The sequence below is a fragment of the Nannobrachium achirus genome (assembly GCF_963921795.1).
Source record: "Nannobrachium achirus genome assembly, chromosome: 15".
Taxonomy (NCBI): Eukaryota; Metazoa; Chordata; class Actinopteri; order Myctophiformes; family Myctophidae; genus Nannobrachium; species Nannobrachium achirus.
This window is the reverse complement of record NC_137822.1, coordinates 9,542,943-9,615,031: the sequence shown is the minus strand read 5'-3', so window position 1 is coordinate 9,615,031 and position 72,089 is coordinate 9,542,943. Positions and strand designations below refer to the sequence as shown.

Genomic DNA, 72,089 nt, shown 5'->3' with positions numbered 1-72,089 from the left:
ACTGTCTGTGTCCGGTCCCGGGTGTGGAACGCTGTGCCAGAGCCAACCCTGGCTGCCTCCATTTCGGCTTTCTTCAGACCGTTGTGAGATTTTATCGATATGTTGATGTGGGAGAGAGTCATCATATCCGAATTCCTTTCTCCATATGGGCAAAAATGGTGCAATTGTGGGGCACCTAGAAACAACCGGTTTCATTTCCTCATTGTCTATCTTAGCCATTAAAGCTGTTATCAGTTCATTCCCCAAGCTTTGGAGAGAGGCTTCAAGCTCAAAAATGGTGCAATTGTTCCGTTTGTAAAAAGGTTGTTTAGATTTCGGCAGGTGTTTTCTGCCTCCCTGTGCTCGGGGCGTCCCAAGGTAATTTCTCCTCGCGCAGGAGGAAAAAACGTGTGGGAGATAGTCCTTTCCGTGGGAGTCAGGGGAAACGTCTGATAATATCCCCGGCTGGTTGTTAACTGGTTCTAGCAGCGGAAGAGACCAATATCTCCTCGGAGCTAATCCGGCAATCGAATGGGCCATTTGATGGAATTTTGGATCATATTCCATATGGATAAACAGTTTTCCCCAATCATAATAAAATACTCCACACAATGAATGAGACCACACCGGAGAATATGCGTTTTTGTGTTGAAGTTTAGTCAGAGTTCAAAGTACTGTACAAGTACAGTATAGAGCATTTTCTCACCCATAGTTTCTCTGAGTACAAAGCATAATGATTCCACATATATAGTTGAATGTGTACAGCATAAAATACATTAGTCACATTATGATTGGACCATTAAACATAACAATGGATCATGAGATGGTGTTGTGACTGAGTCTCGTGAACTCAGAAGCAAGGATGTAGAATGTTTTGGTTTCTCATTATCCAGTGTCCGGGACACTTTGACATTTCGCCGGTCAATCTTTCTGTCCCTGGAGTGGGGCAGATTCTCGTCTCGTGCATTAGTTATCAGATCAAAACATCATGGCATTGACTTTTAACACTGAGAATGATATCTATACCATGTTAAACAACAATAACATATTGTACTATCATTGACGTTCATCAGTGTCTTCTATCCGCGGAAGGTAATGTGTAGCCTACATCTTTATTCAGTATGTGCAAGACTGGAATACACATGAAGAAGCTAGACTGTTTGTTTTGATCTAAATCCAAAAGTCGGTTGCTGCCATGTTGTCTCCAGGCCACCAGCGGGCAGAATGCAGGAGTGGAGAGCAACGAGGAGGATTATTATGACATTATTCCCGGCGCTGAAGCTGGGCCGAGTGACGAGGAAGACTACCATCCGTACGAAGAGACAGATCTCCATAGAGGTGCTGAGGCTGGACCGAGTGAGGAGGACGAATACCACCAGTACGAAGAGGTGGAAGACTAAGGCAGAGGTTCTCAAACGTTTTAACCCATTAAAGGAGTTGTTCACCCAATTGGTATTTTCTATCAGCCTACACACCCCACGGAGCCTTGAATTCAGCCAATAATTTGATGACCAGGTCATCAGTCAAGAGACTATACAGTGTATAGGCTAGGTGACTCATTCTGCCATTCTGTCATCAAATTATTGGTATAGCAATGTGACAAAAAGAATCTCCATGAATTCAGGGCTTCATGAGGTGTGTAATTAATAGAAAATGCATTGTTTGGGTGAACTACTTTTTCGTGCCAAGGACCCCCAAATTGATATAGGCTATATATTTGGCCGTGGTCGGATTTGTGTTTAAAACATAGAATGGCAGACTTCCCCGTTCCCATATCCTACAGATGATATTTACAAATTGGATTTGCCTGCAGTTTAAACAAAGCTATATTGTACTGCCACTCTTACTGTTCTTTTCATAAATCAAGAGGTGCCTGCTGTCTATCAAGACCACATTTTGAGGGTCACAAACAAAGCCCACCATTATTTGTATATCATTTTCTTTGTAAATACAATGTTCTCAATGTTCGGTTGTTATTCAATGCACCAACCTCAGTGAGACCTTGTGCAAACATACGCCTACCTGGCAATATGTGGTAATAAAATCTGAGTAAGATGGTCATCATTTTCTCTCCCAGCACAGGCAGAAATGTAAATTCATCTGACCATGTGTTCACTGTCCTCACTTCAACACTTAAAGGCATTCTAGGCAGAATCGCAGATATATGTACACACACACACACACACACACACACACACACACACACACACACACACACACACACACACACACACACACACACACACACACACACACACAGATCAGTACAGTTTACACGTGTTATGGCCTGTGGCCTTGTTTGTTATATTATTTGCCCCTTTGTATTGCTCCTGTGTTCTGTTTCTGCAAGCTATCAATCTGTCTTTATTTATATAGCACATTTCATACAACGGGTGCAGTTCAATGTGCTTCACAGGAAAAGGAATTTACAAGAAAGCAAAAACCTCCAAGGAAAAAAAAGGCAAAAGTAGAAATGCATATAAAAACATAAAAATGCATTTTAAAAATAATACAAACTAGCCCTTACCCGTTCAAAGATATGAGCTCCAAAATGATGTGCAGTGTGTGGGTTATGGGATGTGCACTGTGCACACAGTATATGAGGGATGGAAAGTAACTTTAACTGGTGCTTGCATGATGTAGGAGCATCAATGTAAGAAACCTGTTTCGTTTAATGGCTACAGAGATACTGTTCCCCCCCCCCCCCCCCCCAGCCCGCCCACCCACCCGCCTGCACACACACCCGCCTGCCTGCACACACACACACACACACACACACACACACACACACACACACACACACACACACACACACACACACACACACACACACACACACACACACAGAGCTGGTTATACATTTTGCCTCAAGCTAGATGCAGAATAGATGTGCCTCATGCTAGATGCAGAATAGATAGTAGATACAGCATAAAAATGCTAATATACAGCATACGATTTGTGAAAGTGACAAACGGCCTTCACAGTTATGTCAGGTGTGTTCATATGCTGATGGTGATGCGATTTCAGATCAATTGCTCCAGCCACCGAGGAGAAACGCTGGGACAGACAGACAGACAGACAGACAGACAGACAGACAGACAGACAGACAGACAGACATTTGCAAAATTATAGTATAGATAAGATAAAAACTACAGGTAAAACAATTAGCAAAATACCAGAATCTAAGTATGTTCCTGCACGGAATTGAAAATAGATGATCTACATGCTCACATAGCTCACGTGAGCATGTAGATCTGCTATTTTCACAATAGAACTGTGTTATACAAAATGCCTCAACTCTTAGTGCTCGTAAGGGTGGGGGAGTTCGCAGTTAAAATATGATTATTTTGGGGGTTGCGGCCTGAAAAGGTTGAGAACTAGTGCTCTATATAGCCTCACTTTGAGATCACTGCTGTGGAGGACTGTCAGCCTAGCAGCAGGAGAGAATCGATCAATCCCTCTGTCCTCCCAACCCAAACTAACCTCTGACCTGTGCCCTTAAGTTAAATCCCTTCGGAAAGGATTCCTCTTGTTTTTGTTGTAATTTTGTTATGTTGCTGTTAGTTTGAGTTAGGTTTCTTTTTCGTTGCTATTCATTTTATTGATTCATTTTCTGTAAATATTATGTTCTTTCTGTTAATAAATTCACTTATTTTTACAAGACTGATGTCATCCATCAATTAAGTTATGATTCATGCCCTAGAAAAAGAGGGTCGTAATTAACAACAAGTGTAAGAGTGAAAATACATGTACTGTAGGCTATGTGTTGAAAAGCAGACCTACAGTAGTCTCTGACAGACCGCCATTATTTGTGTGTGTGTGTGTGTGTGTGTGTGTGTGTGTGTGTGTGTGTGTGTGTGTGTGTGTGTGTGTGTGTGTGAGAGAGAGAGAGAGAGAGAGAGTGTGTGTGTGTGAGAGAGAGAGAGAGAGAGAGAGAGACAGACATTATATGTGTACCGGTATGTATATTAATTAAGCAGTGGAGAAAATCTCCCATCTTTGTCTTAAAAAATATATATAATATATAGCTATCCAGCAATGATTCTCAAGCATTTTAATTTCAAGACCCCCAGTTTGACATGCACTAGGCTACTGACCTCCATTTAATGACCTTCATATCACTGGGACCCCAATTTATATGATAAAGTCAATGTTAAAGGGGAGTTTCGGTCAAAAACGACTTTCCTACCTTTGAAATGATGATCCAGGAAGGCTCTGGGCTGATCCAGGTGTTGTTTTACCCAAAGCAGCATTTTGTTCATTTTTCGATTTTCTCCCCTGCACCCCACGGCTCCAAAACGGCACCTTTTGGGTCAACCCGTAATCCGGTTATTATTCTCGCTCAAAATTCACTTTTCTCGCTCGGTCTCAGTCCCTCATACTGTAGTTAGCATATCCGAGCTACATCAGCTCCTGGTCGCCGCCATGTTTGTTTACAACAAGCTCAACTCTGAACTCTCAGCTCAGGAGAGAACACTGGGAAATCCCGTTTTGTATCGCATGACTCCCCGACGCGCGACGAACAATAAAACACAAAAATGCTCTTAGCCAAAGAAAAAAGATGTAACTATGTCGACAAAGTCTGCTGAGTGATGTATGGTGTAGCCTCTTGTCTGCCTCAACAGGTAACAGGCTGTGGGGGGAGGGAGGTGGAGCTGTGAGAGCAGCAGCAGCAGCAGCTCGTGAACGCGCGTTTCCCAACGGGAACGGGATTTCCCAGTGTTTCTCTCCTGAGCTGAGAGTTCAGAGTTGAGCTTGTTGTAAACAAACATGGCGGCGACCAGGAGCTGATGTAGCTCGGATATGCTAACTACAGTATGAGGGACTGAGACCGAGCGAGAAAAGTGAATTTTGAGCGAGAATAATAACCGGATTACGGGTTGACCCAAAAGGTGCCGTTTTGGAGCCGTGGGGTGCAGGGGAGAAAATCGAAAAATGAACAAAATGCTGCTTTGGGTAAAACAACACCTGGATCAGCCCAGAGCCTTCCTGGATCATCATTTCAAAGGTAGGAAAGTCGTTTTTGACCGAAACTCCCCTTTAAAAGACTATTGTACAAATGGGTCCATTTGGTTCCATTTGTACACTCAGAGTTACGAATACCAGAAACCTCTGCCTAAAACACTGTTGCCTCGGGCACCCTCTGACTACAACAGTGTGTGTGTGTGTGTGTGTGTGTGTGTGTGTGTGTGTGTGTGTGTGTGTGTCTTTCAACCGCACGCAACTCAAGTGGAAGAGTATGAGAAGCCGTTTAGGCCGATATAGCATAGTCAACTCGCACATACATGTATACTTCACTTGCACATACATACATAATGGTCCTTCACTTGCACATACATACATACTTCACTTGCATGTACATACATACTTCACTTGCACGTATGTACATGCAAGTGAAGTATGTATGTATGTGCAAGTGAAGGACCATTATGTATGTATGTGCAAGTGAAGCGAGTTGACTATGCTATATCGGCCTAAACGGCTTCTCATAGAAGAGCTCTGGGGTCGAGTGTATTCGATATTATGGAAAACTCATATTGAAGTAGATTCAATGTTCAGAATCGATACTTATCGATATTAAACCGATATTTTTGACAACAGTAGTTACGGGAAAAATTGTATCTTATGTTGTGACACAAGTATAGCTACAAGTACCAGCAGCAAAATACATGTGGTCAGACACATGCCTTCACACGTCTTCAGTCAAAGTTGATGTTCAAAATGTTATTTTTAGTCGTGGTTGTAAGGGTTTGCAGTTGTCATGGAAACTGGTGTTAACTTGACACCATCAAAGTACACAGGTGACAAAATGAAGGTGACAAATGGAAAGGTCACATCAGTACATGATCATGGCAGTGGAATCTTTTCACTGAAGGAAAGTCAAAAACCAACCACTGTGTGTTAGTTCATGAAGCATAATCTGGAGTTACAGGTCAAATGAGACCATGCAAGGATGCCTCTAACACAGCAGGTGTTTTATCACCTAATCAGTGTGTCTCAAAGTGGGGTCCGGTGACCCCCAGGGGTCCTTGAGGGGGTTCCTGGGGGTCACCAGAAAAATGATCAAATATAGATAAAGTAATACAAAATAAAATAATACATTCTAATAAAAATAGAATAAAGATCGCCCTCTATAGAAATCCATGCCGTTATGCCACTTCTCCAGTATTGACTTGATTATGCTTAGTTTAGTGTGGTATCACACACTGAAAATAGCCGACCTCCATGAAGCTCACAACGCGTCGCAGTGCTTGGAGGTCTGCGATTTTCGATATTTTCACCAAAAGGCCCCTTTAGAAATGTCAACCCCTGCCCCTCTAACATTCTCTGCACGTCGCTGCACACAAGAACGCAGTTATATAAGCATGGTGCTGCTCTATGGAAAACGAGTGTTTGCAGCTGGCTTTATTTACACACACACACACACACACACACACACACACACACACACACACACACACACACACACACACACACACACACACACACACACACACACACACACACAACCCACACACAACCCACATAAACATCACCTCTCCTACTCCCTTGTCTTATCTGATGAAACATTTCTCATAAATATCAACCAAATTGTTTACGTGGTAGGTTGTACTGAACTCATTTAGACATGACTACAGTCTTCCTGTAGCTTGATCTCTGTAAAGTTACACAAACACACACACAAGACGTCCATCATTAAGAATCAACACCAACAAAGTTAACACACTTTTCATCAATTAATAAGAAAGGTCAACAGTGAGTGAGTGAGTGAGTGAGTGAGTGATTGAGTGAGTGCGTCTGTGCTTGTGTGTGTCTCTCTCTGCAAAACAACTGATACTGTTGTATCATTGTATGGCAATAATAAAATATATCAAATCAATCACTGGGAGTGAGGGGGTACAGCCCTGATAAACCTTGATTCTCTTAAGGCACATTGCGTGTCATAATCCAGGACAAGATAAATTCACTGACTAGACGCCTGGCCTCAAACTGCCTTGGTGAAAAAATACCATGCATTGTCAGCTCCTCTACAAGGCCTCTGTACATGTCTGTCTGTCTGTTTGTCTGTCTGTCTGTCTGTCTGTCTGTCTGTCTGTCTGTCTGTCTGTCTGCCTGCTTGTCTGGAGGATAAACGAGTAGGCTACCGTATTTTACATTTTGAAGAAACTACAAAACATCTTTCAGGGGACAAATAATTATCAACAAATACAAAGTCTCCACTTTCACACTTTGCTGTGAGAATGCACATCTTTGGTGGTAGCCGAGCTGTAGTGTACAGGAGTCCTGGAAGCCTACAAGTAGCCTACAATTGCAATGTTGCAAAGATGCATGGCAACAACCTCTGGGCTGATTACAAATGTAGCCTACAAATTATAATAGAATAGAATATGAGGTTCAATAAACAACACTCATGTAAACATGCATGGGGCCATGGAGGATATTGCAAAGAAAAGGGTAAAAACAAAGTACCGGCATGTGATTAAATTAAATATTCAAAAAGAAATTGACACAGAATCAAAGGTTTTATCATTATTCACCAGGAGCCTGGATGGCTTGATCGTTCAAAGGCCATTCTAGGGTTTGTCAGCCGTTGTCCCCACCATGGACCTAACGATTATCCGCATCGTGTTTATCATAGACTTGAACGACACAGCTGTACATTGCTTCGGTCTTTCTCCAAAGGCATTGCTGCACTCACGCACGCACGCACGCGCTTGCGCGCGCACACACACACACACACACACACACACACACACACACACACACACACACACACAACCCACAGAATCATCACCTCTCCTACTCTCTTGTCTTATCTGATGAAACATTTCTCCATTTCTCATAAATATCAACCACATTGTGGGTGTAACTGACGTGACCATAGTCTTCCTGTAAAGCTTCATGATCTACAGTTCTGTCGGTCTCTCTGGAGGATAAACCACTAGGCTATATTACATTTTGCAGAAACTGGCCAGTACAAAACTGATGCCAAGGCATTTATTGTCATCTTTCAGGGGACCGGTAATTATCAACAAATACGAAGTCTCCACTTCCTGGAGGCAGCAGGAACACCGACAGAAGCTTAAATGTTCTTCCTGCAAGTGTGAGAGAACAAATAGGCCTAGACCTTTGACAAAGCTGACGGAGCTGCTATTTTTGCTCATTCGGAAACATTTTGAATGTTGGTTGGGTTTTATAAATATTGACTCAATGAAAAGTATTAACGACAAGATCTTGAGATCCATTGGAATACAGCTAATTTTTTACATTTCTTGAAAAGTAAGCATTTTGGGTACAAGGCTTCCACCAGACAGAGACGATTTACAAATGTCCTTGTATGATAAAATAACCTTACTACTGGGCCAGAAAGTCCCACCTGGTTGACATGAATGATCTGTTGAATGTAAAAATTCATCAGCACTTAAAAGCTCATTAAGTTATCTATTCTCAGATTACATTACATTGTACAGTATTTGCTTACCATTTGACCTTTCAAAGGGCATCTCCTTTGGCTCGAAAGGCACGTCTTTATGCTCAGCCACACATTAGTCTCTATAGCTAGGAAGACGCCTCAGTTACTCTGTTATTCGTTATGTGAAAAGTCCTATGACGTCTATGACATCTGACATAATACACAATACCTTTTATGCCCATACATGAAGATACATGGATTCTGTTATAGTGTGGTGGTATGTGGCCGATGTGGCCTCCATAATTATTATTACATAAATTAACATTTTTAAATCGTTTTAGTGGAGTAAAAGTACAATATTTGCCTCTGAGATGTAGTGGTGTAGAAGTAAAAGTAAAAAAAAAATTGAAATACTCAAGTAAAGTAAAATTACCTCAAAATTGTACTTAAGTACAGTACTTGAGTAAATGTACAGATACAGCCCAGTTCAATATTTTCCTGGCACTATTCTCTGGTATTTTGGTTAATCTATTCCATGCTACGTTTCCACCTTATCTCACACTGCTCCCATCCCATACAGATATGATGCACTCCATGGAAATACCATATAGGCCTATTCTGGACCATTGTCTGGACCTCACATGTGTGACCTCACATGTGTGTAGGAGGACACCTAGTGAATAGATATTGTAATTTTTTTATTGTTAACCTCCTGAGACCTAAGTCTTTTGTTGGTGTGCATGTTTTATTTCTCCTAGGTATTTGGGATTAATAACTAAAAATCGTCTTCGCACAGGAAGCCTGTAGACTACTGTACAGCCATTTTTTATAAAAGGACATGCTCCTTTCTGAAGCTCTTAATTATATATCACCCACAAATGTCCATCGGTTATGAGAGTCTATTGATGTAGCATCAAACATATAATTTTCCAAATGTCTGAGTGTTTGTCTGTCTGTCTGAGTGTCTGTCACAGCGTTTCTCCTCAGTGGCTGGAGCAATTGATCTGAAATCGCATCACCATTAGCATATGAACACACCTGACATAACTGTGGAGCCCGTTTGTCACTTTCACAAATCATATGCTGTATATTAGCATTTTTATGGTGTATCTACTATCTATTCTGCATCTAGCATGAGGCAACATGTTTAACCAGCTGTGTGTGTGTGTGCGTGCGTGCGTGCGGGGGGGTGTGTCTGGCCCTGTTACAGATGTTGTCCAATAATCATGCAGATCGGTACACAGTATCTCTGTAGCCATTAAACGAAACGGGTATTTCTTACATTGGTGCTCCTACATATTATCATGCAAGCACCAGTTAAAGTTACTTTCCATCCCTCTACTGTGTGCACAGTGCACACCCCATAACCCACACACTGCACATCATTTCGGAGCTCATATCTTTGAACGGGTAAGGACTAGTAAAAGTAAATAACAAGAGCCACATTGACATGGAACACACATTTATTCCAAGATGCAGTATTTGAAAAAAGAAAAAAAGAAAACAAGTGCATTTTCAAAGTCCATGAAACTGGAGGTAACCTCTTGGCAAGGAGACAGTCTGCACATTGTTGTTAGTGTATTGTAAGGAATGGACCTGGAGAAACTAAATGATGCACTTTTAAAACAGTCTCCCTTGGATCAGAGATCGGTTTACATTCTATGTCTAGTGAAATGACCAATACAAAAAAATAAAGATGTTTGGAAAAAGTTAAGGGCACACTTTACCACAATGTGTGAGAGTCCGTTTAGCCATTGCGTGGTGTATAACAGCACGTGAATGAAAAGAATAAAACACAAATGTGTTTTCTGTGTGTGGTGGAAGCCCAGGCTGTCTGCTGTTATGGATCATATCCAGTGGATTATCAAACAGAAGTTGTAACCGAGACTGGCAACCTAGGGTCTGAAAAGCACGACACAACAGAAAAATGCAAATATGTCTCTACAATGTGCAATGGAAAAGTAATCGGATCAACTTGCTCTAGAGGCACAGAACACTTTTCACATGCCATTTCACTCCACTCTTTGAGTAAACAGATTCTGACAGCTAAACCGCTGAAGAGCCCTGCTCTATGCCTAGAGCAGTGGATCTCAAAGCTGGGTCCAGGTGAATGTTAGTGAATGTTTGACTATTTACTGTATATACAGTAGCGTTTGGCTGAGATGACTTCATTACTTCATCACACATCTGTAAACAACTGCTCTCCGACAACCTTATTTAAAACATATGAAACAAAGTGCCTCTCAATATGTTTTATTAAAACAAATAGACACAAAACAAACCAAACAAAAGAACTTCAGCATCACTAGGCCAATTATGTGTGTCTATATTCAAACTTATAAACTGTGATGCCCTTTTTTGCATGGAAACATCAATGCAGGCATAACCCGCATAATCCTTTCTTTTATGAATATTTCTGCGGAATTTACATTATACTCCAAATTAGTTTGCCATTAGCAAAAATAATTATCTATTTTAGATTAGCCAAAATATTAAATAGAGCTTAAGTGTTGTTGTTGTTTTTGGGGGACCCCCCCTGGAACGCCCACTTTGAGACCTACTGACATAACAGTGAATCAGTCCGCTCCCTCTGTGGTGACTGTAGCCACTGCCAGCACATAGTAGGGTCCTTCTCGGAGGTAGGTCTTCAGGCGCAGGTAATACTGGCTGCCCAGGATCTGTGCTGCGCTCGCCGAGCTCACCAAAGCCCCCACCAGTTCAAACTTGGCATCCTTTGCCTCCTTGGTTTTTCCTGCCGAGCGGTCCACCACAAACTCCATGAAACCCGGGGTGGCGATCATCAGCCGCTGGCCCCAAGGCTGAGGAGCGATTGCCTGGGACGCCGTAAGGCCGCACGCACGCACGCACACGCACACACATTCAAAGAGTATTATGGTTGATGCAGATTATCGATGATTAATTTAGTTGCAATTCAAAAAAAGGAAATAAAAAGAGTCGCATGGCATTGTGACTATTCACTTTTATTTCACCTTTTGCCTATAATGACATGCTCAGAAGATATATTATTTAGTTTATCTTATAATCAATTGAATAGATTAGTTCAAGGTTCAAGGTTGTATTTATTTGTCTCCCAGGAGAAATTTGTCTTGGAGACAGCCCTAGTTAGTTGTTGTACCCCTATATGAGAGCAAATGGATCAGGCACATGCACACATAGACATCAAAGGGAGCTTGAGCCCCTGCCCTTTTATCCATCTGTAAAAAAGTGTCTCTCCAGTCCATGAATGCAGTTTTTACTATGTTGAAAGAAATGCTAATGCCCTCTTTCCATGCCATACCTGAAGGCAGCATTCAAGAGAATTGCCTTGTCCAAACTCTCCTGAACTTAAATGAAGCATCTTATGTTGAAAGAATTGCCCTCTCTGTGTAGAAACCCATGCTGTTAGTGTGGTATCAAGTACTGAAAATAGCCGACCTCCAAGCTCACAACACGTCGTGCTGCGACGCGTTGTGAGCTTGGAGGTCTGCTATTTTCAATATTTTCACCAAAAGGCCCTTTTAGAATTTTCAGCCACTGCGTCTCTAACAATCCCTGCACGTCGCTGAAGTGGATACTCACAGCGAATATGTTCAGCGCTGCACAGTGGAGCTCGGGGAAGGGCTGTGTGCTGATGTTGCGGATCATCTCCATGGGGTGATCAGACAGATGCCGGAACCAGGACTCTGTTAGGGCCAGAAGGTCCTCCGTCTGATGCTCTGCCTGCAATGGAACAGAGAGCTCATATGAGTTTTATGAGCCTGCAAGCGTCACATCGAGCATGTAGATCAGAGATTTTCACAAATTGAAAAAGAAAAGAAAAAGAAAAGCTGAACAACATCAAGATCTTGAGACTAAAATAATAACTAGATCCATCGACACAGGTCTCCCCCCTCCCCATTTCGTGAAAAGTAACAGTTTTGGATATACAAGGTTTCAGATCGACAGCGACAATATAATAGATTGGTACTACGTATACTTGTCAACCCAGGTACTGAAAGCATATGACAAATATGAAAAACTATACACACACACACACACACACACCTGTAGACTGAGCAGCTGAGCGATGGATTCCAAGCAGCGAACTCTCATCTCTGTGGCTCCGGTCGAGGCCAGTTGACTCATTCTGAACAACACTGCCTTGAACTTCTCTCCTGAGGAAAGCAAGTCATCATAAGTCAGGACATTTGATGGTGAAACATAGCCAGGCAAGACAGCCCTGATACTGTGCTCACTCATTCCTTCCCCAGTATCAGGTCTAGACTTCGGTCTATAGGCAGCAAGTATGAGAAATCAGAAAATATTCGGGGCCAATCAGTGACTGCGTTTCAACTGCTGTCTGCACAACACGTGAAAAGCATCCCCTGATTGGTCCATGTGTAGATGGTGACGTAGAATCATGCTGCTGCATTTTCAAAACAACAATGGCTGCTCTCGATGCAACAAGTGTAACAGTTAACGCTGGAACAATAAAACAAGCAATAAGTGAAGCTATTTCAGAGTTGGAATCAATTACAACAATTAAAAAGGAACAGGAGGGGGGCGCCCGCTGGCCTGGTGGTCAAGGCGCGTACCATATACTAGGCTACAATGCCTGCTGGCGTCGCCGGTTCGATTCCCGATCCGGACGACCTTTGCCACATGTCATTCCCCATCTCTCTCCCCATTTCCTGTCAGTCTACTGTCCTATCGAATAAAGGCATAAAAAGCCCAAAAACAAATCTTAAAAAAAAAAAAAAAAAAAAGGAACAGGAGTATGCGCTAGGGGAGTTCATCGGCCGAAAAGATGTGTTTGCCGATTGTTCTTCCAACTGGCTTTGGAAAGAGCTTGTGATGACGTCAGATGTTTTGCTACGCTGATTGGTTAGAGGAGTCTTTTTGTCAAGGCAAGTACTCCCGCCCACTTTTCAAGCTGCCTATAGCCCAAAGCCCAGACTCATATTGTGGGAAGGAACGAGTGAGTGATTGCACAGTATGAGTCTGGCCTGCCAGGCTAGGTGAAACATCCTTCATCCCTGAATTGTAACTGTAAAGACAGCGTCACCCGAACAGACCTGTTTTTTGCAGGACTTGCTTGCCCTCCACGTTGGACCCGAGTAGACCCAGGGTGTCCAGAGCCACACCGGTCATCACAGGGTCTGGATCCAGAGCCATCTCAAACACCTTGTTCTGGAAGGCTGGGTAGTGCTCACACACCTGCTGAGGGCTCTCCAAGATGGCTAGTGTCCCAAAGAACTTCACCAAACCTGCAAGAGATGCCCAGAACATAATAGTCTGAATAAACATGGAACGATACATTATCTATGAAGCAACCAATACTTAACATACCCATTTACATTCAAATAATACGGTGCATTTTATATAGCACCTTTATTCAAGGCGCTTTACAATGATTGTGCATCACATTCACCCATTCACACACACATTCATACACAGATGGTGGAGGAAACCATGCAAGGCACCAACCTGCTCATCGGGAGCAGTTAGGGGTTCACAGTCTTGCTCAAAGACACTTAGATACTAACTCTGGGGGAGCTGGGGATCAAACTGGGAACCGCTCTACAGTACCTCCTGAGCCACTGCTCAGGAGGTACTGTAGAGCGGTTCCCAAAAATGTCGTTCACAGATCGTAATGTAATGTTCAGTGAATGGCTGTATTTAACTTAATAAACACTATCAAATAAATATAAGTTTGTGAAATTGATTAGAAAACACTGTTCTCTAAATATTGTTCACAACATCAATAATCGGTGGTCTAGGCTAGGGATCCTAGGGCGCTGTTTTTCCTTTTTTTGCAGATGTGTTCCCAGATTGTTACAATCTGGAGGCGTGTGGCAGTTCTTCAGGGCAGTTGCTGTACTAATTCAGTAATCTTACCAGGAAGGTAGAGAGAGGAGAATGAGTCCGTGTCGGCCCCTCTGATCAGGTTAGAGATCTTGTCCATGGCACCTTGCTGGGAGAGGTACTGTCGTCCATGATGACTGTGGGCTAAAGTGGTCACCATCTCAATGGCTGTGGCTCTGAAAAATATGCATCATGCATTGATTTAAGTACATTGACAAATGGGAGGTGGGAACATTCTTTCAATATTTCTGTGTGTTTTACCTAATCAGTACATCATCTCCTGTCAATTCATCCAGCAACTGAGAGATGATGTTGCTGTTAGCACAATAACCAAGAGAGATGGCTGACACTGAAGATATGTCTATTACCAGCTGCAAACACAAAGAACAATGAATCAGTCTTTAGGGACTACATTTGTCAACTGTGTCATGTTCATTTAAGGGCGTGTTAAAAAAAAGTATGTGTTGAATCACTCTATATTCAGAGTGTTTGTCCAATAACAGGGGTCTCTTCCCAGCTCTTAAAAATAAAATACATTTACACGTCAGGACACAAATTTCATCCAACTAAGTCATTAGGTGAAATAACTAATGCTAGAATATATGATAAACAAGTGAATTAGGAAATAACAAAAAGAAAAATAAACAGACAAAATCGGAACTGGGACACTATAAACCTGAAGCTGATGATAAATCATCTTGGTGGGGTTCCTTCTCCTGATTGGATAAAATTTGCATCCTGACTGACCTGAAAATAAATGTTCTGTTTTCTGAAGAGCTCAGGTCACTAGGATGGACTACTATCAGAATACACACAAGTATGGGATTGACACATTAAGGTATTGTTTTTTTATAATTAAATATTTTCCTATTTGAATGCCATATTGAATGCCCAATAACTTGTGTGTCTTATAATGTCAGATGTAATTACTTTTGTATAACTCAAAATGGCAACGAAGTCTATTATACATACCTCATAAACTCTATATCTGAGAATGTCTCCTGCAGCCATCACATGTTTGATCTCATTAAGCAGGTCGCTCCGGAACAAAGCATCTAATCCAGCCTTGGAATGACTCAGTTTGGACAGAGAGCTGATTGCCTTGAACAAACAGGGGGAGAGAACCGTGTTATTGGTTCAAATGTTAAACATCTCACATCAGCAACCTTGTACCTCCATTTCATCTTTCAGCAAAAACAGTCGATCTATGTGCATCGCATCGAGGCAAGTTGTGAGTTTGTAGAATCGAACTGGGAACCCTTCGGGAACCCTCCGTGTTTTAAGACAACAACTCTACCCCTTACGCTCAGGGGTATGGTTTTGGACATACAAGGTTTCTATCCGACAATGCCGATATACAGACTGTACTGTCGTATATAGTAATGCAGCAGAAATGGACAGTATCATTTGTTCAATGTCTCACATATTCAGTACAGTATACTCCTATGATTGTCACCTCTTTTGCCACAGATATCTCTTCACTCTTAATGCAGTGGATGACTTCACGAACAACGTCATGATTCTTAAGGATTTCAGAAACCGCCTCTGGATGCTCCATCATTCTGCGTATCTGAAATAACAACAACACACCAAAAATATAAAAATATTTGGTCCCAATACATTTTATCAATGTTGATTGCCAGACCCATGAAATGGGTAGGCCTACATAAGCAAATGTCGGTCTGTCCCTTTTCTATATAAAGGGTATATATGATGATGACATGATGATGACATGCCTACAAAAGGCATGATGTCATAAATGATGATGACAGACAGGGGGTCTGGCACAACCAGGTTGACCTGGTCTAGTTATTTAGAGTGAAGCCTAATTTTATCCCATTAAAACCTGGAAAGCATCCGTGTCTTTTCCCGTCTTTGATGACGTCATCAAAGTGTACTCTTATTTCCACACAACTACTCCAAGGAATATTAATGACATAGTTCAATGTTGGAAATGGGTGGTTCTCCCCTTTAATCATAGGACATTAGTGCCATTCATCACATATTACAAGGGTCTTCAACAGGGGGTCTGGGACCCCTAGGGGGTCCCCAGAGGTACTACAGGGGGTCCTCCAAATCTTTGTGTGATAGAAACTTTTTTCTAATTTTTTATATTAACCACTTGAACCCTATAGCGTCCATATTCTGAGAACTTTAGACAAAAATAGCAGATCTACAAGCTCACAACGCCTCTTTGAGAGCTTGTAGATCGGCTATTTTTGGCAAGAGCTTTGGTATAGAGGGGAAAAAGAGCATACTAAGTACAGAGTGAAAGGTCAACTTTATTAAGTATTGACGGTTCAAGTGGTTAAATATCTAAAAACACAAATTGACATGAAATCCAAAATATACCGATGCAGTGATGTTACTAGGTTTTCAATGTAATGGGTCCCGGGACCCACAGGTGGTCATTCAAATGGGTCCCAGAAATGTTTTATGAGTCCTCAATACAATGTTTTTGAGCGCTGTGAGCTTGTAGATCGTCCATTTTCAAAATGTTTGCCTATTTCTTATATTTATTTTACAATTTGGCTAATGTTTGAACTTAGAACTAGGATTTCTAAATACACTAGGCTACAGACACCCATTTAATTATATTTATATCACTGGGACCCCAATTTATATTAAATGTTAAAATACTAGAGTACAAATGGAACAGGTCCATTTGGTTCCATTTGTTCACCGAGTTACAGACCCATAAAGTTCTATTTGGTTCCTAACTATCATTTATCTGGGGACCCCCTGGAACTCCCTCAAGGACCCAGGACCCCACTTTGAGAACCACAAGTGAAAATAGTTTTTAGCTGTTCCAGGTTTAACTGATAATAAATCTTTACAGTGTTTATCTTACACAATACATTCAAAAACGAATTTAACTATCTAAACTAATATAGCAACTTAAGTAGAAGAAGTAAATTATTTTAACATGGACTCCAATGGAGGTGCATCCCCGGGACCCCAGGACCATGACATGAATGAGTCCCTGGGCGACTTGAATGAGTTTTTGATGCAGGATGCGCACGTAATGACATCACTGCCGATGATTGTGCTGTCAAACGATGAAACTATATGGAATCTATGAAAATGTTGTGGGGGTCCCTGCTTCATCTCTCTCTCTCAACTAAGGGGGTCTTGGCCTGAAAACGTTGAAGACCCCTGACATATTATATTCAGTGTTAGTATGAGTATTGATTGGAGCCCTACCTGTGTCAGAGCCAGTATCTTGACCATCTTGTCCGGGTGGACCAGGCCGGCCAGCAGCTCAGCCTGCAGGTTCTGGGCCAGGTGCAGGGGACTCAGCGCCAGCAGAATGCGACTGAGGATGTCCACACACAGCTCAGTCTGTTCTCTGTGGAACCAACAGTTGTGGAAAAAGTACTTTTTTACAACAAGGGTTCATATTTTAGGTGGGGGCATGTGTACAAGTGGCTAAATATGTATTTCTAAGACACACTAAGCCCATTCCCAAGATGCACCGCAGTCTTTCGTGGGCTGATGTGACTTATGGGGGCTAGTAGTGTTACTGTAAATAGTAATCGCCAGCTTATTGTGTCTAATATATATTTAGCCACTTGTTGTACGCATGCCCCCATTAAAATCGCTAAAACGATAGAAAGCAGTAAATGAAAACACTTTACACTCATCTTTTCTTTTCTCTAATAACAATCTAAAAATCTTGTCCTTTAAGTAAAAGTGTCAATACTGCAATGTAGAAAAGTACAAAATTAAATTGGAAAAGTAAAATTGGAAGTGGAACACAATAAAACTGAAGCTGATACATGGGTTCTCTCTCCTGATTGGCTGCAATTGGCAACACAACTGAAAGGTATATTATTGTGTTATTATTAAAGCGTTGGAGGGACACCAGTTACTGAACACTGTGTAAACTGTAAGCAATGATTACTATTAGAATATAGAGCTTAATTCTTTTGTTGTTTTAACCTAAATATCAATATATCCTACCTATTCCTATGGAATTGAATACATGCATTGCATGGATATGAATAGCAGCCATTGTAAGGTTAATTTTGAGGAGCTTGAAGGATGCAATTCATACTTGGGTGAGTACAAATTAGACATTAAAATGCCACGGACATTACTCCATCCATGAAATTGCAGTAGTAGTAGCAGCAGCCATTCTAGGGCTACTATGCAACTACTACTAATACCATCACTGATGCTAATACATGCTAACATCAATGATGAGTCTAAAACATTACCTGTCATTCGTGTGCAAAAGAGAGAAAACGGCATCGAGCCTCTGTCCACTGACGACGTTCCTCAGGGCGCTGACAGGGATGGCTGAAAGAGCTGTCTTCAGGTTCTGCAGTTCTTCAATGGGATCTTCAATGCTGGAGATTTCCTCCAACAGGCTCTCTATGGACGCCGCCATGTTGACTCAGTGGGCTGGCTGGTGGTGGTTTTGTTGTCATGTGGTTGAGCTGCTTGTTGTGTTTGCATCCTTGATGTTGCTTTACTGCCATCTAGTGGACTCAAAATGTCAAGGACCTCAATTTAGTCATCATTTGAGCAGTGGTTCTCAAACTGGGGACCCCTAGCCTAGGGCACCCCCCCACAACATAATCATATTTGAACCGAGGTCTCTCAAAATACCATATATATTTGAACTGGGGACCCCCCAAAATGATCATATTTGAACCAGAGACCCCCCAAAATGATCATATTTGAACGGGAATTTCACAATGTTTGTCTCTTTCTTACATAATATTTAACAATTTGGTGTCAAATAGGTATTAAAAGTAAAGTAAACTTTAGAAGTATATGCAATTTCTACCCAAAAATGCAACTGCAGCCTATGTTGGCTTCTTTACTGTTGAGTGAGAAAACAATGTTGCACATTAAGCTAAGCATCTGGGGTCCCGAACCCCAGTTTGGGAACCAATGACCTAAAGATACCAAGGATGGGACAGTGCTGTCACAACCACAAGTTTGTGTGTAGCCTGTATATTGAGGCTGACAAGTAAACCGTGTTGACAACAATGTTTTCAGTTGAAAATAATGTAAAATGTGCACTAAAGGGTTGTGCAACCTAGTATAAATGAAGCCTTAATGTGAACGGTGCAGTTTCAAGGGCCACATGAGTCTGTCTGAGAGTCCCTTCTAATAGATGACACTTAAGATGTGACATCACCATTGGACACATATCACAACTTTACCACAACATAACCAGTAGTATCTGGAACATCACCTCCATTCCATCCTTCTACAGCCACCAAATGTGGCTCAGGGGTTTGTCATGACAAATGTAACACCGGATCCAATCCGCACAAACACTGTTCAAGGGACTGGCATGAAATTATCCACTATAAGAATTGCACACGGAGCACTACAAGCAGAAGTGTTTAACACTTCAAATGGCCATACCTCTGTGACTATTGTTCTGATAGGTGCAATGCATGACATGATTTGAACGCACACCGAAAATAGTGGATCTATAAGCTCACAATGTGTTGCATCGCGATGCATTGTGAGCTTGTAAGTTAGCTATCTGTGTGTAACATTGGTGTGCAACTAAGGATGAATCAGTCATAACCGATTATGTACCTCGTCTCATTTAAACACCTTCCCTCTCACCCCTGCAGAGGAATACCAGCAAGTGTGAGAGAGGTGCAGTGAAACAAGCTATGCTGTACGGCTTGGAAACGCTTGGTGACACTGATGAAAAAGACAGGAGGCAGAGATGGATGTGGCAGAATTGAGGATGTAATGATTCTCATTAGGACGGGCTGTCCCTTTAATGAAGACATTCCTGATCTCGTCCTCAAGTTGGGAGGATAAGCAATAAAGCAAGAGAGGCAAGGTTTGGACGTGTGCGGAGGATGGATGAGAGGTACAGTGGGAGAAGCATGCTGAGGATGGAGGAGGTCTGTGGATGTGGTGATGCAGGTGGCCGGAGTAGGGACGTGCAGAGAATGTTAGAGAGACAGGGGCTTACATTTCTAAAAGGGCCCCATTGGTGAAAATATCGGAAATAGCGTTGTGAGCTTGGAGGTCGGCTATCTTCGATGCTTGGTTTCTACGCAGAGAGGACAATTCTTTCAACATGCATTCAAGTTAAGGAGATTTTGGACAAGGCAATTCTCTTGAATGCCGCCATCAGCTATGGCATGGGATGGCATTTGCATTTCTTTCACCATAGTAAAAACTGCATTCATGGTCTGGAGAGGGCCGGAGTGTCTTAGAACAGAAACGGATGTAAAAAGTAAAAAAACAGATGATTCGCTGTGGTGACCCCTGAAAGAAATTAGCCGAAAGACCCGATTACAAAAAACCAAAAAAATACAATGTATATGTTTTCTTCTTTTTAATTTTAAGGACTGCTCCATGACTACAGATGACTACCATCTTTTCTTCTGCCACCCCCACCTTTTGAACTTGGGGACTGCCTCCTCTTTGGGGCTGGTACGTGCTTCAGCTACGCGCTTCTTCAGCTTCCTACGACGTTGTCGTCCTGCCGCACCAAAGATGAGCTCTTTGGTGCTGGTACGTGCTTCTTCAGCTGGCGGCTCAGCCTCGGCTCGAGATTTACTCTTTGATTTCTCAAGGAAACGCCTCATCAACCCCCTGATGAAAAGGGCCGTCCTGCCTTTCTTCATAGTGGTGATGGAGGAGGCCTCGTTTGCCACAACGAGCTTGAGCACGTCTTCTGCACCGCTGCTTACCGTGTCCGGGTCCAGCGCGAGTTCGCACACATCCGATAAGAACTGACTCGTCAGTATGTTCTGTTCTTGCAGTTCCTCCATCTGCTCTGCCATTCTCAGGACCGTGTCCTCAGCCGTCTTGATCCTGTCCGCTATGTCTTCCGTCGTCACGGACAGTGATTCTCCGTCTTCACTCGTCACCTCCGCATAGGGAGACGTACGTGACGGAGTCTCCTTTTCTCGAATCGGTTGCATTCCCTCATGCTCCCATGAGTGTGTCTCCTTCGTCCTCTGCTCCTCTATCTCCCTAATCCTCAGTTCGATCTTCAGCAGCTTGCTCTTCAGCTCTTTGTTTTGCTTCTCCACAGAGGCCAACTTCTTGCACAGAGCCTCTTTTTGTTCGATTAGCTGCAGTCTCTCATCCTCCCACAATTCCTTCTCCTTGTTGAAGACCTTGTTCATCTCCACCAGAGCCTCCAGGAGTCTGTTCTCTTCTCGTGTCACCGCCTCCTTCCTGTAAACGTAACCGGCCACACATGCTGCTGTCGCTGCCGCGACACCACTTACGAAAGACTCCAAACCCATCTTGGACGATGACTACTTGTCCACCACTGGTGCAAGACATAATTCCATTTGCTGTTGAAGTGGTGAAATGGTGTTTTTAAAGGACTATTAAATGGTTAAGATGACGACATGATGATGACATTGAGTGATGATGACGTCATTATGTAGATCAGGCCAGGGCTTTTCAAACCTTTTGAGTGGTGCTTCTGGAAGGAGCTAAGCTCCAACATCTGGCTTTGTTTGGGACGTGAAGCTTGCCCTACATCTGGCATGCACCTTTGCAAAAGTGCCCAAAGTTTGTTGTATGCCCAGGGTCACACTGGCCAAGCTTTGCTGGGCGCTTAATGAAATGAACTCATAAATAGCACCGCTCACTTCACACTAGGTGTGATTTATTTATTTATTTTTAAATGTAATTAAAGGACGCCCAGTTTGGTATGCATTAGTCCACAGACCACCATAACGCTGAGAGCACACCGATGGAACCAAATGGACCCGTAAAGGGTCCACTTGTAGAGGTGTATAGATTTGGTTTAGGGTGAAAAAAAACAAGGTATCAAACAGTTGCACCTCACCTAAGAATAAAGGGTTGGGTTTAAGCAGACTGTCGTATAGAATCAGGCGGTCCAAGTGAACTATAGACCGATTTCCTGGTCGCTCCCCTGTATTATACAAATAGCAAATAGCAGGGGCACGGTGGTGCAGTGGTTAGCACTTCGCCTCACAGCTAGAAGGTCCTGGGTTCGATTCCCGCCGGGGGAAGCTGTGGGCGCTGGGGGCGTGTTCCTCCACCCGCGTCATCAGTACCCACAACCTAGGTGGGGTTGGCGATAGGGCCTTTCTGTGGTGAGTTTGCATGTTCTCTCCGTGTCTCCTTGGGCATAGGCCCTCACACAAAAATATGCAGTAGTCCTGGTTTCTATACTACCTCCCCCTAGCCAGCCAGGTGCTCCCCTGGTGCGGCAGGGGGAGAGCGGAAACCAGGACGACAGGTTAGGTAGTCACCGGGTGAGAAAAATGGGTTGCAAAAAACGTGGGATAAAAAAAATAATAAATAAATAAAATAAAAAATTGGCACATAGACAGCGTTTGGAGGACGCATTTAATGCCAATAATCACAAAGTGGGACACTATGAAATCCATGACAGGGATGTCATCCCCCACAAAACCTATTATATAATGAACTTGGCTTTGCCAATGACCTAAAAACATTCTTTGCCAGATTTGAATCATTGGACAATTCCTCTAAGTGAACTGCATATACTGAACACCTGCCCCCTCAGACCGAATAACCATCACGGAAGAGGATGTAAGGAAAGTGTTTCAGTGTACCAACACGAGGAAAGCTAATGGGCCGGATTCTTTTCTCCTCAAAAATCTTGCATCCGAGTTGGCTCCAGTGTGGCAACCTATATATCAAACTTCTGTAGACACACACACACAATTCCTCTGTCTTAGAACCTCATACATAAAACCACTGCCCAAAATCCAATGTCCAAAAGAACATAAGGATTATAGACCCATTATGCTGCCTTTCTCACCAACCGGGTACAGAGGGTGAAAGTGAACGGAACCCTCTCCTCAGCAGTAACTACTAATGTTGGGGCCAAGGTTGTGTAAGCTCATCAGCTATACTTTTCACCCTTTATACTGACAGCTGTCGTACTGAGGAATGTCTGTCTGAATGTCGTACTGACGAACCAGACCAACACATTCTAAAGTTCTCGGATGATACAGTTTTAATTTCACTCTTAGATAGCAACGCTCTCATCATTAACACTAAAAAGACAGAAGAGATTGTTTTTGGTGCACCACAAGATACACACAGATCTCCCATTACTATTCATGGTGAACATATCAACCAGGTATTTTCGTAATCGTATACATACCTCGGAGTAGTAATAGACCATCGTTTGTCATGGAAAGATCAGATTGAATCTGTGTGTAAGAAAACAAAGCAAAGAATCTACTTCCTTCGACATTTAAGATCATTTGGTGCTAGTAGACAGATTCTTCTATGTTTTTCACTTCTGTCATTATGAGTTATTCAGTACTGTAGCACCACCTGGTATGGATGCCTGTCTGCACCCCTCAAGTCACAACTGCTGCAACAACTGAACATTTGTTCAAAGATAGTTGAACATTATGGACAACCACTTCAGAGGCTATACGACTACGTATGATAACAGCAACAAGGTTGGCAAGAAATATTACCTAATAGTAGCCATGTGTTTCATAGAGAATTTGGCTGCTGCCTTCAAGAAGGAGATACAGTGTTCCAGAATACAATAAGGTCAGACTAAAAAGGTCCTTTGTCCATCAGTCGACTTTAAGGCTTAATCAGGAATTTGGCCATAGGTAGGCTTAGCGGTGGACATTGCTCTTGTCTGTATTATCCTTATGTATGTAAACCTGTCTTGTTTTTGTTCCCTTGTGTCAAATGTTTGTATTATGTTTCGCATACATGGCTGCTGTGTCGCAAGACACATTTCAGTGTGAACTGACAATAAAGTACTATATCATATCATATCATATACATTTACCTTTTTATTTGAATAATTGTCCAAACTGTAGGCTTCAGAATATATATTTAATGTTTCCTGAATGGGAGTCGATACATTTTAGTGGCAAAAATACACTATCCAAAATATATATATTATAAACATGAAAATCATTGAGGATAACACAAAGTCCGATTGTGGTCCACATAAGGCCCCTTGAAAATGAAAACTTTTTGCATATCATTTTAATGTATTTTAAATCTACAATGCAGCTTCTTTCTACTTATACATCCAGACATAAGATCACACAACAAAAATAATATATATTGTCATTCGTCAATCAAATAAATAGGTTACAGACTGTAAATCATGTCAGCTAAAATGTCTGCAGGTGCTCTCTTGAGAGGTGCTCTCTCCATTATTTTATATTTTGGCTATTCAAAAATAGCAGATCTACAAGCTCATTTAGTGCGACACAAATGCACTGAGCTTGTGGATCTGTTATTTTTGAAAATTGTGTAGATTTGTGCAAATCTTTGAATATAACAAGGCATTAATCTGTCCCCGAAGAAGATTGATGTGGTGGTAAAACAGCCAGAGCTTGTGCATAATTTGCAATCAATTGGTTCTCAAGCTTCATTACACAGAATATGTTTCCCCAGTCGGTCCCCGACTTTAATTGCTTATAACCCAGTGGTTCCCAAATAATGCTTCCTTTCAACTACCAAAAGACACATTTGGTTTCTCCTTGCGCCCCAAAAATATGTTATTATAATAGTGAAAAAAGCCAATCTTCAAGTTCATTATGCAACGGATTGTGCACATGTAGAGCTGCCTATTTTCACGTTGTGAAGATTAATGGAACTTTATTTTATTTTGTATGTTTTTCTGAAATAATTAAAACACTTTTTCTTTTTGAAAATCGTTTAAATAATACAAAAGGATTACATTTGCCACCCCAAAATGGTGTCCCGACCCACTGTTTGGGAACCACTGGCCTAGCCTTATGCAGTGTTGTGTGCCGGAAGTAGCCAATCTACAAGCTCAGTAGCCTTTCTACAAGCTCAGTAGCCAATCTACAAGCTCAGTAGCCAATCTACAAGCTCAGTAGCCAATCTACAAGCTCAGTAGCTCACAATTAAGTCAACGCGAAGCTTTGTGATAGCGGCAGTCGCTGCAGTGACAACTTGTGTGGTTCATCAGTCTTTCGCCGTCTCGCAAACCTGCACCCTGAATTTCAACCTGGAAGAAAAACAGATAAACAATCCTTTAGTTTAGAACATGTGCAGTATTTCTTTTTTAAAGGCTGTGTAAAATATTATGCGTTAAAGGATGGTTCATCAAATGATCCAATTACACCACACATAGACCTCGGGTATTCAGTTATGGACCAATGAATGTTTTCATGTCATCATTCCAAGCTATATCAGGTGATCACCTGACAGAGAGGAGTTCCGTACTTATTTATTTTCTGTTTGTATTAGCATACCTTTATTCTTGTAGGAAAAAACTGCAAACTTAAGGTTGAGGTGCCCACACAAGATTTAAGTGCCTGCGTAGGGTTAGGGTTAGCTGGGTTCCACAGATAAATATTGGGAAAATAGCTGATCTACAAGCTCACACCGCTTCGTGTTGCTGTTTTCAATGAATTGATGCAGTGATGATGAACCTCTGCTACATGGTTTCAAACCGTCGTCGATATGGTATAGTGGGCAGGAACTTTAGCCCTGCCCCACCCGAATCCAGTGTTGATTTCGTCGACTAAAACCCAATTAAAAATGTTTGTCGACTGTGTTTTTTTTTTACTGACAAAAACTAAATAAAAACTAAGCTGTGATGACTAAAACTAAGACTAAATATATTGACAATTTCGTCAACAAAATAAAAACTAGACTAAAACATCAGGGAGGGACTGGTGGAGAAGAGAGGCATTTTATGTTTGGTTGCTCTCAGGTTTTGCATGCTGAAAATAGCCGATCTACAAGCTCACAACTCGTCGCAGAGTAACCAAGTGTAAAATCAGTCATTACGATGCCATCAAGGCCTGCCAAAATATTTGAGTTGACTAAATCAACTGAAGATTTCGTCGACTAAAACCTTATGATATTTAGTTGACTAAAATTAGACTAAAACTAAAACTTTTCAGGTGAGTAAAATTATGACTAAAACTAAATGACATTTTATTCAAAAGACTATGACTAAAACTAAATCAAAATTTGCTGTCAAAAACAACACTGCCCGAGTCACCCGAGTCACATAATTCTGTGTAAAGTAGTTGGTGTAAAATTGGTGTTTGACTACCTGATCTCGTGCCACGCAGCATGCTGCCTCTGATGTGATGTTCTTTGGTTTGGCCATGCTCTGCTTAGTTTCCGGGGACGTAGGGTACGCTCTGGAGAAGCAGCAGCCGTGACACTGGTAAACTGGAATTGGAAAATGCTCACTCCTTTTCGGTCTACAGTCCCCGCATCCCACTATAGGGGGAAGCCATGAAAAGAATGTTCATGAACAACCACAGTGTCGTATAGGAGGTCTGTGACATTATGGTCAACTTCAATTTACAGGAAATGAGATTGAAAATAAAGTAAGTACGTGAATACGTTTGATTATAGCCTACTGTAAATTCACAAATAGTGATTTTTAGTATTCTAATTATTCGACCTCAAAGTATTCGAATAGTCGAATATTTGGCAGGACTGGCCAAACTGTCAAATATTAAGTAAGCAAGAGGTGAACGTTGTGAAAATAGCCGATCTACATGCTTGTAGATGTAGATCTGTTATTTTCACAATCTGCGGAACCGAGTCACATTAAATGTAATAATTCTAAGTGCTTGTCAGGGTGGGGGTCCCCAGTTCAAATGTTTATTTTGGGGGTCACAGTATGTGTTCCACAGACAAAACTTCAACTGAACGCAGTACTTGCGCCTCGCTTTTCTGATGGGCGCAAGTAATAAGCGAATATTCGACTTTGGTGAACAACGTCGAACAGTGGCTTTGATATTCGATCGAATATTAGGTGAATGCCCTATAGTCCACACACAGTCTACTGACATATTACATCCCATAGAATCCATAGAACATTAATCCAATTAACGTTTTTCGATTCCTGAACAATCTCATTGCGTATGACGGCAACACGCGATAGCTTGGCTTCAGAGTAATTGGTAAACTATAAAACATCGACTATCAGGAATTGGTAAACCATCAAATATTGACTATCATGTAATCTTACTGTATGGCGGATCGCTGTTCGGTTGGGAGTCCGCTAAGTATAGAAGGTACGAGAGGACGAGGAGATGCAGTCCAGTTGATTTCACTGAGCTCAGCATCACTGCAATGACCGTATTACCTTACCACCAAGAGAGAGAGAGAGAGAGGAAATATGTTAAGGTTTCTCACTCCTGACTGGACAAAATTGGTATCCTGGCACTTCACAGCAATAATTGGAATATAGAGCTATTTCAAACTTGTTTTAACAAAAATATATCAGTAACACCCACTTCAAATATGGCCAATGTCTGAGAACATACACAACAAGGTGTGGCAGGGGCTCAGGATGTAGAACGGCAGCTTGGAAACGTTAGGTTCCCAGTTCGATCCTGGGCTCCCCAGAGTTGGTGTCAATGTGTCCTTGAGCAACTTGAGCAAGACGCTGAACCACTAATTGCTCCCGATGAGCAGGTTTGGTGCCTTGCATGGTTTCCTCCAGCATCAGTGTATGAATGTGTGTGTGTGTGTGTGTGTGTGTGTGTGTGTGTGTGTGTGTGTGTGTGTGTGTGTGTGTGTGTGTGTGTGTGTGTGTGTGTGTGTGTGTGTGTGTGTGTGTGTGTGTGTGAATGTTACGCACAATCATTGTAAAGTGCCTTGGAAAAGGGGCCAGCACTATATATAAATGCAGCATTTATAATAAACCAACAAAGTACATTTGATGAAGAAAATACCATATTAGAAAGTTACCTCTTTTTCTTGTGCTCCTGTGCTGTGCTGAAAGCCTTTCGGTGAAGACCGTTCTGCCTCGACGGGTGAAGGTTTATACCAGCAGTATAATTGTCTTTCAGGCTATATACTGCCTGAAATACTTATCAGTGATCTTGTTGACTCATCATTACCCTCCTTGATTGAAAACAGAAAATAGAGACAGGCCGGGAGACACGTTGGATAGTCAAAACACGCCCCCATGATGCTTCCATGGTGGTTATAAATGCTGCGTCTAACTCTAAGCCCTCTGGGTCGCTGTTGCTATGGAACAGTGGGGAGTTACACTGTTATCTTTCATGTCATGGAAAGGCTATCACATCATGATTTTCTTGTCTTTTAAAATTTTGGCATACTTTACGTACATAGCTTACTATACTTTATATTGTACTATAACCACGTTCAACCTGGCATCCATGTTTTGTGCAAGTCATTATAGATGATGAACATGTTCACATCTTTGAAAACATTTAAAATTGAAGTTCAATACTTCAATACACATTTTCAAATATGGTCATAATTGCAGATCTGCAGATTGGTTATTTGAGCTAATTCACTGCCACACTATGGCTTAACATTCAGGGTCATGACATAAAATAAATATATATATATTTTTTGTGGCCTTTTTCATGTTTCCTGACCTCGATTAGATTACACCCCCCGGTTGTAGGGAAGGGTGTAATCGAGTATCACATTTGATGTTACTTTCCACTGTGTTTGTATCGTTCCAATGCACCATTTACCAGTTCAGTTGCTGCGTTCACCCTCACCTACAACCACATCCTCCCCTTGATGATGATGCGTACGTCCAGAGGCAAATTAACACAATAATAGAGGTCAGTAAACATAAAAAAAAAAACACTCTTTTTTAGTTTTTTGATGTCATGACCCCTTTAATTGACCATGTCTTTGGTTGCTCTGTGTGCATGTGTTGTCCTGTGTGTGTGCTGTGCGAGTCGTGCACGTGTGCGGTACAGGCTTCAATTAGGTAACAAGATATGTTGTGCATTGTAGGTAAAAAGTTACAAATGTCTTTTGAGCATTTCATTATGCTTCAGAAATCATGCGTATATGCTTGGTTATTTATCATTCAACTCTGTTGTACGATGACAAAGTATAAAATGGGACTTAATAATTAGTGTTTAAATAATGTATAATAGTAGCCTACCGTAGACAAAATATGAATATCATAGATGACAGTTGGAAATCACTAATCCTTCATGCTCAGTGATTGCTTATTGTGTCATCCTCCACACTTATTGAGTTACAGTATCAAGGCTTTATCACCATCACAACAGAGCTCTCCTGTAAGTAAATTAATATGTCTGTACATGACATTTAACAGCTGGATGTGGATACACTGTACTCGCGTTCAATCTGGTGGCCAGATTTTGAGCATGTCATTAGGCAAAAAAAAGTGTAATAGATAAATTCATACATACTGTACACATGCACACACATACATACATACATACATACATACATACATACATACATACATACATACATACATACATACATACATACATACATACATACATATACTGTATACAGAGGCCTACTGTATATAAAAAATGAAATGAAACCACACATATTGCATCTCAACAAAAAGGACCATCCCAACAGTCAACAGTGTATAAAACAGTATAAAGACATAGGCTACTAAATAGTAACATTATTTTAACGTTATTTTAACACACACCCATGTTGTCCCTATTATTTTTGATTGATTGATTGAATGCTTTTATTTTTTAAGTTAGCACAGGAAAATGTACCGGATATTATAGTTACTGATATAAGGTCAACTAAAAGGATAAAGACCACAAGACAGGCTTGTTTTGCATTTAATTATTTCGGCATATAGAGCATAGCAGGAGAACAAATTTAACCTTTTGTTTGAGCCAAACCTTTTGGAAGTATTTTGTCAGATGGACTACATGGGTATCTTAGTGGTGTAGTGTATCTTGCACACCAGGCCAGTTGCAAGATGCTGTACCTATCTGTCAGCTACTACGAGCCAACCCAAAATTGGATATGGCCTAAAAACATGTGGACATGTGGAGTATCGCTACAGCTGCAGTGTTTGGGACTTGTAGGTGTTATTGCGACCGTAAGTCGCATTTACTATAGCTAGCTCCACCAGGTGTCCGTGCGTCCGTCAGTCACTCCGTCACACTTTTGCCCTGCTCATATCTCCGCAACCGTTGCCCCGATCCATGCCAAAATTTCCACACAAACTCCTTGCCTGCCAAACTACAACCTCCAAGGACCCCCGGAGTTCCAGGACCCTGGGGGACCCCCAGGTGTAAAAACCAGGTGTAAAAAAATAACCACATACACGTCACACTTTCCCCCTACTCATATCTCGGCCACCGTTGGCCCGATCCATGCAAAAATTTCCACACAAACTCCTTGCCTGGCAAACTACAACCTCCAAGGACCCCCGGAGCTCCAGGGACCCCCAGGTCCCTGGGGGACCCCCAAGTGTAAAAAATTAGCACTTGTGCAAAAATTACCAAATGACCACTCCAACGGGGCTGCTCACGGGGAATTCCCGGGGACCACCGACTCCTGGTGCTCCAGAACGGATGCAAAAGTGGTCGCGCCCCCAGTGGAGGACCCCCTGCCACTGCAGCGCACATAAAATGCCGTAACTTGGGCTAGGAGCGACCGGGAGAGCCGGGGCCGGTACCTATTCGCCCGCCTCGGCGGCGCGGAGACCCCACCCCTCATTTCTCACATGGCCCTCTAGCGCCACCATGAGGCCGATTCTTGCAAAACACATTTTTGGACACTGCTCCTACAATTTTGCCCCTAAAATCACTCAAATCGGTACACAGTATGTCTACACTCATGTCATCAACATGGATGTGTATACATGTGACCTACGGTCGCTTATCTCCCGATTAGGGAGTCTTACTGGTGGTAGGACACTTACTGGTTGACAAGGTGTACTGTCTTAATCTCTGAGAATGAGCCAGGGGTAGGGCTCGTTAAGCAGTATGCTTCTCCCTACTCCTTTTTTTGGCACCTTGGACACTTATCATCATGTCAAACGAACTCTTAAACTTGAACTCTGTCTATATTTATTCATTATCTCTTGAGACTGCTATGTTCAGAATGCATTAGATATCACACCTGTATTTGTATTTGTCCGAAAGTGCTGAAAAATAAAATGAACTGAACTGAACTGAATCTCAGTAATATTGTACTGCCATTAAGGCCTGGTTGACAAGCAACCTCCTCCAATTGAATGAGCCCACACTCCCTCTAATTAGGACTGATAGGTTTGGTGGCTCCTTTGTGCCGGCTGCCATTAAGGTGTATAATAGGAACTTATGAAGCTTGTGATCTAGGACTCATGAAGCTACACTGTTAACTTTGAAATTACATCTGGCATAGAGTAACTGCTAGGTCTTTTTTCTGTGCACTTTATTTGCGGTGCACTTTATTTTGCTGGGCACTTTATTTGCTTTGCACTTTATTCTGCCGTGCACTTTTATCTCTGCTGTGCACTTTATCTCTGCTGTGCACTTACGTAGTACCCGCATGAAGTATTAGCAGGCAAGGATTTTATTGGTAGCATTTTAAGTGTTTTATCTAGGGAAGTGCTTTTTAGCCGTTTTAGTGATGTGCTTAGCGTGTGTTGGGGTGGATACTGTTCTTGTGTATGTATGTGTATCGTGTTTCCCTTACTTGTTGAGCTCCTGTGAGAACTATGAATTTCCCCATGTGGGATCAATAAAGTCTATCGTATCGTATCGTATCGTATCGTAAAACCGAGGTGCTCACTGTGACCTCTGAAGGCATTGTGTCCAGGGTGGCTGGTTGCTTTGGGTCCCTCAAAAAACAATGTGAGCATGTGTCGAGGTGCACGGCCTTGACCCCAAAGTTCCCAACCTCAGGAACCTTGGGGTCAAGGCCGCTCACCTCGACACACGCATCAAGTCGGTGACTCGCAGCTGTTTTTTTTCCACCTCAGGAATATCGCAAAGCTTAAGTTGATTGTGTCACATTCTGACCAAGAAATTATTATTCATTCCTTCATTTCCTCTCGCCTTGACTACTGCAATTCGGTTCTCACCTGCCTCAATAAAATGTCCAATACCGCCTCCAATTCTTTCAAAAATACTGCTGCAAGACTGTTAACTAGGTCAAGCAGAAGGTGTCACATTACTCCAGTTCTGGCCTCTTTGCACTGCCTTCCTGATGTAGACAGACGGCGGACAGACAGACATTTGTAAATTAATAGTTCGATAGATTACACGAGACCACTCAAAACAAGGATTTATAATAGAGAAATGTCAACCTTCTGAAGTCAGAGTTGTCAGAAGTAATTTTGGAGTGCCTGTTGGGCAGATCTTTATGCCCATATATGGTGTTCCATGTTGCAGTGCCCGTTGGGCAGATCTTTGCCCATGCATGGTGTTCTGTGTCCAGGCCAGTCTGTAATGTCAGTACTATGATGTCAGAGTATGATGTCAGAGTAGCATGCTGACATATGGCCACAGTGGACGAGGTGAGCTCAGCTGAGGGCAACAACCAAATGCAACGCCAAGTGAACCAAAAGCTATATCCTTTCCCCAAGAGGCTGAGCTGTCAGAAAGTTCATTATTCCAAGTATTCGAAGTTAAGAAAGGATCACTCCACGAACGGGAGGTTCGGAGCTCATGTGCGTGTGCACATGGCCAGTGGTGGAAAAAGTAGTCAAAAGTTTTACTTTTCTTTTTTAAATATTTTTTATCCCACGGTTTTTGTAACCCATTTTTCTCACCCGGTGACTACCTAACCTGTAGTCCTCGTTTCCGCTCTCCCCCTGCCGCGCCAGGGGACATTGGGGAGCACCCGGCTGGCTAGGGGGAGGTATAGAAACCAGGACTACTGCATGTTTTTGTGTGAGGGCCTATGCCCAAGGAGACACGGGGAGAATCAAATGTTTTACTTAAGTAAAAGTATCAATACTGTAATGTAGAAATACTCCCATTGCAAGATAAAGACCTCTAAAATTCAAAATGTACTTGAGTAAAAGTACAAAAGTATTGGTATCAAAATGTACTTAAAGTATCAAAAGCAAAAGTACAAAACGTTTGAAAATAGCAGTTCTACAAGCTCACAACACGTCGCTATGTGTCACATTTTGAGCTTGTAGATCTGCTAGGTATAAAATAGGGCTAAAGTGGTTCATGTATGCTATATAATATTATAATTTATATCTGCAAGAAAACTAACAGGTAACTAAAGGTTTCAAATAATTGTAGTGGAGTAAAAGTACAATATTTGGATCCGAGATGTAGTGGAGTAGAAGTAAAAGTATTGGAAATAGGAAATACTCAAGTAAAGTAAAGTCAATTCACGTAGTTACTTTACACCACTGCACATGGCAAAAACAGAAATAAACAGCTTGATATTTAATTCATTGAAAGGTATTATATTTATTATTCTTCCTTAACGTTTAAGCAAAATTAATTATGACTGTGGCGTGGACTTAAAATCATTGTTTAGATTGCCTTCCTGCCCTGGCACTTGGCCTTGGCTTTGTGCCCTCAACACTAAAGGCCAAGTGGCCTTGACCCTAAAATGACAACATTCCAGGCCTGTGTGTGTGTGTGTGTGTGTGTGTGTGTGTGTGTGTGTGTGTGTGTGTGTGTGTGTGTGTGTGTGTGTGTGTGTGTGTGCGTGCGTGCGTGCGTGCGTGCGTGCGTGCGTGCGTGCGTGCGTGCGTGCGTGCGCGCGTGTGTGTGTGTGTGTGTATTGATCGGCTGCCGATGTGAGCTTGCAGATCTGCTATTTTCAAATGATTTCTTAACATTTGGAAACTTGTGAAATGCAACATAATAATGAGTAGTTTTTAAAGGGATATTTCACTTAAAAAAAAAATTTGGTCATTTTATCATCTAATCAGGCTTTTATGAACACCCAAACAGTTTTTAATTTGTTTGATTCAATATTTAGATATTTTATGTAAATGTTATCAGTCCTCCTCTCAAGGAGGAGGGCCCCATACACACCCATTGTAACTTCAAACTCCAATTTAACCATGATAGATTCATCAAAAACACCCATCCTTTTCTGGTGACTCATAATACCCTCCTAGTACGTGAGGCAGGCCGTGTTTTCTTTTATAACCATTTTACTTGTAAAAAAGGTGTTTCTACATTGTGGTATTGATACTTTTACTTAAGTAAAAGATGTGAATACTATTTCCATATATGTAAAATGACAACTTATATACATTTTTTTAATTAAATATTTAGTTTTAGTTTAGCTGTTTTGTATCTGTCAAGTCATGCTGTGATGATGCCCATACCCCAGCACCCTGCCATTTATTCTATTTGTATACCTATGGTATGGACATAATGGTATGGGACATGATACATGATAGTTGCTCTTGGACACAAACCATATCCAAGATATGTGGTTTATGCACTATCAAGTTTCATGAGCATTATTTGGCTATGAGAGGACCTTGAAAGGCCATTCCAACTTTAACCTTCTGCATAGCAAGCAATACTGAAACAATATAAAAGCATGGGGAGGCGTGTGGCTCGGAACCCATTGCAGAGGAGTTCCATTCGGTTGTGGTGAGTGAGACTTCATCCATCCTTTGTCATGTTAGTGTGTTAGAGATGTTAGCTATTCATAGTCATAAATGTTTTAGAGGTGTTAGATACTCATAGTCATATACATGTTTTAGAGCTATGTAGTCATATAAATCAATTAAACATTTTCATTGTTAACATGCCTCCGTATAATGCAACATATAGCTACAGACATGACCCATCTGCACACCAATAAGAACACTGACACTGATACTGACACACTGACAGCATAATTGATGTTATATTGTACAGATTGAAATGATTGATTGTGTATTCTTTATGTATAATGATATGGGTTTGGGCCAGATTGGAATTGGATCGAAGATTTGGAAAATACATTTCAATTATGTTATGATTATTTAAATAATATTTAGCATTGCATGCGCTTTTATATTATTATTATTGATTTAAAGTAGCAACATTGTTTTTGTTTAACTTCAGTAAAGTTTGGCTATGGTCTAACCACAGATTTAAAAAAGACACATCTGTACTGACAAAAAAAATTACTTGGTGAAATTAGGAATACGCAAATAACAAACAAACTAAAATAACCAAATGGGCATTACATTGCATGTACTAATATTGAATGTTAATGTCCTCATAATGATGTGTTTTCCCCCCAAGGGTTGCACACAAGATTCCACCGCTACTGGTAGAGGGTAAAAGTGAGTGTTCATCATTTCTTCTATTACACTATACAACCATAAGATAAATAGATACTGTGACTGTGAGGCTGAATTGCACCTACTAACCTGTAGCACATAGAACATACTGTGAAGATGATTACAAAAAGTTATACGGTAGCAGCAACTACTGGAAGAAATGCTGTTGGTGTATAGAATATACCAAACTTTATGCACATGTACATTTGAGGATGCTCTTTTATTTTCTCTTCGCTCTTTTGCACTCTTTCTTTTTTTCAAAAATATTTCTATGTCATTATCTTTATCATTATTATCTTTTTAGATGTTTTTGTTTTGTTGTTTTCTGTTAGTATATACCACTGCATTGTCTGAAGGATGGCAAACAAAAATAGGTTTTAGTCTTATGTGCCTGTACAAAAGACGTAACAATAAAGAACAACCTAGTACTAGGTCAAGGTTCACTTGAACCCTTGAACCTTGGACTGCTGGTCGTCTACCACAATAGCCCTTGAGTTAGTTATCTATCCAACCTTGAACCTTGAATCTGTCAGCAAAGGCATCAACTACATATTTAAGGGTTTTTCAAAGTAAGTGCCGTGACGCAAGTAGGGGTGCCTCAGAATACTTTGAAAATATTTGGAATTTATCAATCATCACTTTAGTTTAACCTTTGTAAAACGGACCTGAGTTGCTCTGTAACTTGGTGTGATCTTTTCTCAGCCTACTGTACACCAAGTCTCTTCAGCAATAATAGGCAATCTATAAGCTCACATCACGTGTGAGGTTGTAGATCGGTTAATTTTGTTCCCCACAAAATTGGGATGCTGGGGTGTAAGTGGTTATGCATACAGTATGAAGTATAAAAGTTATGTTCAAGTTATGTTCAAAAGTTATGTTCAAGCTAATGGAAACAACTGCATTGTCTGAAGGATGGCAAACAAAACAAAAAGTTTTACTCTTAACGGTATGTGCCTGTACAAAAGACGTAACAATAAAGAACAACCTATAGGTCAAGGTTCACTTGAACCCTTGAACCTTGGACTGCTGGTCGTCTACCACAATAGCCCTTAAGTTAGTTATCTATCCAACCTTGAACTTGAATCTGTCAGTAAAGACATCAAATTTGGTACATCTATTTAAGGGTTTCTCGAAGTAGGTGCCGTGATGCAAGAAAGGGATACTTTGAAAATATTTGGAATTTATCAATCATCACTTTAGTTTAACCACTTGTACTTTGTAAAACAGACCTGAGTTGCACTGTAACTTGGTGTGATCTTTTCTCAGCCAACAGTACACCACTCTCAGTACACCAAAAATAGGCGATCTACAAGCTCACATCGCGTGTGAGGTTTGTAGATCGGTTATTTTTGTTCTCCACAGAATTGGGATGCTGGGGTTTAAGTGGTTAATGAAGTATAAAAGTTATGTTCAAGCTGTATTCCCTGTGACATGCTGTATCATAGGGGGAAAGATTTACATATTTGACGTAAATGTAAGGCAGCCTACAGTAAAGTATCAAGTGGTTTGACAACCACTGTTCCACTTGCAGTGGTAACTAGTATATTTACTTGAGCACTGTAATTAAGTACAATGTTGAGGTATTTGTTTTACTTTACTTGAGTATATATTTCCAATTTTCAGTACTTTTACTTTACTTACTTTTACCACTCTTGGATCCAAATATTGTAAATTTACTCCAATACATTTATTTGAAAACTATACTATTTACTTTGTAGATTTTGATTATTTCAAAACATAACATAACGTAACATAACATAACCACATCGTCCTATACATTTTGGCCATTGTAGATCTGTTCTTTTCAAAAGATTTGTAGGCCTATACGTTTTATACACGGGACAATGAGTACTTTCTACTTTCTGTACTTTAAGTCTACATTTTGATGCCAATACATCTGTACTTTTACTCAAGTCAGATTTTAATTACGGACTTTTACCTGTAACAGAGTGTATCTACATTGCAGATATACGTTTTATATAAGTAAAACACGCAAATACTTTCTCCACCACCACGATCTGTTTGTCTACAGAAAAAAGCCGCCACCATGAGTACGGACGAAGAGATGAAGCAGTATGGCAAGGCCGCCATTTACCTCCGCAAGCCGGAGAAGGAGAGGATGGAGTCTCAGGCCACGCCCTTCGATGCCAAGACAGCAGCGTACGTGGCAGACAAGGTGGAGTTGTACCTCAAGTGTAAGATCCTGAAGAAGGACGGTGCCAAAATCACTGTGGAAATACTCGACACAAAAGAGGTACGTAGGTGGAGGAGGTGGATCTAAAATAATGTCACCTTCTTAAGGTGTAATACTATTTAATCCTATGTATATAATGTTAAATAATTGAAGAGAGAGTGTTATTTTTATGTTAATAGCCAAGGCATACATTGTTATAAAGATTTTGGGTGAAATGATTAAGAAATATCATATAGTTTAGTTTTGGATCTGTTTTTAAAGTTGTCCTAAAAAAAAGGTTTGAAGTGAGTGGTACATTTGAGCAGTTCATTTCATTAACCCAGGTCACCTAGCGATATTGCAGCTCATACTCATACATAGTTACAGATGCTACAGTATACATAGTTACATAGTTACACACTCAGTCAAGGCCGCTCAAATAAATGACATAGTCCATTATTTTAAGAAGGTGAAGATAAAATAGTGACACAGTACCATTGCGTTTTTTGTGTTTTTATTTCTTTTAGGAAAGAACTGTAAAGGAGGCTGATGTCACCCCTATGAATCCTCCCAAGTATGACAAAATCGAGGACATGGCCATGATGACCCACCTCACAGAAGCCACTGTCCTGTATAACCTCAAAGAGCGTTATGCAGCATGGATGATCTACGTAAGGTTTCCTACCTGCTGAGAACAGTACAGTATTGCAAATGTCCATAGCAAAGAAAGAGAAATACAGAGTTCAAGTTATATCATCAAGTGAAAACCAAATGCAAACAAACTCATGGTTCTGAAGTCAGCTTGCTCATTAGTTGATGCCACCTGCAACTTGTGACTGTAATCCCAGCAGGGGAAATTCTCATAAAAATTGAATGTTTGCCATGGACATTCCAAATGAGCAGACAATAATAACACCAGAAAGAGATAGGCCTGCCATAACAGGTCCGTAACTCTGAGAGTGTACAGGTCCATTTGGTTCCAACTTCCATTTGTACAATCTCAGAGTTATGGGGGGTCCTTGCACATAAAACATTTGAGAACCACTTGTACCAGTGGTATGACACTAGTACAGTACAGTACAGTACAGTACAGTGTCATACATATTCTGAAGAAAACCTGGAGACTTGACATTCAGTAATTGGGTATTATGATCAAAATAAGACATTTTAAATGGTGCATGTGTAAAAAAGTAAATCTCAAATTTGCCACGGACAAGGCCAAGTCTTTGCCACGGACACATGTGTACGGACATGTTGACTCCTTAATCCCAACTCTAGTGATCCGTTGTCCCCAGACCCCAGATATGTGGCATATGCTCAGAGCTATGCTGTCTGTGTGATGTTAATTTTCTCTCTCTCTTCTCCCCTTCAGACCTACTCTGGCTTGTTCTGTGCAACTGTGAACCCCTACAAGTGGCTCCCAGTGTACGACCAGGAGGTTGTGAATGCCTACAGGGGCAAGAAGCGTATTGAAGCTCCACCCCACATCTTCTCTGTCTCTGACAACGCCTATCAGTTCATGCTGATGGGTATGTACTCTCAGGACAATGTGAACAATATAAATAACTATCAGTTCGTGCTGATGGGTACGTACTCAGGAAAATGTAAAACATATCATCATTGTCGGGTGGAAACCTTATTTCCAAAACTGTTTGTTTTGTATTTATCGTTTAAAAAACTAGTGAAAATAGCCGATCTACAAGCACACAGCGCCTCGCACCGCGAGGTGTTGTGTGCTTGTAGATCAGCTATTTTTCACCAGTTTTGTGCATTAGTCTTGTGTGATGAACCAGGGCTTTACTTTACGGAAAAACATACACATTTGAAACTTGGAGATAAAAGGTTTCTGCCCGACAGTGGCGATATATAACTATAGTGGTTTTGTGCCATATCCATGACTGATTGATTCACATACATGGTCAACTAAAAGATTTTAAACCCCCAAGAAAGCCTGATGGCTTGTTTACATTGGGGTCCTTTTGTTCTCAATACTCAAATATAATAATAATGGTTGGATGGGAATCATGGGATTTGTGGAGCTGCCTCTGGTGTTGTAATTGTGGCTAATAGTTTGCTTTACTTTCTTTTTTCTTTTACAGACAGAGAGAACCAGTCTGTTCTGATCACGTAAGTTTCCCATCTGCTAGACATAAAAAAGAATGTTGCACGCAAATTGACAAATTGCATTTCTCTGAATATGTGCTTTTCTAACCAGTGGAGAATCCGGTGCTGGAAAGACTGTGAACACCAAGCGTGTCATCCAGTACTTCGCAACAGCAGCTAGTAGCACCGGAGGTGGTGATGGAGGAGGAGGAAGTAGTGGTAAAATCAAGGTATACAGGTTTTTTACTTTAACAAATAAGTGTTTTTTGAACATAAAGCATTTTTATTCAATATAGTAATTCAATTTAAAATAAGTCTGACCACATTTTTGTGATGTCTAAAACATTCTAGGGATCACTGGAGGATCAGATTATTGCAGCCAATCCCTTGCTGGAGGCCTATGGTAATGCCAAGACTATTAGGAATGACAACTCCTCTCGCTTTGTAAGTGTATACTAATGCCATTTTATGAGGAAAACCTGCTCTTAATTCCACAGTGTAGAGTGGGATGCAACAAATTGTGCTATTATATCAAACAGGGTAAATTCATCAGGATCCATTTCAGCGGAACCGGTAAACTGGCCAGTGCTGATATTGAGACATGTAAGTATGAAGTTCACAGATGAAACATTATATATGCCTTCAGTATTACAGTTATGTAAATTTGAGTTGTGTAAGTTATTACTATTATTGTGGGCTCTCTGAAAGCGAGTTCCCAATGCTACTGGTCTCGAACTTGTGTTGTTTGTTTACCCGTCCACATTATGTTTTTATTTTATTTCGATGTTTTATTTAGAACGCACTGCCTGCGGTCTTGACAGTTTGTACTTCTATACCATTGTTTTTTGGCTTAAAGCGAGCCCACAATTGTTTTAATATAGTTATTATTATTATTATACTTATCGTTTTTTGTGTCCATGAACAATACCGGCTATGGCCGGTGCACACTGCCAAATTCCCGGGCCCCACCGTGCGTAATTGTTATTATTACTATTATGAGTTATGTACAACCCATATAGATCTGCTGGAGAAGTCCAGAGTGACCTACCAGCTTGCTGCAGAGAGAGGTTACCACATCTTCTTCCAGATGATGACCAACCACAAACCTGACATCATTGGTAAGTGGAACTGACGATGCTGCGAGAACCTAAATGAACCAGAAAAGGTGCTCCTTGGAGCACAGCTCTCCGCCAGGTCAGGTAGGTTATTGTGGGCCAGCAATGTTCAGAATTTGCCAATTTGAGAATTGACATGATGTCTGGACACATTTTGTGGGAGTAATATAAAAAGAAAATTCAAGATTTGCAGCATTTTGTTCCAAATGCACCACTCTAGCAAATTGTGTATGTTAATCTGAGCCAATCACGATGGAATATGAAAACAGATCTGTCTTGATCACTTGACTATAGAGATCATGTGTACCGATTTGTGTGAAATTTTGTGTATTTCTTCCTCAGCCTAGTGGGAATGTGCGTACAGAATGTCATTGACATCTCATTCTGTGTTCATGATTTGAGGCATGTTGTTCAAAACGGAGCTCTCCTGCAAACTTTATTGGAAGCCAATCGTAGCCAATCAAGATGGATTATGACAAATCTGAAAGACCCGTTTCGTTTAATGACTTTAGAGGTACTGTGTAGGCCTACCGATTTGTGTGATCATTGGACAAAAAATCTGGCCCAAAAATTTGTTTTTCACAAATCAGCCTCCTGGTGGCGCAATAACAGGCCCATGTGAAAATGTGGGGCAGAGGTTCTGCTCTGGCACCCAGGGAGTGTGCGTGTGTACAATTTCGCTGCCATCAAGCCAACAGTGCCAGAGATTAGTGGTCCACAGGCAGACACATGGACGGATGGAAGTCAGTGGTCAGATTCTTCATCAATGTTGTTTTGTCGGGATTTATGCAGAAATACGCCAGCTCCCAGGCTGACATACCAGGGTGCAAAGCTTGCATATGTCATTAGAATGCTTTATTCTTCCAGATTAATGAATCGGACCCAATGTCACCCTGTTTTAATCCCTTTAAATTAATTACTGACGATGCAGCGAGAACATAAATGAGTGAATAAAAACACACGTCACCCTGTTTTCATCCCTTTTCAGAGATGTGTCTGATCACCAACAACCCCTACGACTTCCCCCTCATCAGCATGGGTGTGATCACTGTGCCCAGCATTGACGACAAGGCGGAGTTGGACGCTACTGACGTCAGTGAAAACAACATTATCGTTTCAATTTTATAATACACTCGCTGTGCTACTGCAGTCAGTGTTGTTAATTTAATTCAATGTGTTCAGCCCCCCTTTCAGGACCCCTTAGCTGAGAGAGAGATGAAGCATACATATTGTATAAATAAATTCTGTTGCAGATTAAAAATGTTCATAGATTTCTTAGACAGCATAGACTTGTTGCATTAATGTGTATTTTTAGACACCACTTGTCTTTAACCATCAATACTTAGTCTGCTCTTCTTTTCCCTCTACACCAAACCTCTTTGCCAAAAATAGCCGATCTACAAGCTCACAAGCTTGCAGATCTGCTATTTTCGTTAATGTTCCTCTCAGAATAGGGATGCTGGGGTTCAAGTGGTTAATGTAAAAAAAACATCCTATCAAATATTTGAAGACCACATCTAATGCTCAATCTCAGTCTTTTGAACTGCATCTCTGCTCATTGACATCAGGAAGCTATTGAAATCCTGGGCTTCATCCCTGAGGAGAGGCAGTACATCTACAAGTTCACCGGTGCAGTGATGCATCATGGAGTCCTGAGGTTCAAGCAGAAGCAGCGCGAGGAACAGGCAGAACCCGACGGCAACGAGGGTGAGCTGCACCTTTATTACTGGCTCAAGCAGAGCGTGCAATGCAGGGGCGTTTTTATGGGTGGGCGCACCCATGTAGAAAGCTGGCCCACCCATCGATTTTGGCAAAAAAAGAAAAAAGAAAAAAGAAAATGTTGTTGGGATGAAGTGCAGCTGGGAACTCAATGCTTTGTATTAGCCTATTCATTGATACTGCCGCCCGCACCCGTTTTAACCCCCCCCAAAAAAAAAGGGTTATAATAATAATCCCTAAATTTCGCACACACGCCCAAAGGGCGCGAGCAAGAGTCTCCCCCCTGTGCCCACCCTGAAGTTGCCAGGCCCAGCCTATTTCTCTGTTCTGGCTGCGCCCCTGGTGCAATGCAAGTACGGCGTTCTGGCTGAGTAGGTTGGTAGGTAGCCGTGTGTGTTTTAGCCTGTAGCCAATTAGGGACCAGCATTCCTGGTAAACGTCATCATTAACAGCCATTGAGGGACCAGCATACAGGTGACGTAACCAAGGTACGTTTCGAGGATGATATAAAGTCGATAAACAGTCTACCTAAACAATTATTATGTTCAGTGTTATTTAGTATAGCAGATTTAATAAGTATAGCAGAGTTCAAAGTATCGCTCTTTATATATAGAGAGGCACTTTGATCTTACAGTATTAAGGAACAGAAAGAGGAACAGTTTAGATTCTCCTTAGCTTAGAGGGAGAGCTCTAGAGGGAGTTCGATACGATAGGATTCAGAGCTGCAGTCGTATGGAGACAGCAGTGAGCGTTTAAGGATTGACCACACACATAAATACAAACACCTCATGGCGCACTATGCTGTCGCACAAGTAGGCCATGTATGGCGTACTTTTCCACATGTATTGTATTTGCTTATATTCTAAATGAACTAAGCTAAATATAATTTGAAATATATTTCCATTACTTAATTGTTGATATTATACTGTTTAGACTTTCTCTACGCATTTGACTTACACCCTGTGTTTACTTTGGGACTGCCCATAAATCTGACATCTCATTTCTCCGACTACGTGTCTTAGGTTAGGGATAGGGTTAGTAATGGGGTGAGTCGGACCAACGCAACGTCGGCACCGTTTACCTTGCTTAAGTCGCTCTCTAGATTGAGAGCTTCTGCCTAAATTATAAATCGCTAATTGTATGAACATTTCAGAGGCTGACAAGATTGCCTACCTGATGGGTCTGAACTCAGCAGAGATGCTTAAGGCATACTGCTACCCCAGAGTGAAAGTGGGAAACGAGTACGTCACTAAGGGACAGACTGTGGCCCAGGTGAGTGCATTTACATGATTTCCAGGTTCATTCACACCTTATATTCCCAACACAGCATACCACAAGAACTCTAATATCTTGAGTTGTGTCTTAAATCACCCCCTGTAATAAAAAAATATCCTCCAACATTATTCAAATGAATTTGTGTGCATTTATTTAATATATGAAGAGCATACAAAACATATCACTCTGCTGAAACATGTGCAGTTACTTGCATTGTTTTAACAGTATTGTTATATCAGTAAAAGAGAAAGGAAAAGAAAGAGCCCTACAACCCCTCCGGCTCACTCAGATCAGCTAACACAGGGACGTTATTCGGGAGCGTGTCGCTGTTACTACATCTCATCTTTTCGACACCCGACTCTAACCCTCAGGTTAGGGACCTTAACCTCCGTGGAGTGAGTCGCTAACCCTCCGGTCGAAATGATGGGCGTTCGCAAAAGCGAGATTTCCCCCGTTATTCAGTATCTTTACTAAAACACCATGAGACAGACTCCTCTCCCTTCTGGCTCCCATACTGTGGAATGAGCTCCCCATTGCAGTTAGAACTGCAGACTCACTCCCAATCTTCTACTGTAACCTGAAGACTTGGCTCTTCAGAATCCACCTTCGCCCATAGCACTGGCCCAAGCCTTCACGACCTTGCAGGCTTATGCAAAGGGTCATTTACATAGCTTTGTTATGTACGATAGACAGATGCCAGGTTCATTTGTCCTGGCATCCTGTAGTGTGTATAGTTACTATGTCAGTCTGTCTGTCAGTCTGACAGCCGTCTGGTTGACCTACTGTATGAGCCTAGATTACTATTCCTATGCATTTGATGTATTAACTTGTGTTTTCCTTGCTTACTGTTAATTGTTCTGGATTAAGAGTGTCCTAAATTATAAACTGTGTAAATCACACCCCTACTAATAACGTTCCTATAACGTTCCTATTTCCAGGTCATGAACGCAGTCGGTGCCTTGGCCAAGTCCATCTATGAGAAGGAGTTCTTGTGGATGGTCATTAGGATCAACGAGCAGCTGGACACCAAGCAAGCGAGAAACTACTTCATTGGAGTGCTGGACATCGCTGGTTTTGAAATCTTTGATGTACGCGTGGACTTGTTTTAAATGGGAGACTAATTATTTTTGTCAAGAGACTGCAAGCTAATGTTTTTTTTCCCCCACTCACAGTTCAACACCCTGGAGCAGCTGTGCATCAACTTCACCAATGAGAAACTGCAACAGTTCTTCAACCACACCATGTTTGTTCTGGAGCAAGAGGAGTACATGAAGGAGGGAATTCCCTGGGATCTCGTTGACTTCGGCATGGACTTGGCTGTCTGCATTGAGCTCATTGAGAAGGTATACACTTATTATTATATTTATATGTATTATCTTGGACTTGGCTGTCTGCATTGTGCTCATTGAGAAGGTATGCAATTAAGTTGCGCTTTAATGGACAATAATATGTTTTTTGGTGATTTGTCTCTTTTGTCTCCTTTACAAAGCCCCTGGGCATCTTCTCCATCCTTGAAGAGCAGTGCATGTTCCCGAAGGCTACGGACAAAACCTTCCAAGAGAAGTTGCTCGACCAGCATCTTGGGAAGAACAAGGCCTTTGAGAAGCCGAAACCGGCCAAGGGCAAAGGCGAGGCCCACTTCTCCCTGCTCCACTACGCCGGAACCGTGGACTACAGCATCACAGGCTGGCTGGAGAAGAACAAGGACCCGCTCAACGACTCTGTGGTGCAGCTGTACCAGAAGTCTTCAGTGAAGCTGCTGTCCGTGTTCTACCCTCCTCCTGAGCCTGAAGGTATGTTTATTAATATAATATATAGGGATGGGTATCGTCTGTGATACTTTTAATGGTATCGATCGCATGACGTCGATACTTTCGAGTATCTGTTCACGTAAAAACGAACGATACCTCGTTTCGATACTCTTGAACGCACCCCTGGCCCGTCGCATCTGTAACAGTTGGGCTACTGAGAGTTTAATGACTGCTTTAGTAGGCTACACTTGTTTCCGTGGAAAATAGACGACAATAGCCTATAATGTTTATTATTATGATGATTATCCAACGTCCCATCCCTAATAATATAATGTGTTCTAGAGCCTGAAGGTATGTTTATTAAATATATAATATAATGTGTTCTACACTCCTCCCGAGCCTGAAAGCTCCATGCACCGGCTGTCTGTCCGTCTGTTTGGCCGCCAACCCCCATCTCAAAATATGTTGTTCCAGGGACCACCCAGAAGCAAATATTCACAATAAAAAAAAAAATAGCAGATCTAAAAGTATATCTGCTATTTTTGAGCGGTGGTAGACCGCTCCATAGCATGGCCGTGTGTGTATCCGTGTATCCGTGTATGTATGTGTGTATGTAGCCTGAACTACCACTCAGTGACCAGAGAGGGTGCTGTTGAGTCTAGTCTGAGCATCAACTGCAATACTCTCTCTCTCTCTCACACACGCACGCGCGCGTGCACACACACACACACACACACACACACACACACACAGGGGGAGGGGAGGGGGCGGTCACACACAGGCTGTGTTTTCTTCACACACACAAGTGCGCACACACACACACACACACACACACACACACACACACACACACACACACACACACACACACACACACACACACACACACACCGCTCAGTTCACACGGGTGTGATTTTTCAATAGTTAATGCATTACATAATTCTAGGCCTAAATGGGTTAATAATAATATGTGTTCTATCCTCCTCCTGAGCCTGAAGGTATGTTTATTAAAAATAATACCAGTAAGACTCCCTAATCAGGAGATCGGTCGCTTATCTCCACAATTACACCAAAAATGTGTTTTTCCAAAATAGTCCTGATGGTGGCGCTAGATAGGACAGATGCGTTTTGATTACATGACTGTAGAGAGGTGCAAATAGGTACCGGCCCCGGCTCTCCCGGTCGCTCCTAGCCCGAGTTAAGGCATTTTATGTGAGCTGCAGTGGAGGGGGTCCTCCACTGGGGGCGCCACCACTTTTGCATCCGTTCTGGAGCACCAGGAGTCGGTGGTCCCCGGGAATTCCCCGTGAGCAGCCCTGTTGGGGTGGTCATTTGGTCATTTTTGCACATTTGGTCATTTTTTACACCTGGGGGTCCCCCAGGGACTTGGGGGTCCCTGGAGCTCCGGGGGTCCATGGGACAGATCCAAGTTGATGACATGAGTGTAGACATACTGTGTACCGATTTGCGTGATTTTAGGGCAAAAATTGTAGGAGCAGTGTCCAAAAATGTGTTTTGCAAGAATCGGCCTCATGGTGGCGCTAGAAGAGGGCCATGTGAGAAATGAGGGGTGGGGTCTCCGCGCCGCCGAGGCGGACGAATAGGTACCGGCCCCGGCTCTCCCGGACACTCCTAGCCCGAGTTACGGCATTTTATGTGCGCTGCAGTGGCAGGGGGTCCTCCACTGGGGGCGCCACCACTTTTGCATCCGTTCTGGAGCACCAGGAGTGGGTGGTCCCCAGGAATTCCCCGTGAGCAGCCCCGTTGGGGTGGGCATTTGGTCATTTTTGCACATTTGGTCATTTTTTACACCTGGGGGTCCCCCAGGGACCTGGGGGTCCCTGGAGCTCCGGGGGTCCTTGGAGGTTGTAGTTTGGCAGGCAAGGAGTTTGTGTGGAAATGTTGGCATGGATCGGGCCAACGGTGGCGGAGATATGAGTAGGGGGAAAGTGTGACATGTGACGAGTGACGTGACGGACGGACTGACTGACTGACGGACTGACAGCCTGTGGAGGTTTGGATAGTATAGAACAGGGGTGCCCAACCTTTTTTGACCCAAGGTCTACTTTGAAAATGTGCCACCTAGCTGAGGGCTACCAGCCCAAAATGTACCGTAACACCCATTCAATATACATGTAAAAAACAGAAAATATTAATAGATATTATAACATTGTACTCACTGTACTGTACTGTAATCATACTGTATAGTAGGAATTGTAATTGAATGAAACGATTGCAACTTCTCACATTGGGCATACAGACAGCATGACCATTTATTGCACACTCTGCATATTATGCACTGACAACACAGTTTAGTTTTTTTTTTCTTTCTTTTTTTATAGTTTTTTTTATAGTTTTTTTATAGTTTTTTTTTTGTCCTTTATTCCATGTCAGTCTCTCTACCTTAGTGGGAAACCTGGCACTGGGAAGAGGAGGCTAGCTTGTCAAAGTCAGGGTTGTATGAGCTGGTTGCAAGTTTTAGGCAGGCCACAAGGTGCTCATCTGTCATTGTGGCTCTGTACTTTGACTTGATGAACTTCATGTGAGAAAAAGCAGACTCACACAGGTAGGTTGATCCAAATTCAAATGGGTCTGAGCGGCTTTGGAGCGAGGAATTTCCTCCGCTCCATTCCTCCGCTCCGCTCCGCTCAAAGCCGACCCTATTGGGGCCGCGCGCCGCATGTTTCCAACAAAACAGAGCCGTGCGCAGTAGCCTAGTGCAGTGAAGCCTTGTTGGCACCGCGGAGACGGAGAGGAGAACAGACAGAGAATTCCCTTTATCACGATTTCACTCATCCACACACGTAGGCTATGTTTATAATACATAGCCTACCTTGTGTCAGTTAAAGTTGTACTATGTAACTTTTTTTATAAAACAAATCTTAAAATTCTCCTAACTATTAAATCACAAAAGTTTTAGAAGATCCGCGCCGTGAATTTCAGCCTGTAAAGCCTTCTCTGTATGTAAACTGAGATCCTTGCCGTGGACCGGATCTCGCGCCAAAATTGCGTCATCACACTACCGGCCAATCACAGCGAGGGTTATACAACTGCCGGCCAATCACAGCGCATCTTGAAGTGGGGTCGCTATGGCAGCCATATTTGTTGTCGCCCGTTTGTACCATCCCTTCTCTAGGTAATTTCGCCTACCAGGCAGGGTGAAGGAGTCCGTATCTCTGGAATTACTGAACGCACAGGAACAAGGGACCCCTTAAAAGATAGATCTCAGCGAGGTGGAGGCAGACGCGGGGGTCTGAAGGTACGAAAAACGTCCGAAAGACGCGGACGCGACCGCGGTTTGCTATAGGGCTAATGACCACTAGTTGGGCATCTTACACAGTATGGCTTTAAGTTATATATCACCAGCCAGTCAACGGATACGAATTCAAGTGAGACTGATTGAAAAACACACGCCACGACTCGCCTCCGTCTCTAGGTTGTGGTGATTAATCAATAACCAGCTGGATTTAATATTGCCCGTCTTATTAAAAAATACAATGCCTTAGATTAGATGGCGTCTTTTGTAACAGTGAACGCAGGTCTCCATCAAGCCGAGGCTCACGTAACGTTACCGCAGGCATTTGTGTTGGGAACACTTGTTGTGCAAAGCAAAGGAGAAAGTGTTTCGCATATGGTAGCAAAATCCTTTTTTTATTTTGGCTGGTGACTCTGATTGACGACCCTGAGCGGAGCGTGGAGCGCGCGCGGAGCGAGAAATGCGAAAATCAACGTGAGCGACGGAGCGGCGGGGAGCGGAGCGGTGCGGTGGCCGACCAGAGCGATGAGCGAGCGGGACAAGAGCCCTCTGGAGCGCGGAGCGGCTTTAGTTGCCGCTCCACTCCGCTCACATGCTCTGCTACACGTTGAGTTGAGTTCAGTCAACATCATCCACTCGCTCGGAGTCGTTTCACTGAAACGCCCGATGTATGTCCTCCCCCCCCGAATTAATAAATTATTTCTTTGAAATCATCTCGCGGTCCACTGGTAACCAGCCCGCGATCTACCGGTCGACCGCGATCGACTGGTTGGGCACCCCTGGTATAGAAGTAACTGCGACCTACGGTCGCAATTATATATATATATATATATATATATATATATATATATATATATATACAATAATATTATGTGGTATTTTTTATATTAAACAATGATTTAATCGTAGAGTGCCAGAGTTTCCCAATTCCATGATCTGGCGAAGAGTAACACGACAAGAATAAGAAGACTCATGATTCTAACAAATATAAACAGATAATACATTGTGTATAACTAATGATAACTCATGATTCTGACAAATATAAACAGTTAATACACTGTGTATAACTATAATGATAACTCATGATTCTGTAAGTCGGCCAACCCTTACATTAACAACCAGTATTTTAACTGAGTCAAGTTCAATATCAGTTCAAGTGTATCAATGCTTTCATTCAATAAAATATCTATATATCATTACTTTCTGAGTCGTCCTTTATAGTCTACCAATTAATCATAAAGTGTTGCCGGACAACGCCAGTTGGATTAAACCAACGAAACCGTAAAAGGTTTCTTACCAAGACACACAGGTTCGTTTTCTTATACTTTGAGAGAGCAACCTTGGGGACTGTAAACCCCGGAGAGAGAGGGAGACCAAACAGTGTTTTCGGGGGGTACAAAGGTACAAGTTTTAATGGTCCCTAATACACGGGCATCTTCGCCAAGGTACAAATACAAAAGAAAAAGAATGAAACCTAAAATCTAAAAGGCGCCCCAACAGTTATTAGGTTATAAAAGCGGTTAAATGCATATAAGATACAAAACTTTATTAAACGTTAAAACTATCCTTAAAAGCCAACTTCCCAGTCCAGGGAGAATCGTAAAAGCAGTACAGCGACGGTTAACCGCCGTTATTACTTAACCCACAGTACAGCCAACAAAGTGGCGAGAACAGATAGTGCCAGAGCGTTATAATATAATTACTTGATTACTTTCCCTATATACTTAATCACTCAGCAACGTGGAAGGCCATAAAGCGGGCCAAGCACAGAGCGTTGCGATACAATTACTCAGTTACTTTTCCTTCGTACTCAGTCACTCAGCAGTGTGGAAGGCCATGAAGCGGGCCAAGCACAGAGCGTGGTGATACAATTACTCAGTTACTTTTACCATATACTCAATACACAGAGAACTTCCCAATCATTTTCCCAGTTCTACTCAGTCACTTAAAGCGTGTCTCCACTCTCGTCAACGTGGATACCCAAAGAAGCGAGCGGCACAGAGTGCTACAATACAGTTACTCGAGTACTCCACCGTTATACTCTGTTACTACACAGTTCCACCATCAACCCCAAGGGACCCAGTGTCTTCAACGAAACGAACAGGACAGCAGACAATCGTCACTCCACACGTCTACTTCAGTGAACCCTGAAAGCACAGGAGGAAACCGCCAGATAAACTGTTCCACAGCTCGGCTCGTGCTACACACAGGGAACAGCAGGCAATCGTAGGCAGCGTGACATAAAGCGTTACTCACACACAAAGGCAAGCGCACTGCTTGCCTCCTGCGTTGATATGGCACGTCACACTGCGATCTCCTCTCTCCACCGTCCGGCCAAACTCTCCACCTCTGGTCCTCGTCTCCGGTACTGGAAAAGGGTGAAGGTCCGTCTCTCCGCGACTAGTATTAATGACAAGTTTCTCAGGTTCGTTATCAGCTTACTCAGTGTCCCTAATGCTCGTTATACTGGGTCCCCGCTCTTAGCTCTGGGTGCTCTCCGCTCTGTTCCCACGTCCTCTCTGCTCTGCGTCTCTCCTCAACTGAGCCCGCTCTCTCATTCATGTCCAGAGGCGCTTGCGCCGCCGCCTCTCCATTGGTCCGCAGTGACATCACCCCAACCCCATTGGTCGAGTCCCTTCTCCTAGTTACCCAATCACAGTCTCTCCCCACAATGTCCCGGGAAAGCATTACGTCACAACCATTCACAAAAACAGAGCATGATGAGGGGGAAAAGAATAGAAATTAATAACACAACTTAAACAACATACCACGGTGCATTCGAAATCAAAAAGAAATAAGGAAATACAACACATCGTATGTAAATTGTAAAAATAAAAGTAAAAGATAATAATCCCTTCTTGTCCCCCCTCACAATTCTAACAAATATAAACAGATAAAACATTGTGTATAACTAATGATAACTCATGATTCTGACAAATAGAAACAGTTAATACATTGTGTATAACTAATAACTCGTGATTCTGACAAATATAAACAGTTAATACATTGTGTATAACTAATGATAACTCATGATTCTGACAAATATAAACAGTTGCAGGCGGAGGAGGAAAAAAGAAGAAGGGTGGCTCTATGCAGACTGTGTCTAGTGCTTTCAGGGTAAGAAAGAATATTTATTCATTATTATCAACATTATTATATTATTGTATTCCTGTAAGAATGAAGCATTATTATTATCAACATTATATCCATGTAAGAAATAAGCACGTCTTTTCATGTTGGAATAGACTATACGCACAACAGCCATATTGAAGAGAAGTTGAGGTGCACTTCCTTCAAAAGCTTATCAATGATACTAATGAAGCCAACATGCACAATATCAGCACCTGACCAGAATGGAACAGAGCCTTCATTAGTATTATATATATTATTATATATCTCTTTTATGTCTCAACAGGCAAACTTGACGTTGCTGATGACCAACTTGCATCGCACGCATCCTCATTTTGTGCGTTGCCTGATTCCCAACGAGACCAAGACTCCAGGTAAAAACACACACACACACACACACACACACACACACACACACACACACACACACACACACACACACACACACACACACACACACACGACTATTTTCTATAGTAATATTTTGTCGTTGGACGAGCAGTGCACGAAATGGGAGAAGAAGCCAATCAGACCGCTTTGCTTGGCTTAGTGGATGGAAAATATTGATTTAAAAAAACTCAATAAGTTGATTCACCCATATACCAACAATAAAAAAATAAAAAAAATAAACATCTTTACAGGCCTGATGGAGAACTTCCTGGTCATCCATCAGCTGAGGTGTAACGGTGTGCTGGAGGGCATCAGGATCTGCAGAAAGGGCTTCCCCAGCAGAATCCCATATGCTGACTTCAAGCAGAGGTATCAATTCCTTTTCCCAGCAGCTTTTAGTTCCACTTCCACACCTATTAGCGGGGAGGCACGCAAAATGACCATGAACTTCTACAAAACAGGTACAAAGTACTGAATGCCAGCGCATGTCCCGAAGGCGCGTTCATGGACAACAAGAAAGCCTCGGAGAAGCTGCTTGGGTCCATTGATATTCCCCATAACGACTACAAGTTTGGACACACCAAGGTAAACACACTGTGAATCTGGTTTAACATTACCCACAGAGGACTAAAAGTAGATGTTACGGTTGTTTAGTTAGATTGTTTGTTACATTGTCTTCAGAACAGGTTTTTTAGTTCCAGTGTTTGTGACATATTGTGTTCAGGTGTTCTTTGGTTGTTTTAGTTACAGTGTTTGTAACATTGTATTCAGTAGATGTTACGATTGTTTAGTTACAGTGTTTATGACATTGTATCCAGGTGCTTAGTTCCAGTGTTTGTCACATTGTGTTCATGTGTTCTTCAGGTTGTTTACTTACAGTGTTTGTAACATTGTATTCAGTAGATGTTACGGTTGTTTAGTTACAGTGTTAGTAACATTGTATTCAGTAGATGTTACAATTGTTTAGTTACAGTGTTTGTGACATTGTATCCAGGTGCTTAGTTCCAGTGTTTGTAACATTGTGTTCACGTGTTCTTCATTTTGCTTAGTTACAGTGTTTGTAACTGTATTCAGTAGATGTTACGGTTGTTTAGTTACAGTGTTTGTGATATTGTATCCAGGTGTTTAGTTCCAGTGTTTGTAACATTGTGTTCAGGTGTTCTTCAAAGCTGGTCTGCTGGGTGTCCTTGAGGAGATGCGAGATGAGAAGCTGTTCGCTCTGGTCACCTTGACTCAGGCTCTCTCACGAGGTTTCCTCATGAGGAAAGAGTTTGTTAAGATGGTGGAAAGGAGGTACTTTGAAAAAATACTTTTATTCAATATTTAGTGCCATTTGTAAGTACACTTACTGCATGTTCAATACGATTTGGTTATAATGTCAAAACACTATAATAAAAGAATATACTTCTTCCAACACTGTCCACAATCATGGTACACTTGAACCGTTTCTTTTCTTTTTCTTTTCACAGAGACGCCATTTTCACCATCCAGTACAACGTGCGGTCGTTCATGAATGTCAAAACATGGCCATGGATGAAGGTCTACTACAAGATCAAGCCTCTCCTGCAGAGCGCTGAGATGGAGAAGGAACTAGCAAACTTGAAGGAGAACCACGACAAGATGAAGACTGACCTGGCCGCTGCCCTGGCCAAGAAGAAAGACCTGGAGGAGAAGTTGGTTGCGATAACCCAGGAGAGGAATAACCTCCAGACGGCAGCTTCATCAGTGAGTCCCTCAAATCACAAAGCTGTGCCTTTTCACACCATGCTCCCTAAGAGGCTGTAGCCCTCCAACAGGCAACTGCAAAAGTGTATCTCTACCAGAACAAATGCTGACATGTTTCCTCTCGTGTTTTTTTCCCCTTTACTTTTTCCGTTGACCACAAGGGAGACGAGGCTCTGAACGATGCAGAGGAGAGATGCGAGGGTCTTATTAAAAGTAAGATCCAGCTGGAGGCAAAGCTCAAAGAGACGACGGAGAGACTGGAGGACGAGGAGGAGATCAACGCTGAGCTGACCGCCAAGAAGAGGAAACTGGAGGACGAATGCTCTGAGCTCAAGAAGGACATCGATGACCTGGAGCTGACCTTGGCCAAAGTGGAGAAGGAGAAGCACGCCACTGAAAACAAGGTTCATGATTCATGATCCCACTGCCCTGCTTGATCATACTACAGTGTCACACAAAAGCATCAAAAGTATAGTAGATCTACAAGCTTGTCAATCTGATACTTTTGCTATGTTTGGATGTGAAATCTGACAAGTAACTGTTTTGGTCACATAAGGTTTCCACCTATCTATTCCAAGACAGTTCTGCTTTTATCAGGTGAAGAACCTGATATACCGGTAAGCCTTTCAGGAAGATATATTAATATTTATTCGTATTGTTATTTATTATTATTTAGGTGAAGAACCTGACTGAGGAGATGGCCTCTCAGGATGAAGGTCTTGCTAAGCTGACCAAGGAGAAGAAGGCCCTCCAAGAGTCTCATCAGCAGACCCTGGATGACCTGCAGGCAGAGGAAGACAAAGTCAACACTCTGACCAAGGCCAAGACCAAGCTAGAGCAGCAAGTTGACGACGTGAGTTCACAGAGTCAGTTTTGAACTTTGACGGTATATGTTTATTGTCGTAGCAGAATAACAAGACAAATACATTGTTGCGCAGTTGGAGGGTTCTCTGGAGCAAGAGAAGAAGCTCCGCATGGACCTGGAGAGAACCAAGAGGAAGCTGGAAGGTGATCTGAAACTGGCCCAGGAAAACATCATGGACCTGGAGAACGACAAGCAGCAGTCTGACGAGAAGATGAAGAAGTAATGTGGACCAACAACAACAATAATAATAATAATAACGTTATGAAATAAAGCACCTTTCAGACCATGGACTATTAACGCCGGCGTTACAATTACTATTTACAATTTAGGCATTTAGCAGACGCTCTTAATCCAGAGTGACATCCAGCTCTTGCCACCCACATGCACGAATAAGCACACAAGCGATGATCGCCCGCCTCTCATTGAAAATACAAGGGCACGTCACCGCCTCCCATCTGAAAAGTGCTAAACATGGAGCTAAAAACTACCAGTAAAATATGTTGTTCTGTAATCCACAGGAAGGACTTTGAAGTAACTAAAATAATGACTTCCTGTGTTCCACAGGAAGGAGTTTGAAGTCAGCCAGCTTCTGAGTAAGATTGAAGACGAACAATCATTGGGCGCTCAGCTGCAGAAGAAGATCAAAGAACTTCAGGTTATTATTTTTGTATTCTTCTTTAAAATCATGATGATAATATAATGTAAATCCGGATTTTAATATGTACATCGATTCGAAAAGGCTCGTATTGAAGAACTGGAGGAGGAGATCGAGGCGGAGCGCGCCGCCCGCGCCAAGGTGGAGAAGCAGAGAGCCGACCTCTCCAGGGAACTGGAGGAGATCAGCGAGAGGCTGGAGGAGGCCGGCGGAGCCACCGCCGCTCAGATCGAGATGAACAAGAAGCGCGAGGCCGAGTTCCAGAAGCTGCGTCGTGACCTCGAAGAGTCCACGCTGCAGCACGAGGCCACCGCCTCCGCTCTCCGCAAGAAGCAGGCGGACAGCGTGGCGGAGCTGGGCGAGCAGATCGACAACCTGCAGCGCGTCAAGCAGAAACTTGAGAAGGAGAAGAGTGAATACAAGATGGAGATCGATGACCTGTCCAGCAACATGGAGGCCGTCGCCAAGGCAAAGGTACGAAGGAATGCCTTTGTATCGTATCATTCTTGACATAACACTCTTTACATTTTCTCTTTACCCCTGAATAATTCAGAAAGGTCAATCGAGGGCAATGACGCACTGATTACAGCAAATAGGGCATCAAATTTAACAGTTGGAGTGTTTAAAACCAAGTAACCTTGTGAACAGGTACATGGTGACTGGAAGTTCTAAATGTTAACACTTGGTGACTGGAAGTTCTAAATGTTAACACTTGGGAGTGCCTAACACGTTCCCACACGTGTTAACGATTCCCCCTGTAAAGTACCGAAAGTTATACCTGACGTGTTAACTGGTTACCATGGTAACCGGTTGCCGCCACGCTGCCGCGGCCGGGAGTGAGCGAGGGGACTCAATTTCCCGTGATGCTTCGGCGACTTTCGGCACCCATTGAGTTGTGTTCATCCTGGCTGCAGAGAAATGCAAATAGCTTCTTTTCCCATATCGTGTGTTTGGTCAAAATTGTCTGTTTTCTATGGACCATAACTTACACACGGATCATAGCGGTTGTATTTTTTCTTCTATTTTTTCTTCTTTCTCGTGAAAGAAAAATACTTCCGTGGCTGTGATTCGGAACCCTCGCTCACACAATTACGTCGAGTGGCTTTACTGTTCAAATTAAAGCCATGAACCAATCAGGAAATAAACGATGATTGAATATGTCCAATGTTCACCTCCAGGGAAATCTTGAGAAGATGTGCCGCACCCTTGAGGACCAACTTAGTGAAATCAAGGCCAAGAGTGACGAGAACGTTCGCCAGATCAACGATGTTGGAGCTCAGAGAGCGAGACTGTTGACAGAAAATGGTAAATGTTCATCTTAAAGTCTACGTTGTCTACATGGTTTGTTGATGGTACAAATATACCTTAATTAGAGATAATGCTTTGATCAACAGGGATGATTTATTTGAAATGTTTGAAACGAATAATTAGATTTTCCAACTAGGTGAGTTTTCTCGTCAACTGGAGGAGAAGGAAGCTCTGGTCTCTCAGCTGACCAGAGGCAAGCAGGCCTCTAGTCAGCAGATTGAGGAGTTGAAGAGACTCATTGAAGAGGAGGTTAAGGTAAGGATGGTTGTTGTATTTGTCTTGGTTTTATATTGATTAATAATCAATCAATCAATCAATCAATCAATCAATCATTGTCACATCACATTGTGTACACATGTGTGTGTGCAGAAAGAGGAGAGGGGGGAAAGGAGACACATAAAATGCATGATAATCTGTGTAATATGTTAAGGATGTATCTAAAGTGCATAGTAAAATAAAAGATGTGTGTATAGAGAAGCTAAGTGGCAACAGGCTTCAGCTAACTTTTTTTTAATCTTTTGACAGGCAAAGAACGCCCTTGCCCATGCTGTGCAGTCGGCCCGCCATGACTGTGACCTCCTGAGGGAGCAGTTTGAGGAGGAGCAGGAGGCCAAGGCTGAGCTCCAGAGAGGAATGTCCAAGGCCAACGCTGAGGTGTCTCAGTGGAGGAGCAAGTATGAGACTGATGCTGTCCAACGCACTGAGGAGCTGGAGGAAGCCAAGTGAGTCACTGGTGTTTTAAACACCCTTTTGAGCGGAAAAGAACAAACATCACATATTGGCCATTTTTACACTTTGTTCATTTTAAGTTCAGTGTCAGGGAAGCCCAAAACGAGAGTAAATGCCAGCAGAACAGTATTGCAAGCCATTTTGGCAGGATGTTGGTCGGCGCTACCCACACGTTTGGCTGTGTTGCTCATGCCTCGAATGCCCGATGCTTACAAGCTGTACCTCGTTGTAAAGGTGACGAATCAACAATAAGAATGATATAAAACACAATACAAATTAGTATTGGTATTATTAAAGGGGATATATAATGGACCTAAGTCAAGTTTCCATTCTTTTTTCCATTTATATTCCAAATTATTGTCCAAACATTTTCGAAATTTTTCTAAAACAAATTTCAAATAGCAGATGTACACGCTTGCAGCATGGCAAAAAGTGACGCTCTGTGAGATTGTAGATCTGCTATTTGTGAATAGCCAACGTTCCCCCCTCAAGGATCCCCACTTTGAGAACCAATGTTTTACACTGTCAGGTACCCCTCACTATGCAAAATATTGCCCGTAATAATTTGGTTCCTTTCGATACTGACCAACAGGAAGAAGCTGGCCCAGCGTCTCCAGGAAGCGGAGGAGCAAATTGAGGCAGTGAATTCCAAGTGCGCCTCTCTGGAGAAGACCAAGCAGAGACTCCAGGGTGAAGTGGAAGACCTCATGATCGATGTGGAGAGGGCCAACGGTTTAGCCGCTAACCTCGACAAGAAGCAGAGGAACTTCGATAAGGTGCTTCTTTAACATTCAATAGTTTAAAACCCAAATAATTCTTGCCTCCTTAACACCCATGGAGCCAAACTCGTTCAGTAACGAGATACGGCCACTGGAGGTCGCTGTGCCAAAAATCAGTTGTCTCGTTGAGGAACGAGACAAAGGGTTAACTGTGCAGCGTGCAGCTGCGCTCATGTTGTGTTCCCTGTGAAAGACCCTGGTCCATACGTCATAACGTGGCTCGCACAGAAACAAAATGGAGCATCTAGGCTGCATACACTTCCATTCTATGCTGAAACATAAAAAGGGCTTTATCTCTGAATAAGGTGCAAAGAACGCCAGGGAAGCAGAGATCTGATTGTTTTCACGGCGACACTTTACCGCGATGGTCGGCCCCGGTTTGGATTTTAGTTTCGCGAGCGTTTGTAAACAAATGGATTATCTTCCTCAATCGTCAGCGGACACTCACGTGCACACGCACAAAGCTTCCGAGGCTCTTCAAAATAAAGCGTAAGTGAACGGCGGCACCAGGAACAGCTAGAAATGTTAGAAACCTTGGCTTCCATTGTGTTAAAGTGGGGTAAAATACATGTCATTGCAAACGCTGTGCAGGTCCTTAAAGTGGTGGTAAATGATACATCTCATTACAAATGCTGTGCAGGTCCTGGCAGAATGGAAACAGAAGCATGAAGAGGGTCAGGCAGAGCTGGAGGGAGCTCAGAAAGAGGCTCGTTCTCTCAGCACTGAGTTGTTCAAGATGAAGAACTCCTATGAGGAGTCTCTGGACCAACTGGAGACCATGAAGCGCGAGAACAAGAACCTGCAACGTGAGTCTTTCTCTACGTAATTCCTTTTAAATGTTCAAGATCTTGTTGTGGATGAGGCTACACCCAACTTTATTCAAATGCTAAATGCAAAACACTCGCTGAATGAAAAAGTTCCCTATTCATTCTTTTCAATCGACTACAGAGGAGATCTCAGACCTGACTGAACAGATGGGTGAGACTGGAAAGAGCATCCATGAGCTGGAGAAGTCCAAGAAACAGGTGGAGACAGAGAAGGCAGAGATCCAGACAGCCCTGGAGGAAGCGGAGGTAAAACCTTTAGGTCCTAGATGAACAAATAAATTGTTTGTATTTTAGATTTCGTTCGATAAGTTTTATCGTCAAGCAGCGTAGCAGTATATGACCAATGTTACATTATATAACCTTTGGATCCTGTGTTACATTCCAGGGTACTCTGGAGCACGAGGAGGGCAAAATTCTCCGTGTGCAGCTGGAGCTCAACCAGATCAAGGGCGAGGTGGACAGGAAGCTGGCGGAGAAGGACGAGGAGATGGAGCAGGTCAAGAGGAACAGCCAGAGGGTGATTGACTCCATGCAGAGCACCCTGGACTCTGAGGTCAGGAGCAGAAACGACGCCCTGAGAGTCAAGAAGAAGATGGAGGGAGACCTGAACGAGATGGAGGTCCAGCTGAGCCACGCCAACCGCCAGGCTGCTGAGGCCCAGAAGCAGCTGAGATACGTCCAGGGACAGCTCAAGGTGCAGAACACAGTAGTCAGACACATACGTAGAACTTTCCAGAACTTGAACCTATTTATTTAAAAAAAAGATTGGTTCTGGTTTTGTTTCCATAGCGCACAGGCCGGTTTCCGACAAGGTTCTGGGAACCCAACCCTTTTTAGGTCCTGCTCTTGATGTAGTACTAAACTTGAGTTCTGGGAACCTATGGGCGAGGGCCGCAGCGCTGCTATTTTTTGGGACCTTCCCGGTTAGATCTGGTTATATGGAAACGTAAGCAGAACTTGGTCCCGGAACTTCACGGGTTCTTGAAAGTTCTTGGCTCTGAAAGTTCTGGTTCTAGCTCTGGTTCGGCCCTGTAGTGGAAAAGGGGCTTTATTTTCAAACAGTGGAACCGCTCTCAAACAACCCACATTTTGATGTTTCTCTTAACGTGACCACCTCAAATGTGATTTCAGGATGCCCAACTGCACCTTGACGACGCCGTCAGAGCTCAGGAAGACGTGAAGGAGCAAGCCGCCATGGTGGAACGCAGGAACGGCCTCATGGTGGCTGAGATAGAGGAGCTGAGAGTGGCTCTGGAACAGACAGAGAGAGGCCGCAAACTGTCCGAGCAGGAACTGTTGGATGCCAGTGAGCGCGCTGGACTGTTGCACTCCCAGGTACGCAAGTCAATAGAAAATGCTCAGTGTTCCGAATAAAACAACATTTACACCATGTTTACTACTGTTGCACTCTCAGGTACGTAAGTCAAGTTTGACGTTCACGATAAAACAACATTTTCACCATGCTTACTTACACTGTTCAACTGAATCTTTGTTTTAGAACACAAGCCTTTTGAACACCAAGAAGAAGATCGAGGCAGACCTACTCCAGGTCCAAGGCGAGGTGGATGACAGTGTTCAAGAAGCCAGGAATGCTGAGGAGAAGGCCAAGAAAGCCATCACTGATGTATGTTAGGATGCCCTACCCTTATCTATTAGATATCCTCATGTCATCGCTCTGGATTACGTTTCGTCTGTTAAATGCCTACAGTAAATTGTAAATTGTCATCATGCTTCATATTAACATATGATACAATGATATACGTTAGGATGCCCTACCCTTATCTATTAGATATCCTCATGTCATCATGCTTCACATTAACATACAACACGATGCAACAATGGCTTTCCAGGCTGCCATGATGGCCGAGGAGCTGAAGAAGGAACAGGACACCAGTGCTCACCTGGAGAGGATGAAAAAGAATCTGGAGGTCACGGTGAAGGACCTGCAGCACCGTCTGGACGAGGCTGAGAACCTGGCCATGAAGGGAGGCAAGAAGCAGCTCCAGAAACTGGAGAGCAGGGTAAGAAGCATGGTTCACTTCAACACAGCTTCTTGTCTTGGACTTAGACGATGAAATAAGAATAAATAACCTCATAACGTGTTATTCAACTGTGAAGGTGCGTGAGCTGGAGGCAGAGGTTGACAGTGCACAGAGGGGTGGAGCGGATGCTATTAAAGGTGTCCGCAAGTACGAGAGGAGAGTGAAGGAGCTGACATACCAGGTACTCGATGTTCATTGTAATGAACATCATCATGCCTCTGACAAAATGAATAGATTGGACTACAACTAACGTTATGAATTCCCTCTGACTTAAGACTGAAGAGGACAAGAAGAACGTTGCCAGGCTTCAGGATCTGGTGGACAAGCTGCAGATGAAGGTGAAGGGCTACAAGAGGCAGGCGGAGGAAGCGGTAAGACTTATATACAGTACATAATATACATGGTGATGAATTTTTGTGGCTGCCATGGTCAACGCCTTGTGAGCTTGTAGATCATTTTAGGCCTGCAAGAGTGTAGAATCAGGCATTACGACGCCATCAAGGCCTGCGGAAATACATTTGAGTTGACAAAATCAACTGTAGATTTAGTAGACTAAAATCCAATATGATATTTAGTCAGCTAAAACTAGACTAAAATATGACTATAACTAAAATGTCATCCAAAAGACTACGACTAAAACAAAATTAAAGATTATCTGTCGAAATCGACAATGCTTTGAACCATCTCTATCATGTTGTAGGAGGAATCAACCAACGCTCATCTGAGCAAGCTCAGGAAGGTTCAGCATGAGCTGGAAGAGGCGGAAGAGCGCGCCGACATCGCTGAATCCCAGGTCAACAAGATGAGAACTAAAAGTCGTGATGCCAAGGTAAACACATGTTCAATATGAAGATTTATTAAGACGATTAGTGTTACATATTATCTAATATTTTATTCCCATTTTTATTTTTACAGGGAAAAGATGCTGAATAAGTTCTCCAATTGAAGTCAACATGAAAAGTCATAAAATATGACTCATTGTATTCAATAAAGAAAGCAACAAAATATTTGTTTTTATTGTTTCTTGAAGAGTCATAAAATATGACTCATTGTATTCAATAAAGAAGGCAACAAAATATTTTGTCATTGTTTCTTGCTTGTATTCATTGCCTCATCAATCACTTTTAATTGTCAGGTTCATCAGAGTATTCTGGTTCCAATTCACACATACTATTTTGTAACCCCATTTCAAAGATAAATATAGCTGCAAGCAGCGATAATGGGGCCAAGCTATAGACTAAGGCACGTTGCATGGCTTCAGGCCAAACAAGGCATGACTTTTGAAGGCATGCCTGTTTGAATTTTAAAACACTTGCACCCCCCTTTGGACAATTGGAATGAGATTGGTTTCAGTGATATTTGGACTAACCCTCCATAGGCCTGTGACACACAGTCAAAAAGTGCTTTAGCTTTCGAGATACCCCTACCAGAGGTAAAACTAAACACAATATAGTTTTTCCTCATCTCTAAGGCCTCCCATACATGAACTGGATTCTTGTATAAAAATATTTTACTGCAAAGTGGTCAAATTGATACACCTCAAAATCATGTAGATTCACAATGGAAGCTCTGAGAGGTTTAAAACGTACCATACTTGAAGCCAGGACATCCCTCTACAGTCTAGAAAAGACCAAATGTCAATATCTGAATGGGAGCCATAGTCATTTGAACACATACTGTACCTACAATAGGCGGAAATGTAAATCTATGTAGAATGCTCTCTTTACTTTGTAGTGACTCTGACATAGATTGCCATATCAACACATATGAGGGCTTGTTGGAAAGGTGTGGTTCTACTGAAATCAGTATTACCAATTGTGTACTCATGAAGTTATATCACTAAACATATATGGTGTACCAAATGGGGGGTAAATGAAACTGTCATTAAACATCCTACAATATCACACTATCATTCCTTTTATTTTCAATTCACTTATCAAGGGTGGAAAATGTTTACAAATTCACTTCAGTAGATGTCCCTAGTAATGTATGAAATGTCCCAAAGTTGAGAAAATCTGACATTTTATGCAACTTCAACAATATTAAGAGAAAATGCAGGCCTGCAGTAGAACTCAAATTATTTAACCTGGCTGAGAGAAAACCAAGCTTCACCCATTTGATTCTCGAGATTATCCTTGTTAAACAAGTCATTCAATTCTGAGGGGTTTATATCATTTGACATATTTGGTAATATTTGGTCTAATTATACTACAGTATTTGGCTCCACCTGTTCCATCTGCATCGTATTGCCTATACGTGGGCTTCTTTATAAACTGACAAGTAAATCATTGCAAATATTTTGGAATGTGAGATGAGAAGACTTTCCCAAATCAAGTAGCTAATAAGCTAGCTGAAAAGTGACTCAGTTCCATTTAAACCAGAATGGAGTGGGATCTACAAACATTCCAAATCATATCACCGTTGTAAACATTTGGAAAAAGGAAAGAAAGATCCATAATGTCAGAAGGCCTTCAATGTATATAAATGTTGCACAGTGATGTTCATAAAACCGATGTTGACAAAAATACAAATTACATACTTTCCTTCAAAATACAATACCTATACATGTCTCATCAAGAGGACTTTCAAAGGTTCATTTGTGGGAAGGCCTGTACAAGACCAGAACATCTGACAGCCATTAGGACTGGTACAATAAGAGTACCAGGCCTTCATGCAGCATCAGAAAGGTTGATGAAGTTGTACAGCGGTTGCTCCTTTACCCATAACTTTGTGGATGATGCCAAATATCATAAAAGCTGCCCTAAACACCACGTCTCAATAACTAAATATAGCTGCAAGCAGCAATAAAGTGGCCAAGCCGGGAAAAAGTAGGAAAGCAAAAAAGCAGAAAAAGGAATAAAAGAAAAGTGGGAAAAGAAATCAAAGAAAATGAAAATCTGATTGACGTTAATGATGTAATAACCTTACGTTGGTTTGATGTCAACCACTAATGTTATGTAAACATTGAATTAATGTTGAGCTCCAACGTTGGATTATGTTGTATTTTAGTTGAAAATGAAAATCGGATTGACGTCATAACCCAATGTTGGCTTGATGTTAACCACTTATCTTATGTAGACGTAGAATATTTGCTGAGCTCCAACGTTGTATAAGTTATATTTTAGTTGAAAATGAAAATCGGGTTTACGTCATAATACAATGTTGGCTAAAAGTCTACCTCTAGTTACCCAGTGAGCACACAATGTCATTTTAACGTTGATATCTTGTCATGACAACATCAACAACAAATGGCTTCTTCCAGATATCTTGTGCCCACTGGTTTTGGTCAACATACCTAAAATAATAATAATAATAATACATCATAATTTTGGTCCCCATTCTTTTGGATTATATTTTGTCCCAGTACATTGGCAGTTTGCACATAATGTGACATTCGTCCTCTGCATTTAACCAATCTAGGAAACTAGGAAAAGTGGATGTTATTAATACAGCACACGATGAGCAATTGGGGGTTAGTGTCTTGCTCAGGGACACTTCGACACATAGATTAGGGCCGGGACACGAACCAGGGACCTTCTGTTTCCCAGATGGCCTCCCTACCCACTCACACACCTATGTAATTTCCACTCAGACACCTACCTAATTTCCAAACTTTTGTTGAATAAAACGTACTGCAGGTGATTTTCAAAATGTGACACGTCATCGTCTTTTTCAGGCTGGTGTGATATACATTACTGATTTATCATTAAGGTCTCTAATTACTGTCGTGTTTTCTGTCTTAAAGGAGCACTTCACCCATTTTCAACCATATCTTCATGTAATTGGCCCTCACTAATGCTCATTGATAAGATGGCACCATTTCTGTCTATTCAGTCTGTGTCTCAGAGGGGCAGCTGTGGACAGTTCACAAACCTGCATACCAATGACGTCATCGATAGGCAGGTTTGTTCCAACAACACAGTTCCAACCAGATTAAAAACATATTCTTTTTTTTTTAGTTTTTTGTTGCAATAAGCAGGCACTGGGTGAGATATCAAGCATATTGCACATGGCCAGCACGGAAGAAGCACTTCATCATGTGTCATGAGAGAAAAGGTGACAACCAATTGACAAGGTGTCTCCCTGCATGTTCAAACTGGTGAATGGGAAGTATACAGTAGGAAGAATTAAGTTGTCTACCCAAAGTCAGCCAGTCGGATGCACAGTGTCCAAGTAGACTGCTGCTGTATCTGTTCAAATGTCTTTGGTCTAGTTGATACAAACGACTTCAGAGTGCAGCTGCTACACTCAAGACTATTACCACTGAACTTGCCTGTCAGCCCTCCATATGCAAACACATGCATTTCCAGCACTGAACTTTGCAACAGTATTGCAATGCAGCTGAGGAATGACTGTATAACATGTCAATTGTGAGGTGAACACTCTACATGTCAACCAGTGACCATAGCTGCTGCCTGCTTGGACACCTGGATAAGGAGTGATAAGATGTGAGAGACCTTAACCTGACCTTTAGCACATAGGCCTAAGACTGAATGGCAATTGAATATATAACTGTAATCTACACCTATGCCCCCCAGGTACCCAAGTTTACAGATTCCCTCACACAACTGAAATACAATTTGTTATTTTTAACAAAATGATGTACAATCATTGGATAATTGCAATACAATGGATTTGGCAATACATAATTAACTGATGGTACTTTCACTGATTCAGCCACATTCATTGAACCCTAAAACCTTGGGTTAGATAACCAATACCACCTTTCTATAGGTTGAACAGTATCATAACGCTATTTAAGCTCCAGGCAGCCATCTTGGACGCCATCTTGAAAATGATGGCTTTATAAGACATATAAATTCCTACATCTTTAGTGTGTTCTTAAGCATGCCTAGAGGTAACATAACTAGTTGAAAAACCTTTTATATAGGGGGGTTAAGTAGTATGTTTTCATAAATTGACCCAAGTAATTTTCGCCTAGTGTTATAAAATAAAATGCATGATAGCACCCATAAAGCTACCTCTGGTGCAAGGCTATCACATATTTTCTAACTCTAGACATGTATACCATGACAAAAATCACTATGAGCATTATTCCCCTCAGTTGGTACCGACCAACCCCAGTGGCTTACGGTCTAATAGGCCTATTCTGGACCATTGTCTGGACCTCACCTGTGTGTAGGAGGACACCTAGTGGGTAGATATTGTAAATGTTTCATTGTTAACATTGTTTTTGGTGTGCATTTTTTATTTCTCCTAAGTATTTGGGATTAATAACTAAACATTGTCTTTGCACAGGAAGCCTGTAGCCTACTGTAAAGCCATTTTTTTACAAGGACATGCTCCTTTCTGAAGCTGTTAATTATATATCACCTGCACAAATGTCCATCGGTTATGAGAGTCTATTGATGTATTATAAAAGTAAATAACAAGAGCCACATTGACATGGAACACACATTTATTCCAAGATGCAGTATTTGAAAAAAAAAAACAAGAAAAAACAAGTGCATTTTTTTTTCAAGTCCATAAAACTGGAGGTAACCTCTTGGCAAGGAGACAGTCTGCACATTGTTGTTAGTGTATTTATTGTAAGGAATGGACCTGGAGAAACTAAATGATGCACTTTTAAAACAGTCTCCCTTGGATCAGAGATCTGTTTAATACATTCTATGTCTAGTGAAATGACCAATACAAAAAATAGATGTTTGGAAAAAGTTAAGGGCACACTTTACCACAATGCGTGAGCGTCCGTTTACCCTTTGTGTGGTGTAACAGCACGTGAATGAAAAGAATAAAACACAAATGTGTTTTCTGTGTGTGGTGGAAAGCCCAGGCTGTCTGCTGTTATGGATCATATCCAGTGGATTATCAAACAGAAGTTGGAACTGGGACTGGCAACCAACTTGCACGGAACACTTTTCACATGCCGCTTCACTCCACTCTTTGAGTAAACAGATTCTGACAGCTAAACCGCTGAAGAGCCCTGCTCTATGCCTAGAGCAGTGGATATCAAAGTTGGGTCCAGGTGAATGTTTGACTATTTACTGTATCGCGTTTGGCTGAGATTACTTCATCACACATCTGTAAACAACTGCTCTCCGACAACCTTATTTAAAACATATGAAACAAAGTGCCTCTCAATATGTTTTATTAAAACAAATAGACACAAAACAAACCAAACAAAAGAACTTCAGCATCACTAGGCCAATTATGTGTGTCTATAGGCTATTCAAACTTATAAACTGTGATGCCCTTTTTTGCGTGGAAACATCAATGCAGGCATAACCCGCATAATCCTTTCTTTTCTTTTATGAATATTTCTGCGGAATTTACATTATATTCCAAATTAGTTTGCCATTAGCAAAAATAATTAGCTATTTTAGATTAGCCAAAATATTAAATAGAGCTTAAGTGTTGTTGTTGTTGGGGGACCCCCCCTGGAACGCCCACTTTGAGACCCACTGACATACTGTAACAGTGAATCAGTCCGCTCCCTCTGTGGTGACTGTAGCCACTGCCAGCACATAGTAGGGTCCTTCTCGGAGGTAGGTCTTCAGGCGCAGGTAATGCTGGCTGCCCAGGATCTGTGCTGCGCTCGCTGAGCTCACCAGCGCCCCCACCAGTTCAAACTTGGCATCCTTTGCCTCCTTGGTTTTTCCTGCCGAGCGGTCCACCACGAACTCCATGAAACCCGGGGTGGCGATCATCAGCCGCTGGCCCCAAGGCTGAGGAGCGATGGCCTGGGATGCGTAAGGCCGCACGCACGCAAGAACACACACACACACACACACACACACACACACACACACACACACACACACACACACACACACACAAATTATGGTTGATGCAGATGTGCTAAAATGTATATTGTATATTTACATTAGAGTTGTTTACATTAGGCTAACTAGACTTTTAGAAAGGTGGGCTATAGATATTCTCTCCTTCATGAAGCAGCAGTACAGTTAAACACCCTGCCTAAAAGGAACATCCCAAATGAGACCTTTTACAGTCTTATTTTTTTTTTACGTTGGAAGCCCTCGGTAAGAAAACATTCAATAATATTGTTATAAAAACACTATGTACAGGATTGCGTATAATCCAGACACTATACTCCAACAAAACAATTTATGTGTACAGTACTCACACTTTATGGAGTCTCCTGTTGAAATGGACTGTCAGGGAATATGGCTTCTTCACCCTTTTCCTTTTCTGGAAATACAAACTTAACATGAGTACAGTTTAAAGGATTGCGTATAATCTAGACACTATACTAATTTATGTGTACAGTACTCACACTTTGTGAAGACTTCTATTCAAATTAATGGTCATTACCCTGATGACCTCCTCACAGGTCATCTTAGAGTACGGTCTAAAAGGTCTGGAAACACAAACCCTAGCAGCCTTATTCTGGGGAGCACCGTTGAGTGAAAAGAGCCCATCTACGAGCTCATAACGTGTCGGCACAATGCAATCCGTAGCTTGTGGAGGCGCAGACATTTTCGGCTAAGATATTAGGTGTAAGACTAATAGACTAATGGTTGCCAACACTCTTGAATTTGGCAGGAGTCTCCTGAATTTTGACCCCATCTCTTCAATGAAAATAGGTCTGAATTGTGTTTTTATCTCCTGTAATTGTTGTTGCTAATGTGCCATTTCCAAATGGCACAATTATATTCAATAACTCCCCCTCCCCTCAGCACTCAACAGTACACACAATGCATAATAAGCAGGCACGTGCTTTAGTTTAGAACCAATTTACTGAATGTTGGCCGTCACCAAAACGTTAGTCGTACAACTGTGCCACCTAGTGGACTATAAGAAGTATTGAAAAGGTAGGGCCTACAACAGAACAGCCTGGAAGCCGTTCAAACATAAGGTCTGCATTTTGTTTTAATGTTTTGCTTACAGACCAACTAGACTGCTTGTCGTGCTTGAAAACTATCAGCCATGGTTGGAAGTGAAAGTTTACTCAAGCCCGGCTTTACAGCCGCAAAGACGAGCCGAGCACATCCTCTCTAAAATGGGTCAAACTCTTTTTTCTGCTATACCACCAAAATGTGGAAAGCCTTACCGAAGGTCATAAAGGAGTGTGGATCACTAGCATCCTTTAAAATTGCCCTGAAAAACCACTTACAGGCAGCAGCCGTTCGCAACTGGTAAAAAAACTAACCTAGCCCAACCCTCCCCTCCCCCTTCTTTGTATATACTGTTTGTTTAGACTTACTGTTTTCTTTTTCTTTACATATCTACTGCATAGTAGGTCTACTGTGTTCTATTTGTCTGTCATTCAATGTTATATGAGATACTTCAATGGTTTCCAGTGGAAATAAGCCTAGTCTTTTCATGGATCTCCTTTTAGTAGACCTTGTAACCTATATTATACCACAAGGGAAATTCAGTTTCAGCTTAAGCCAGCCGAGTGCTGCCCACACGGAGCGCGGGAGAGGGGAGCAGGTGGGGGTCTAGGTGTCTTGCTCATGGACACTTAGCTGGAGCTGGAATCGTACCTGGAACCTCTGGAGTCCTAGTAGGCATGGACACTAAACATTCAGCTATGGCCACCCCTAGATATTAGGAATAACATAACTCTGTGAAGAATAGCTTTAGTGTATATAGCGCTTTTCAAAGTATTCAAGTTGCTTTACATATGTGCAGTGGTGAAAAAAGTACTCGAAAGTTTTACTTTAATTATAGTAATACTGCGTCACAAGTAAATGTCCAAAATTCAAAATGTACTTGAGTAAAAGTAGAAAGGTATTGGTATCAAAATGTTAAAAGTGCCAAAAGTAAAAGTACAAAATAATCGTTTATTTTCAAATAGCCAAGGTATAGAGCAGGGCTGAAGTGGATTAATGTTATGTTTTATACTATAATCATTTATATATATTATAAGTAAGTTTTCAAATAAATGTAGTGGAGTAAAAGTACAATATTTGGATCCGAGATGTAGTGGAGTAGAAGTAAAAGTACTGAATACTGAAAACGCTCAAGTAGATATAAATAGGCCTACCTCAAAACTGTACTTAAGTACAGTACTTAAGTACTGCATGTGTGTGTGTGTTATCTGGGTAAAAACGCATACTGTGCTGCAATATGTCAGACCTTTATAAATCTAAATCATCAATGGACATTTATTTGACATTCTAATCATTCTAGTTAAAATACAACTTTGTTTCCAACCAGAATATGCAATCAGACTCAACACAGTCAAACCCTCTCAGTTATCTTATCTATTTGTAACTATGCAAGTATAAATGTAAATAAACTGACCAGTAAGGGTCCATTAACTGAAACAATCACATTAAATTAAAGCTAATCAGCAAAAATGACATCATGAAACAATCTAGTTTGATAAAGTTATTGAAATTCTTATGCTAACAACATTACAAAATAATTGCCACCATCCATGACATTACTTATAATAAAGGGCACTTCTATGATTGTGACTTTACTTGTATCTCCCTGTCTTTGGGCCAGTGTGTGGGCACAACATGGAAATATCTCTGGTTGATGAATTCAAATGGAATCACTGCCAAATGCTTTAAACTCTGTACAGATCTGAGAGAGTAAAGGTTGTAACAACACACATAAATGAGTAAAATGAAAGTAATAAAGAAATTATTTGTGAATATTTAGCATAGTTTAGCTGCTGCCTCATTCAGACAGGCTGACTTGAATGTTAGTGGAGAAAAGGTCAAACTGTTTCATTTTGGGGTGAATTAACAGCCCACAGTGTATTTTAAAGCAGCTAAACCTTATTAAAGCTTGTATCTTATCATCCTTATGTATGTAATTTTCATAAATAATCTCTCCAGAGCAGGTTCTTCTGTTTGTCATCCATTATGTGTACTATTATGTCAGATCTTATTTTCATGACCCCGTTTTACAGCCTAATGAGGGTGAAATGCAACACATTTATATGCTATACTTCTATAATTTGTCTGACTGTGGAGGGAGGTGAACTTTTAGGTGTTGATTTAATAAACCACGCTGGCGATATTTCTTGTCACAAGTGTGACACTGAAACGGCCATTCTCCTGTATGGATATAACTGTGACCCTTCAGGCCGTTAGCCGTAGTGAACCTTTGACCGCAAATGTTGCAGCCGAACAATTTCTCACCCGTGTGCGTCCTGCGGTGGACTGTGAGATTAGCCTGGTTCGTAAACCTTTTGCCACACTGATCACAGCTGTAGGGTGTATCCCCCGTGTGTACTCTCATGTGTATTTTAAGATTAACCATGCTCTTGTAAGTCTTTCCACACAAGTCGCAAACCGGGCGTTGCCCTGGCTTCTGTCTGGTGTGGACTCTCATATGGTTCTGTAGCGCACTTGCGTGAACACACCTTTTGCCACAAGTCTCACAGGCATAAGGCCTCTCTCCAGTGTGTTTACGCGTGTGAAGGATGAGAGCACTTTTGTGACTACAGCCTTTGCCACAGACGTCACAAACAAACAGCTTATTTTCTGTGCGCTTGCCCAGCTGCCGCGTGGAGGTCGTCTTCTCCCCCTGCTGCTGAAGATGAGTTACCCTGTGTGTGGACAACGATGAGGAGGAGAAGAAACGTTCACCACACATTTCACAAACATAATCTCTTTCTCCTGAATGGAGATTCTCGTGATCAGCCAGGCTTTGTCTACACTCAAAGGTCCTGGCGCAGAGAGAACAGCGGAATGTCTTCTCCAACGCTGAACACTTATGGCGCTGAAATGCTAATTTCCCTGGAAACTCAGCCTCACAAAATGTGCACGTCTGAGTGCAAAATTGAGTTTTCTTGAATTTGTGCTGATTCATGTGTCTGTGATATGTACTTCTATAGGCAAAACCCGTCCCACATTCAGCGCAACTGAATATTTTTTCTCCGGTGTGTTTCCGTGAATGTGCAGCCAGAGACTCTGGTCTGGCGAAACGCTTGCCACACTCAGAACACAAGTGGGGTTTAGAGTGAAACAAATAGTGTCTGGCAAATAAACCCTGTAGAGCAAAGGTTCGCTCACAACAGGGACACTTGATGGGCCCTTTTTTCTTCTTGCTCTTGTCTGCGTCTGCAGTTGATTCTTGGGTTTTGCAGGTCAAGTCAGCG

The 72,089-nt window shown here is 42.0% G+C and overlaps 3 protein-coding genes across 3 annotated transcripts; 1 reads left to right on the top strand and 2 right to left on the bottom strand.

Moving 5' to 3' along the window:
* Positions 1-9,837: 9,837 nt before the first annotated feature.
* On the bottom strand, positions 9,838-18,629 carry psmd5 (proteasome 26S subunit, non-ATPase 5; the record flags this gene model as incomplete). The annotated part of the gene is made up of 10 exons (XM_080742742.1): positions 9,838-11,226; positions 11,972-12,112; positions 12,437-12,546; positions 13,447-13,638; positions 14,270-14,412; positions 14,498-14,607; positions 15,209-15,337; positions 15,693-15,806; positions 17,441-17,585; positions 18,457-18,629. The coding sequence occupies 10 exons, from the start codon at positions 18,627-18,629 to the stop codon at positions 10,969-10,971; spliced, it is 1,515 nt and encodes a 504-aa protein (XP_080598868.1). The 3' UTR covers positions 9,838-10,968.
* A 6,477-nt stretch (positions 18,630-25,106) lies between these two features.
* LOC308299572 (glycoprotein hormones alpha chain-like) lies at positions 25,107-27,294 on the bottom strand (the record flags this gene model as incomplete). The annotated part of the gene is made up of 3 exons (XM_080743367.1): positions 25,107-25,205; positions 26,265-26,386; positions 27,198-27,294. The coding sequence occupies 3 exons, from the start codon at positions 27,292-27,294 to the stop codon at positions 25,107-25,109; spliced, it is 318 nt and encodes a 105-aa protein (XP_080599493.1).
* A 9,954-nt stretch (positions 27,295-37,248) lies between these two features.
* LOC308299571 (myosin heavy chain, fast skeletal muscle-like) lies at positions 37,249-61,975 on the top strand (the record flags this gene model as incomplete). The annotated part of the gene is made up of 39 exons (XM_080743366.1): positions 37,249-37,455; positions 37,902-38,045; positions 38,747-38,903; positions 39,474-39,501; positions 39,590-39,707; positions 39,829-39,921; positions 40,017-40,080; positions 40,497-40,595; positions 41,581-41,684; positions 42,161-42,299; positions 43,465-43,583; positions 44,525-44,674; positions 44,759-44,929; positions 45,076-45,379; positions 51,652-51,710; positions 52,009-52,096; positions 52,364-52,481; positions 52,574-52,697; positions 53,269-53,405; positions 53,582-53,837; positions 53,999-54,241; positions 54,514-54,690; positions 54,776-54,921; positions 55,267-55,357; positions 55,442-55,831; positions 56,536-56,662; positions 56,802-56,920; positions 57,191-57,387; positions 57,987-58,170; positions 58,814-58,979; positions 59,122-59,246; positions 59,386-59,694; positions 60,132-60,335; positions 60,499-60,624; positions 60,851-61,021; positions 61,119-61,223; positions 61,318-61,413; positions 61,743-61,871; positions 61,958-61,975. 39 exons carry the CDS (start codon positions 37,249-37,251, stop codon positions 61,973-61,975), a joined length of 5,802 nt encoding a protein of 1,933 aa, XP_080599492.1.
* Between the last annotated feature and the right edge of the window lie 10,114 nt (positions 61,976-72,089).